The following is a 67,122-nucleotide window of genomic DNA, read 5'->3' on the forward strand; positions in this document are numbered from 1 at the left end:
GATTAATAAGTTCATTACTAAACATTAACAAGCACATTATCTCGTGTTTCTATTATTGACTAATGAGCTATTAAGCATTATATAATGTTTGTTAGTGTTTTATTAATAAAATTTCTAATATGCTCATTTAGTGCTCTTGGCAAACCTTATTATATTCAATGTTTTTCTGCGTAATATTTGTGTGATACATTTTAAACAGGATTTTTGATAAATAGAAAGTTCAAAAGAACATTTTTACTGTCAGTTTTGATTAATTCAATGTGTCCTCCTGCATTAAGAAAAAAACCTTGAACAGTAGTAGTAAATACTTTTTTGTGGCCATTATACATACAAACATATTTGACTGCAGATTGTCACAACCAACTAATCTGAATCAACTGTCCTAAAACGTCATGTACGAAATTTGAATTGTTAATAGATATTGTTGATATTTTGTTTATAAATGCACACACATATATATATATATATATATATATATATATATATATATATATATATATATATATATATATATATATATATAAATTTTTCTGTCTGGAACCCTTCCCTTCTTTAAAATGTATGTTTCTTGCTTCCAAAAGCTTCCATCTTCACAAACACAGCGAAAAGGCAACGAAAAGAAGACAGATGTTGCAGTTCTTCTGTTCTAGAGGTAACTGAGGGTTTGCTGTGAAATGTGAGGTTTAAATGCAATGCGATTTATTATTCATCTCTTTTACAGGTGTGAATCTTCAATTCTGTATGCAGCCTTGTAAAACAAGCTACTGTGGCAGTGTGTCTTCTTCACAGTTTCCCTTCAGGCTGCCTGTAGGAATAGTTCACTTGGGAGCTCATGTAGGCTCATCCTGAGTTCACGGTCAGAGTTTCACTTTAATAACCTCATACAACATCTCTAAAAAAGTTACTAATCATTTTATGAAATATTAATTGTTGGTATCAAGAACGTCAGCTCTTGCGTCTTGTGAACGCACGTCGAAGAAACTTGGATAAAGTTGTTATTTTTGTTTACTTTGCGCACAAAAAGTATTCTCAAAGCTTTGTAACATTACAGTTGAAACACTGATGTCACATGTACTATTTTAACAATATCCGGCCCACAGTGAGCACAATGACGCTCTTTTTTTTGTTGTTGTCATTTTTCTCTATTACCTATTTAAACCTAACCCTAACGCTAATCATCATAAATTATATCATTTAAAAGCTTAAAACCTCAGATTTCAAAATGTGAAAACCACGTGGTTTACCATCAAATTGGTACTTTAAAATCTTTTAGCAGTCTCCTCCCCTTAGTGGGTGGAGTTAAGTGTCATATTACAAAATGTATTACATTTTTTAGAATCAAAACTTTTTATAATCTTGACAAAACACATCTGAGTCTTAAAATTCCATATTTGTTGGTTATTTTTTGACAGAAGTAATATTGACAGAGAAATTTACCTCAGTTTTTTTCTATCAACTTCAAATTTGGAACATAACTTATTTAGACATAAGGCTTTAATTTTATAGCAGTTTTGGATTCAAAAATACATATTGCTGGAAAGGTCTGAGTCTCAACATTCCATATTTGGTGGTTATTTTTTGACAGAAGTAATATTGCCAGAGAAATGTAGACATTTGTGACAGAAAAATGCATTAAAAAATAGAGTTTTGATGGCTGTTTGTAGTATAATGCCCTAAATAAAACCTCACAGGAACCTTACATTTTTTTATCAACTTCAAATTTGGAACATAACATATTTAGACACAAGGCTTTAATTTTATAGCAGTTTTGGATTCAATTTTTTTATTATTTCATAAAAATTGGTACAATTGGTACAGTGCATTTTCTTTACAATAAATTTCTAATAAAGTTCTATAACTTTCTGATACTGTAATATTTTAAAAAAGATTTGACTTCTGTCGTAATCTGCCAATTGTCTTCTTAAAGGAAGTAGTTCACTTTCAGAACAAAAACTTACAGATAATGTACTCACCCCCTTGTCATCCAAGATGTTCATGTCTTTCTTTCTTCAGTCGTAAAGAAATGGTGTTTTTTGAGGAAAACATTTCAGGATTTCTCTCCATATAATGGAATTCTATGGTGCCCCAGAGTTTGAACTTCCAAAATGCAGTTTTAATGCAACTTCTAAGGGCTCTAAATGATCCCAGCCGAGGAAGAAGGGTCTTATCTAACTAAACAATCGGTTATTTTCTAAAAACATTTACAACTTATATACTTTTTAATCTCAAACGCTCGTCTTGCCGAGCTAGACAAGAGGAGCATTTGAGGTTTAAAAATGTATGAATTTACTTTTTTTTTTTTTTAAGAAAATAACCCATCGTTTTGCTAAATAATACCCTTCTTTCCTCGGCTGTGATCGTTTAGAGCCCTTTGAAGCTGGATTTTGAAGTTCAAACGCGGGGGCGCCATAGAAGTCCATTATGTAGAGAGAAATTCTGAAATGTTTTACTCAAAAAACATAATTTCCTTACGACTAACGAAAAAAGACATTAACATCTTGGATGACATTATCTGTAAAATTTAGTTCTGAAAGTGAACTACTCCTTTAAAAAAGAGTCAAACCTTAGGTCTGTATTCCAAAGCATTCATGAATTATAACAATTCAAGTTTGAATAGTGCACTTTCACATCTATGTTCAAAAATTGGGGGTGACACTTAAAGGGTTAAAAGTGTGATGCTGTCTATGCAGGGTCAGAAAGCTCTTGGATTTTATCAAAAATATCTTACTTTTTGTTCCGACGATGAACAAAGGTCTTATGGGTTTGGAACGACATGAGGGTGAGTAATTAATGACAGAATTTACATTTTTGAGTGAACTATGCCTTTAACTATAATAACCCTGCAATGTAGACTAGACCTCATTGCATTTATTTAATGGCCTGCTACTCCAGACTAGTTACTGAGCTGTCTTGCATTGTAACTCAAGGGTGAGAAAGTCCCCAAAGAATTGCCTTGAAACATGGTAGTGAGAATGTTTTTAAGCTTAAAATGAGATCGCAATTAGACAAATGAGACAGGACACCCGCTGAGTGACAGCCTGCCTCAGGTATGTGGAAGAGAAGGTCTTATTAAGATCATGACACATGCTGACACTCTCCTAATTGCCTCTTTGTCCCTCGCCACACTCACTTTCACTGTAACTGTGGCACATTTCCAAAATTCACTTAATGATCAGAAGAGCTATTAATATTTTCTAAGGCCGTTCAGCAGCCTTCATTAACACTCCCCTGCCGTACCCCACCCCTGGGGGTGGAGCATGATGGGCAGAACATGAATATTCATTAGATCCACGCGGGGACATTTGGCTCTTTGGTGTTTAATGTGCATCCTACATCTGAGAGGTTAATGCATCAGGTTGTGTGATGGGTGTTAGACATTCTCAGTAAATAACACATGAAAGTATATTTGAAAGGATTGTTCTAGCCTTTCCTCACACGGTGTGTCCTTGCACACTACTAATCAAGCAGGGTAGCTAAAGACCTCCGTAAATCAGCCAAGGTACGTCAGCGTTTTTCCAGTACAGTCATCCATCAAAGCCTGTGAAAAGATCTTATTGTATGACTGAGCAACAGACCTTGATGTACAACATTATCCATGTGTATCTGAAAGATCAGGGCTCTTAGACTTATGTAGGCAGATCTTTGATTAAATAGCAAGGTTTAGTCAACATTGCAGATTATTCATATCAAGAACTGCCCATTCAGACAGGGAGAGACAGTATCTGAAGGACAAGTAAAGCAATCAGTTATAATCTGGGTTGTTTAGAAAAACTATTTAAATATACCACAAGCTCATTATTTTAAGCTTGTTTGGCTGTTGAGTGATATTCAAATAAGCCTTAAAGGGATAGTTCACCCAAAAATGAAAATTATCCCATGATTTACTTACGCTCAAGCCAGCGTATATGGTCTTCTTCTTTCAGACGAATACAATCTGAGTTATGTTTAAAAATATCCTGGCTCTTCTAGCTTTATAATGGCAGTGAATGGGGGGTTGAGATTTCGAAGCAAAATGAAGTGCATAAATCCATCATAAAAAGTACTCCACATAAATCCAAGGGGTTAATAAAGGCCTTCTGAGGCGAATCAATGCACTTGTGTCTATACGCATGAAACATGAACCTAATACACACACGATTATGACAAGTTAGCGAAAGCTAGATATCACGGTTCATAAAGTTTTAAATATGAATATTTCTTACACAAACGCATAGATTTGCTTCAGAAGGCCTTTATTAACCCTCCAGACCTGTGTGGAGTAATTTTTATGATGGATGGATGCCCTTTATTTTGTTTCAAAACTTCAACACCCATTCATTGCCAATTATGAACCTTAAAAGAGCCATGGCATTTTTTAATGTAACTTTGATTGTTGTCTATCCCTTTAATTTAGAGGACGATTTCAGACAGCCCCTGAAATCAGAATATACACTGCCGCTCAGAAGTTTGGGATTTTTAATGGTTTTCAAAGACGTTTCTTATGCCCATCAAGGCTGCATTTATTTGATCAAAAATACTGAAAAAACTGTAATACTGTGAAATATTATTTCAATTTAAAATAGCTGTTTTCTATGTAAATGTATTTAAAAATGTAATTTATTACTGTGATACAAAGTTAAATTTTCAACATCATTACTCCAGTCTTCAGTGATCCTTCAGAAATCATTCTAATATGCTGATTTATTATCAATATTCAAAACAGTTGTGCTGCTTAATATTTGGTTGGAACCTGTGATTTTTTTTATTTTTCAGGATTATTTAACAAATAAAAAGTGTAAAAAGAACAGCGTTCATTTTAAATAAAAATCTTTTGTAACTAAAACTTGTAAAAGTTTGGGGTCAAATTTTTGAAAGAAATTAATACTTTTATTTACCAAGGATGTGTTAAATTGATAAAAAAAAAAAAAGTGATAGCAACGAAATGTTAGAAAAGCAAGAGTTATATTTTGAATAAATGCTGTTTTTTTAACCTTTCATTCATCAAGAATTCATCAGGTTTCAAAAAAAAAAAATATTAAGCAGCATAACTGTTTCCAACATTGATAATAACAGTAATTTATCAGCATATTAGAAGGATTTTTGAAGAATCATGTGACACTGAAAACTGAAGTAATGGCTAATAAAAATTCAGCTTTGCATCACAAGAATAAGTTATATTTTCAAATATATTAATATAGAACTCCATTATTTTAAAAAGTAATAATATTTCACAATCTTACTTTTTTTGTATTTTTGTTTTAAAAAACATTAAAAATCTTACTGATCCAAAACTTTTGAGCGGCAGTGTACAGCAGAGTCTGATTTGATTTGGGATCTTTGTGTTCTGCTGGTTAAGAAACTAATTTACATTACTCAGGGGCTATACTGTTTATAATGCAAATTAATTCTCTGAATCAATCAGTCTTCCATTTTTTTAAAACATGGCGGGAAAACACCTGCTTTTTAAATTCAAGGATGTTCAAATTTGGCATACGTTTTCTTATCCAATAAATCAACAAAAATGGCTGCCAACTCTTAATCAAATTTCAAAGTCAGTAAATTAAATTATGGATCATCATGATGGTTTGTGTGCAGGCTGTCCTTCACAAGTTATATGCCAAATTTAGTCAGAATTGGCCATATGGGGGCGCTATAATAGTTTGTGTATAGGAACTAAAATATTTCCACCATTGGACTGCCACACCTGGCAAAACTGTAATTTTCTGTACTTTTCTACTTGCACCCTGCTGCTTGTATGCGGTTTTAATCAAACATTTATTATTTTGTACAACTGTGCTTAACACACATTTCACATTCATCACAAACTGCATTGCTCATGCTGTTTGAATCAGTGTTTTCAAGGACAGACCATGTACTAACAGCATATACTTGCGAGTCCCATGAGTTGTTTTACTAAAGCCTACATTTGTTTACGTACTTTACATCAGAGAGCTCAGAAAATAACCAAACAAGTTGTAACACAATCTTTTTGAGAGATTCGGTTCCATTTTTGTCATTTTTCTTAATTTCATTTCATTATTTCATTTCATTTTCTAAATCTACCAAAGTCAAAGTCATGTTTCAAGGCTACGTGATATAGTTACTCTCTATATAAGAATATATATAAATGTAGTTATACCTACAAATGATTTTTGTTTGTTAAAAGAAAAAACTACCAAGTCAGTTTTAAAGGAGCACAATAGCTTGAAAGCAGACACTGAGTAAAGGAATGTAGGCATTATAATGCATCAGTGAGATTACAGAGACTCCCAGTGTTCAGCTGAGTAATAGCAGAAACAGCAGCGTTCTGCAGTTTGATGAAATATGCAAAGGCATCTCTTCACTCTTCAAGCACGCTGCATTCAACTGTGCTCCGTATATCTATTCATTTTGTTCACTATAAATTCAGCTGCGGTCATAGATCACAGTAGCGGCCAGCAATAATTCATCTGTATGTGATTTAATATACCATGCTGCTTGTCTGCTTCTTTTTTGATGAAGATATCTGTCTTTGTGCATGTGTATGAGCTGCGGCTCGCATCAGGGTTCAGCAGTCCCCACTTCTGTAATATATAACTCAAATCTTATGATTTCTGTCTTTGATTTAGAGTCTACAGCCTTTCAGCCACAAATACAAATGACGGCTGCCTAAACCAAACGGCGGAGTGAATGTACGAGTTCATTTCCAATTCAATACAATTACAGAAATAATGACACTCTCAAGGCCACATGGAAACTGTGTATATCAGCTTGATGAAACCATACATTATTTAAAAAACAAAATCTATTTCAGAACCAGATTGAAGCAGGTATGTTCTCCTCAGTGTGCTTACATGAGGTGATAAACAAAATTCAGACTGTAATACGTTGGATGAATATGAATTATCGATGGTGCTGGTACAGTCTGGATTCACAGATTTATTTTTGCGCAAGTATGTAGCTCAGTATCAGTAGGTTTGTTTTTGAAAGTGAGTTTTTGTGTTTACACATGCATAATTTATCTAAAAATATATATCATAGATGTTGGTAAAATGGCAATGTATCCACCTTATTTTTCCCATAAGAGCGGGAAATTTGTAAATTTAATGTGTCTGGCTGGTCTCATCCGCTTCCAGTTGTTTTAAGCTGTAGAAAACAGCTCATTGATTTTGCTGCTTGATTTTGCAAACTGTGTGTCTTACCTATTATTTCAATGTATTATCTTAATTATGAACACAATGGTTTGTAGAGCAAATAGTTTTACCATTTACTGCACCTTGTTATTCTTCTGGTTATTTTCCTATGGCAGTATATGAACCGGAAGTCTAGCACATTAACAGAAAACAGCTTACTTCCGCATCAGAAAATGGTGGGATAAAACCATGTAAATAAGTTTGCTAAAGATTAGCCTTGAATAATAGCATTTAATAAATTAACCATTTTTTCCAAAATCACAACTGTGAATTGGGCCAATGTCCTTCTTAGTTATTTTAAGAAATGTCCTGGCTGCTCCAAGCTTTATAATGGCAGTGAATGGGTGTTGAGATTTTGAAACCCAAAAAAAGCACATCCGTCCATCCGTTTGTGTAAATAATATCCATATTTAAAACTTTATAAACCATAGTCTGTATACTTCCCACTGTTGTCACAAACAACCTGATCTCATGATGAAAACGTACCTGTAAGAACGTTTTTGCAAGATGCAAAATAAGTACTGCCATGTACGTTTTGTGACATATGTGACCCTGGATCACAAAACCAGTCTTAAGTAGCATGGGATATATTTGTAGCAATAGCAAAAAATACATTGTATGGGTCAAAATTAGATTTTTCTTTTATGCCAAAAAATCATTAGGATGTTAATTAAAGATCGTGTTCCATGAAAATATTTTTTGATTAGTAATATGCATTGCTAAGAACTTAATTTAGATTACTTTAAAGGTGATTTTCTCAATATTTAGATTTTTTTGCACCCTCAGATTCTAGATTTTCAAATATCTTAGCCAAATATGTGACCCTGGACCACAAAACCAGTCATAAGGGTCAATTTTTTGAAATTGAGATTCATACATCTGAAAGCTGAATAAATAGGCCTTTCTATTGATTTACATTTTGTTAGGATAGGCCAATATTAGGCCGAGATACAACTATTTGAAAATCCGCAATCTGAGTGTGCAAAAAAAAATGTAATACTAAGAAAATCACCTTTAAATTGTTCAATGAAAGTTCTTTGCAATGCATATTACCAATCTAAAATTAAGTTTTGATGTAGGCCTATTTACGGTAGGAAATTTACAAAATATCTAATGGAACATGATCTTTACCTAATATCCTAATGAGTTTTGCATAAAAGAAAAATCGATAATTTTGACCCATACAATGTATTTTTGGCTATTGCCACAAATATACCCTTGCTACTTAAGACTGGTTTTGTGGTCCAGGGTCACATATTTGATGTAAAATGTCAATTGAGGGGCACTAAAAGAGTGTTTTTCCCTCCCGGAACAGATGAACGTACTTATCATATTTTATGTGACGTTGGTTTTGTGCATGTCACCACAGTTCTGTTTTGAAATGTCCGTTGAGTGGCGCTATTTCTCACATAACTGCATGGATTCACTTCTGAAGGCCGCTATTAACCCCCTGGAGCCATGTGGCGCACTTTCATGATGGTTTTTTGGCCTTCAAAATCTCAACCCCCATTCACTGCCATTATAAAGCTGGGAAGAGCCAGGACATTTTTATAATAACTCCAATTGTATTAATCTGCAAGAAGAAAGTCATATACACCTAGGATGGCTTAAGAGTGAGTAAATCATTTTTGGGTGAACTAAAAAGTGTCACTACTTACCCCACTTCTCCCTTATATGAACACAGACAAGAGACATAAAGAATCAACACCTCATGTGGTTCTTTTTCTTCTCACTCAGTTGATTACAACGACAGTATCATTCTGCCTTTGAAAAAGGTCTTGTGCTGATCTTAGCAAAGTTGTTTGCCTATTAGGCCTTTGAGAGAGTGACTTTGATGGCTTCCGTCCAAGATTAAAATGAATTGTTAAGACAGAGAGGCTTGGGGCTGGCTGATTGATGAGCGCGTCTTCGTCAGTGCCATTTAACCAGATTCTAAAGCTGATGAGAAACAAAGCACTGAGCGATGGGCTATCATGTGCACACTGAACACTACATGTTAAAGAGCTTCTTGCTGCTTTTGCTTCAACAACGTCAAAAATAGCCATGAATTAAGTTAGGACTCTGGTGATTAGAAGTCTTCAATCTCTCCTGACATTCGTAGTGCATTTATTGACACAAAGAGAAGGAAGGAGACTTGAGTTAAGTGCGGTTTTGAGGTTTCAGCAGAGGAAGAGAGGACAGATGTTGCGTAAAGTGTTAAAGTGTTCATGCATAATTTGCCATGTTCAGGTATCAAATGTCAATTAAACCATGCTGAGAACTCTATAAAGCACCTTTTAGTATCTCACCAAATGAATTATGATGATGTTTGCAAGTATATCTGTTATGAGACTGGATAAAATGTCTCTTTGCTGCAATCACTCAAGCAAATGCCTTCTGCCGGTCATTTTAGAAGAAGCAGTTACAGCCAAAGCAGGAATACTTACTTAATGTTTTCCTCTGGAAGACAAAATCTGTTTAAATACAGCTAAAGCACTGGGTGATTTAAAGCAGTAAACCTGAAAAAATGTCTTTTCACTCAGAAATTGCTCATAAATTACAAGAAACAGCAAAACACTGAACTAAATGTGACATTTTGAAGTAGGAAGACCGAAATATTATTTTCTTATAAAACATACTCCAATAATCTGCTTTATTTACAACTTCGAGTCAAGTAGTTAATCAGTTTGTCCCCTGTTTTTTAGCATTGTGACAGGGGCAGTAAATTAAATTTGGGTTGTCACACTGTAAAAAAAATACAGAAATATTCTCCAGCACCCTTTCTGTCCACTCTTTATCATTTCAAAATGATTTCCGAGTCTAGCGATAGCAGTTCGCATTTCTCCTAATGCTGCAGTTTATCACCCTGTTAAACAGGCCTGCTGAAAAGGTCACAGGGAGCGAGGCGCTGAGGGGACAGCTATATGACAAATATAACTGGACCTTCTTGCTCTTCCAAAGGTCAACGGAAACATATTCCTTATGCATTTTAAACATGGCGAGAGAGAAAGATTGAGTCCTAAGGGTACTTTCTATAGCAGATAGTCAGAGGGAGTGGGATGTTTCTCAGTCAAAATTATTGAATGCATTCTCAATATCAATATATGATTGGTTTGATTTTATATTTGTATTTTAGTCCATGCATATTTTTTTTCTTTACAATATCACACAATATTATTATTAATAGTCATCTTAATACAGCTATTAATAATTCATATAAAACTATTTATATATAATATTAAATATAATTTATGATATACTCTTGTATATTCTATTTTATTATATTAATAATAACTATTATTATTATTATTATTATTATTTAAAATGAAAATTGTTCACATATTCCCCAGTGATTAAACTTAATCATTAATTTACCTAATATAATATAATTTTAATAAATAAAATATATTAGTAATAAAAAAATAATAAAGTATTTTTAAGGGGTAGAGCAGAGGTATCTAGAATTTGTGTATGTTTGCATGTTCTAAATATTAATCATTTATATGTGAATTGTTCAAATCTTTCCCAATGATTCAGTTTACTTCTTATAATATACAGTAGTACCAAATATTATATTTGGTATTATGTTTTTTTTCATCTGAAAATGTATTTAAAAAAAATTTCCAAATTTTTTCCCATGCATACATATCTTTTTTTTTTCTGTGTATCTGGTTTTGCAGATTTCTAAAATACAGTAATATATAATATAATATCATATTTTGTTAATAATAACATCTGAAAATGTATTTACATTTTTTTCTATTCATATCTCTTTTTTTCTGTGTATCTGGGTTTGCCGTTTTCTTAAATAAAGTAATATCATATAATATAATATTTTGTTAATAATAATACCTATTATCATTACTATTATTATTAAATAAATAAAATATATTAGTAATTTAAACAATTTAATTGGGGGGGGGGGGCTGGAATTATCTATTAATATAATTTATAGATTAGTATTTACAATTTGTGTATGTTTGCATGTTCTGAATATTAATAATTTTTTGTACATTTTATGTAAATTGTTTACATATTCCTTCAACTATTCCTTTATATAATATAATATAATATAATATAATATAATATGTTTTTTTCATCCAAAAATATTTTTTGTTTGTTTTCCAAAAAAGTTTTCCCGTATATATCTTAATAATTAAGACATAATAATTTTGTTTAATTAATTAATAATATAAGTTTGTTAATAATAATAGCTATTTTTATTAATACAATATATTAAAAATACAAAAATTGTGAATTGTTCACATATTCCAATGATTTAACTTACACCTTATAATATAATATAATATAATATAATATAATATAATATAATATCATCTTTTTTTTCTGTGTATCTGGTTTTGTAGATTACTCAAATAAAGTAATATAATAAAATATAATATATTATTACAGGGGGGAAAAATCCCAAATTTTCCCCCATATATTTTTTTCTCTTTGTATCTGGTTTTGCAGATTACTTAAATACAGTAATATGTAACAAATGCATGTATATCCCTGCTCTGTTTCCCAACCGAAGACATATTTTGACATATTGATGGTTAAATTACCTGAATTGCTACCACAGTGTTTTCTCATTCTCATTTGTTCAACCATCACACTTGCAGCAAATCCGGTTTGTTCTCAGTCTTTTTATGTGCGTGGCTCAAGGGTACAGCTTGGAAGATTGATGCTATTTGCACACATAGCGAGGTAAAGGAGAGAACCCCTCAGACATTGAGAATTCACTTACTGTTTGTTTACTGGTTTGTGGGAGCTATAATGTCTCTTTCTCCTTGAAATCAAATCATTCAAGGTATGTAGCCATTCCTACCATGATGTCCTTTAAGATTATATACCTTTTTTTTCTCCACAGCAACAGAATTTTTCCTCAGGATTCCATTTTGTTATGAATTACTTCAGAAATCTAATTCAACAACGCATAGCAGAGTCATGAATTTTTTAGACCTCTGGTATTTGAAAAGGCTGCAGGAATGAAAATTAAATGAATGGATAAAGGACAGAGCTACATTTATTTAACTTTTTTTCAGTGTGAAGATAAACCATTCTGTTAAGATTGTTTTTCAAAAAGTGAAAAGTTTTAAATATACAGCATGTATAATTAGGAACTCATGAGTCTGGATTGTGATCCTACATTTCCAAACCCACAAATCAGTGCATTCAATAGCTCACTTTATGCCCTAAATCAAGCAGTCTAGAAAGGCAACACAACCTTAACACAGACCTTGACTGCTGTGCTGTGCTGTGTGAGTGTATGTGTTCAACAGTCCCTGTGGACGTCTGTGTGCTTACTCTCGGCTCAACCGGACCCTTAGAAAGCATGTGAAATGGATTGTTTGTGTGTCAAATAATGACTGTCTCTTTCACTGGTAGCTTGTTTATGTTCTGCAGTCAGTGTCCCAAGGCCTTGGCACTTTTTAGTCTCACAAAAGGGCCTGAAGTGTTCTGGGCCTCCATCTTTCTCCCATGGGTTTTCAACTGAGATGGCCAACATGGCTGTGGGCTTGTGGTGAAAAAACAGCCTTCCCAGTTCAACCTAGCCAAGTTCTCTCAAAGCCATCAAAATTATAACTTTAGAAATATATGGGCCATTCTACAGAATTGGTTCAAAGAAACGTCTTGCAAAAAATGCATTTTCCACAATTTTGTATGTACGCAAATTGTATAATATCCAAGTTACACATTTCTAGTAATTGTGCAGGTAATTCTCATATTGTTTTTTTTTTTGTTTTTGTTTTTCAAAGAAAGTTTTGGAATATTTGTCCTCTTCCTAACTTTGTCACTACCGAAACATAAGAACTCCCCTTGAAGGAGTAGTTCACTTTCAGAACAAAAATTTACAGATAATGTACTCACCCACTTGTCATCCAAGATGTTCATGTCTTTCTTTTTTCAGTCGTAAGGAAATTATGTTTTTTGAGTAAAACATTTCAGGATTTCTCTCCATATAATGGACTTCTATGGTGCCCCCGAGTTTGAACTTCCAAAATGCAGCTTCAAAGGGCTCTGAACGATCACAGCCGAGTAAAGAAGGGTCTTATATAGCAAAATGATGGGTTATTTGCTAACAAAAAATAAAATGTATATACTTTTTAACCTCAAATGCTCATCTTATCTAGCTCGGCAAGACGAGAGTTTGAGATTAAAAAGTATATAAGTTGTAAATGTTTTTAGAAAATAACCGATCGTCTCGCTAGATAAGACCCTTCTTCCACGGCTGGGATCATTTAGAGCCCTTTGAACATATAATTTGATAAGAAGGGTTGTATCGACCTATTAAGATTTTGCATTTTTTCAATTTCATTAAAAAGCTTTCAGAGGTAAATCAATAACAATTATATTTTAAACAATATTTCAAGTGTAATTTATGAGATTTTTTGTCATTTGAATCCAATTTTTCTGTCTCTTTTAACTTTTTGCCTTTCTAAAGGCAAAAGTTGATCATACTGATTTTTAAAGTTAAGGATTCATTAGTTTGAATATGCATTGAACCAAACACCATCATAACATCTTAGTTAATAATTCAGTATACTTTTTTTGATGTGACAGCGCATTTTCGGTAGTGACAGTAATGTTTTTGTACCGACCACATTACAGAATTTTAACCCACATACTAAACACTACAAAAAAATTGCATAAATGTACTAAAATTTTATTTATTTGCACCAAATAGAGGATTATGTGTTCCCTTTTGTCACTCCCAAAACAATGATGACATGTTTCGGTCATGACTGTTAATTTTATAACCCCAAAAAAACAAAGATGTCATTATTGAAACTTCACCAAAAGTTTTGGTTGTGACTGTTTCGCTAGTGGCACTTTTTGGATAGTTTTGAACCTAGCTCAAAGATGCTAATCAGTACATGGTTAGCTAGAACAGTTACACGTATAAAACCTAAATGTTATGGAATAAAAATGTGTTTAATTATAGAAAAATGGTGTTCGGTAGTGACGTAAAAAGATTTTTTTTTTATACTTTTAAACACATTTACCTCAAAATGATGAGGCCTATCTACTCACCATGTAGCTATGAGAGAAACTCATAAATATGAGTCTATTATAAATATTTCCTGATTATTAAAGGGTTTACAATTGACACTAACTTTATATTAGAATAGAAAACAGTTTTTTTTTTGGAATAATAATATTTCACAATATAAGTTTTTTACTGTATGTTTGATCAGATCAATTCGATTAGGTGAAACTAAGAAACTTCTTTCAGAAAAATCTCAAAGGTTCCAAAGTTTTCATGGTAGTTTTATTTGCTATTTAGTTTGTTTTGTTCCTTGCATGTTCATAGATTAAGCTAAACTAATTTTAATTTTAAAAAGAACATTATTTTGTGTATTTAGTGCAATTATTTTCCACATACTGTACATTATTGTTGCTCCTCTTTGCCCCGCCTTTCTGAAATGCATCAATTTTTACAAAGCTCATTGCTCTGAAAAGCAAGGTGTGCTCTGATTAGCCAGCTATCCGGTGCATTGTGATTGCCCGAATACCTCAAGTGTGTAACAGAAATGTTACGCCCATTACCATGTTGTGATGCCGTGTCCCGATGCGACGAGACAAAAACAACAAAACTTATATAAATAAGGCATTTGTTGCATGCAGTGAGGACATAATTAATGATTATAATGACTCATACTGTCTTTTTTACGCGTCAGGACACGGCATCACAACACGTAATGGGTGTGACATAGATTTGTAGGGGCACGTTTGAATGAGCCGCTTTAGGAAGGTGTGGCTGAGTCTTAACATTTATAAAGAATATCTTATTGCGTTTGAGACTTTAATCGCTGCAACTTTACAGATCTTATATATGCACAAAAGGCTTGTAACACTCCAAAGACAAAGGAGAATATGAAATCGTATCATATGACCTCTTTAAAAATCAAAATAGTTGGACAAAATTGAGGACAAAATATTTTAGTAACACTTTATTTTAGGGGATGAGACACTGGAGGTCAATGGGTATAAAAAAAACGAATAGTTATCACCTTACTTAGTTATCACCTAAGTTGATTGATTACTTTGATAATTGCAAACATTTTTTATATTACAAGTTTTCTAAAATGTTAGGTTTAAATATGCAAATGAGGCATTATTTAATGAAATATTTGCATACATTTCTAGTACAGTACAAAAATCATAACACTGGATGAAGTCAGTTTCAAAATTTCTGTTTAATTTTTTTGACATATAAGAGTCAAACATTTTTACAGAGAGAATTTTAGGTATCTCATTTCATCACAACATACTTCAGGAAAAAGACAGGAAACACCATATGTGACCCTGGACCACAAAACCAGTCATAAGGTTAAATTTGACAAAACTGAGATGTATACATCATATGAAAGCTCAATAAATAAGCTTTCTTTTGATGTATGGTTTGTTAGGACAGGACAATATTTGGCTGAGATACATCTATTTGAAAATCTGAAATATGAGGGTGCAAAAAAATCTAAATACTGAGAAAATCACCTTTAAAGTTGTCCAAATTAGGTTCTTAACAATGCATTTTACTAATCAAAAATTACATTTTGATATATTTACAGTAGGAATTTTACAAAAAATCTTCATGCAACATGATCTTTACTTAATTTCCTAATGATTTTTGGCATAAAAGAAAAATCTAAAATTTTGAACCATGCAATGTATTTTTGGCTATTGCTACAAATATACCCCAGCGACTTAAGACTGGTTTTGTGGTCCAAGGTCACATATTTTCTTTTTTTTATGAATAAAATGTATAAAATCAAGCAAATTATACATAAACAGATCCCTCTGTAAAAAAAATTCAGGATATAGACAGCTAAAAATGTACAGATAATGTACTCACCCCCTTGTCTTCCAAGATGTTCAGTCGTAAGGAAATTATGTTTTTTGAGAAAAACATTTCAGGATTTCTCTTCATATACTGGACTTTTATGGTGCCCCCGAGTTTGAACTTCCAAAATGCAGCTTCAAAGGGCTCTAAACAATCACAGCCGAGGAAAGAAGGGTCTTATATAGCAAAACGATGGGTTATTTGCTAAAAAAAAAAATACTATTTATATACTTTTTTAACCTCAAATGCTCATCTTGTCTAGCTCGGCAAGACAAGCGTTTGAGATCAAAAAGTATGTAAGTTGTAAATGTTTTTATAAAATAACCGATTGTTTTGCTAGATAAGACCCTTCTTCTTTGGCTGGGATCATTTAGAGCACTTTGAAGCTGCATTTAAACTGCATTTTGGAAGTTCAAACTCAGGGGCACCATAGAAGTCCATTATATAAAGAGAAATGCTGAAATGTTTTTCTCAAAAAACACCATTTCTTTACGACTGAAGAAAGAAAGACATGAACATCTTGGATGACAAGGGGGTGAGTACATTATCTGTAAATTTTTGTTCTGAAAGTGAACTACTCCTTTAAGGACCAATTATCACTACTAAGTTACTTGTTAGCATGCATATTACTATCATACTGGCTGTTTATTAGTACTTATAAAGCACATATTAAATAATATTATCCCCCTTTTTCTCTGGTGTCCCCAAAACGTGTCTGTGAAGTTTCAGCTCAAAATACCCCACAGATATTTTATTATAGCATGTCAAATTTGCCCTTTTATTGGGTGCAAGCATAAACACGCCGTTTTCGTGTGTGTACCTTTAAATGCAAATGAGCTGCTGCTTCCAACCCTTTTCCAGAAGAGGGCGGAGCCTTTATCTCATGCTTTAGATAGTCTGTCAACAAATCTAAAAAATCTCATGCAGCCAAAATGTCAGAAATTATTTATGAAATATGCAGACAGTAGCTGCGTTTACATGAACCATAATAGGACTAGAAACACAATTAGAATAAAAGTGTCAGTCGGATTGAATTGGCCCGATCCAATTGTAAGGGGTGGTTTATTCCTTTTGTAATTCATGTAAACACTACGTTCGGATTTGTCAATAAGAATGAATTTATTCCGATCCAAGCAAAAAGTGTCCATGTAAACATATCTAGTGATCGTTGTGGGGATAAAACTAATGACATAGCTCTGCTCTCTTTTGTGTTTTTAGGATTATTAAAAAAGAGTGGGTGGATTTTTACCATTATAGGCTGGTTGTTTACACACACTGTGGGCACACACATCAGTGTTCAAACACCTTATAAAAGTGAAATTTGCGTAATAGGCCCCCTTTAATGTGTTATTCTGCATCACCATATTTTAGATCCCTTAATCCACCCCATACCTAAACTTAACAACTACCTTACTAATTATTAATAAGCAGCAAATTAGTTTATCGAGGGAATTTTGAATATGTGTTCCCTATGTTCTAAAGTATTACCACTATTTCTAAGTATTCAGTGCAGACATCTCATGGACATGCTAGTTTCATGAATATTTTGTGAGTTTGTGTACTAAAAATATAAATAGTTTTCTCCTCTTGTTTTCAATAGAAGTGCTGCACGACAGCTGCACACTTTAGATTAGTTCAGTCTTTCCATCTCATAATGCTGCGGCAGATTTGTATGAGTGGGGTGGGATCTCAAACCGTGTTGACTCCGGGCTAAACAGCTGTCTATATTCATGAGATCCTCATTCTCCACAGCTGCATCATCATAAACAGTCACCTTTTCCATTATTCAAGCCCACAAGAGCTTCCTCTGAATTTACAGGATGTCTCCTGTCTCTTTCAGAAGAAAATTGTGCTTTTCTTGCAGGTCTGCGAGATAAGCAAAACACACAGCAGGATGCATGTGTAATCTAACGGGTGATGTTCATGCATTTTACTCTGATGAATAGCTTGGGATACGAGTCAGATGTTCAAACATCTAACATTTTTCCCCATGTTGGATTGTAGCAGTGCTGACTCTAAAATATTTCCAGTCACTGCAGTCGTACCATTATGTTATTGTGATACACAAATCATATGCTAAGAAATTGAGATTTTCTTGCACATCTGAGCAAAATGATAAATCAGTGTTACACTGTTAGATAAAGAACAAAAGCTCAGATCAATAAATGGTAATCATGCCCTTTACAGCTGCTGCTGCTTCTTCTTGCAGCTGTAAAAGGCTAGTGAGATGTGAATAGGGTCTGGTGACGTGATAGGCTGTCAATACAGGAACTGACTTCAGTGTCTCAGAAACCAGTAAATAGGTAGCTATTCAGTTTGCATTCCATTATTCTAGCTGGGTTATTCACAGCTATTTTATTACAGTGCTTGCAAGGCAGCACTGTATTGATATTCTTCAAACATTCTGGTTAGGGTTTTTTCTAAACCCGTAGACATAAGTATTACACTTCTGCAATAAATTTAGCCCAACCATTAAATGTGGAGTCTTCATTCAAACTTCGTAATTTTAGGCTTGTTCATGAGACCCTTGTTTGTCCTGAACAGTTAAACTGCCCACTGGTCTTCAGAAAAAACATTTAGGTCCCCCAAATTCAATGACTATATGATATTTTGATCCATCTTTTCACACTGAGGACAACTGAGGCACTCGTATGCAACTATTACAGAAGGTTCAAACTCTCACGGATGCTTAAGAAAGAAAACCCAATGCATTAAGAGCACTAAAAACATTTTTGATTTGAAGATCAGGGTAAACTTATTTTGTCTTCTGGAAAACATGTAAGTAGCTTCTGAAGGGCAGTACTATGAAAAAATATATATAGTGTATAATCTATATAATTCAAAATAAGAAAAATGTACACATCTTCGTTCTGTTCAAAAGTTTACACCCCGGGCTCCTAATGCATTGTCTTTCCTTCTGGAGCATCAGTGAGTGTTTGAACCTTCTGTAATAGTTGCCTATGAGTCCCTCAGTTGTCCTCAGTGTGAAAAGATGGATCTCAAAATCATACAGTCATTGTTGGAAAGGGTTTTAAAAAAGAATTTGTGGGACCTGAAGGATTTTTCTAAAGAACAGCGGGCAGTTTAACTGTTCAGGACAGACAAAGGGACTCATAAACAACTATCACTAAAAAAAACACACACAGCAGTGGATCACTCAGGTTACAACACAGTATTAAGAATCAAGTGTATGTAAACTTTTGAACAGGGTCATTTTAATAAATTAAAACTATTATTTTCGCAGACTATATGTAAACATCTTTTATGTGAAATATCTTTTTCAGGTCAGTACTAAATAAAACAACGAAAACATTCATTAAGTACAAATAACAACAGAAGGAAATAACCTGTTTGCACTACAATCCATTGTGTTCAAGATGTTACTTTAAAATAATATGGTAAGACATACCAGTTTGCAATATCAAGTGCTGTGTAAATTTACAAACAGCCATGCCTGCTCTTACAGAACAAATATGGTAGAAAAAAATTAGAATGGTTGACACAACTTTGTACTTATAGATATAGATATCATCATTGGTGTGAGAGTCGCCCCTACTGGCGTAACAGTGTGACTTATCCCAATGAACATAATCAATAAATGAATATTATTGGTGAACTAATAAACATTCGAATCACTGAGAGGAATCAAAATCCCAGTACTAGCAAGACAAGCACTTGTATGTTTTTCAGCAAATGTAAATCTAGTTTAAGTTTTTCTTTTTAGATCCTGCCATCTGCTGATGAACATCAATATTACAATGGTTTCGTTTTTGATATGTATTAAAAAGACAAAAATGTCGTGCGTTGTTTATCTGTGCTCATAAATTCAATTTTCAAGGTTTCATCACTTCTCCACACATCTCACTCAGATCTTGACTGACTGCCAGAACGCCGTGCCGTGGTTTTTATACTGATGGTCGTCCTCGCGCCGCAGTGCATTGTGGGATCGCTCTCCGTGTTTGCCTCAGTTGATCAAGATGGCCGCGAATATTTTGTGGAGGGGTTGGAGTTGAATACACGCCGCACTCGGAGCGTTTGTGATGTTGAGAGACCAGATTAATTCGTCCGCATCAGAACATCTTCAGAAGTAAGCTGTCAAAACATTAATCACGATTCTCCCACCCCGATCGCGCATGATCGAAGCCGTAATAGGCGCTCTTAGGCCAGTTAGCCGCGCTGCTAACAGCTCCGGGGAGGGACGGAGGGGGTTTCTCGTAAACAAGCGAAATCTGTGTAGCCCCGATATCATAAATACTCCCTCGCTTTTTTATGCAACAACAACCGTTGAGAAAAATCCGTCCGTGTCTTTGAAATGTCAAACTGTGGTTAGCTGCAGCTAACGTTAGGCTAACTAGTTACTCAGCTCTTTCTTGCTATACGTTACTCCCCATGACAGTTACTGCAAGGTTATACGATTTGCAGCTCTCACTCTGCATTAAGCGCACCGATCATCAGCACACTATATTCAAGACCATTAGGTCTGTGTTTGTTTGTTTTAAAATGAACTATAGGAGATTGGCTATGTGTGTGTGCAAGGCTTAAGTTGTTTGTGCACTGTCATACCCCCTGCCTGCCCCTCTGCGGCCTCACCTCCTTCTGCTCGGGGTAAACGTCTGTTTACCGGTACACAGGATGTTTTCGTTGCGAAAGCACAGTGTGTTTTTAGTTCGGGCCTCTGTTTAGGTTTATGTTGCTGCTCTTCTTGCGGTCACATGGGCTGCGTGTCAAAAACGAGTGCGCTGACTACCTAGAAATCGTTTTTGAACATTGTACAGTTTCAGAATACTGTCTAGGTAGGCATCTCGCTTGGTTTGAAGACACTGTCTGTGGTGACATTCTGCCCCGTGATGCACGTTAGGTTCGTGTTTACCCACAGTTACCCACTGTTTCTCAATCATCCTGACCCGTTATGATCAGTAGATCGTTTTTATTTTAGAAGAACTCTCTTTTATCAGTCATTATTAAGTTAAGTGTCCCCAGTCATCTGTGGATATTATCTGTACAGCAGTAAAAGTGTTGATGTGTGTGAGTGACCGTTCTGTGTTTATCTGCAGGATTGCTACCTGACCAGCTTTTGGTCTCTTGAGTATAGAGCCGCAGAAGAGTGTGATATTGGAAACTTTAAGCAAGTCTAATGTAAGTGTCTTTGTTTTTTACCAGTGTTAAATGGCCTTTTTAATGGGTATCCTTACTTAACTTGACTGAGTTACAAAGCATGCTGATTGGTAAGATTTTACTGACTCTATTCTGCAGTTTGCATTGAAGGGATAGTTCACCAAAAATGAAAATTCTGTCATTTACTCATCCTCCACTTGTTCCTGTAAGACTTCTTCATCTTCTGATATTTTGAAGAATGCGGGTATCCAAACAGTTGATAAAAGCTATTGACTTCCATAGTATTTCTTTCCATAGAAGTCTATGGCTGTCGTCAACTGTTTGGTTGTCAGCGTTGTTCAAAATATCTTCTTTTGTGTTCAACAGAAGAACGAAATTCATACAGAGTTGGAACAACTTGAAGATGAGTAAACGATATCTTAATATAAAGTCAACGTTATGATATTTATTGTGATATTTATTTAAAAAATGATGACTTGGAAAAAAATGAACATTTTGTATATTTTAAAGTTAAATTCTTCTATATAATGCACTTTGAGAGTTCAAAATTAAGAACTCCAACCCATGTTCTTAACTAAGAAAACTTATGTCAGAAACAAGTCAGTGAATTGACTTGTACCTGAACTTTAAATGGGACTCATCCCTCTTTTTATTTGTCATATACTACAACCCATTTAAACCGCTGTCAGTAATTCATAATGTGCGTGCTTTGCTTTTAAAAGGGAAAAGGGATCGCCTTGATGAAGGGATTAAGCCATATTGTGCTTTCGGCTTTACAGATACTGTACCAAAGCATAATGGCCCAACACACAACTTTAAAGGAGAAGTCCAGAACAAAAATTTACAGATAATTTACTCACCACCTTGTCATCCAAGATGTTCATGTCTTTCTTTCTTCAGTCGTAAAGAAATTGTTTCTTGAGGAAAACATTTTAGGAATGTTCTCAATATAGTGGACTTCTATGGTGCCCGTGAGTTTGAACTTCCAAAAATGCAGTTTAAATGCAGCTTCAAAAGGCTCTAAATGATCCCAGCTGAGGAAGAAGGGTCTTATCTAGCAAAACGATCGATTGTTTTCTAAAAGAAATTACAATTTATATACTTTCTAACCTCAAATGCTCATCTTGTCTAGCTCTGCGATGCGAACTGTGTATTCCGGTTCAAGACAGTTAGGGTATGTCAAAAACTCTAAAAAAAAAAAAAAAACACTGCAGAAGTACAGACCCAGTGTTTACAAAGATGATCAAATGCCCTTTGCAAAAAAAGGTAAAAAAGCAATGACAGCGATTTTGAAGTTGGAGGAGAAAATGAGATGGGAGTTTTTCGACTTACCCTAACTGTCATGAACCAGAGTACACATGCACATCACAGAGCTAGACAAGTTGAGCGTTTGAGGTTAAAAAGTATATAAATCGTAATTTTGTTTTTGAAAAAAAAAATTGTTTCACTAGGTAAGACCCTCCTTCCCTGGCTGGGATCATTTAAAGCCCTTTGAAGCTGCATTTTGAAAGTTCAAACTCGCGGGCACCATAGAAGTCCACTATATAGAGGGTAATCCTGAAATGTTTTCCTCAAAAAACATAATGTCTTTACAACTCAAGAAGGAAAGACATGGTCATCTTGGATGACAAGGGGTGGAGTAAATTATCTGTAAATTTTTGTTTTGGAAGTGAACTTCTCCTTTAAAGGGATTGTTTACCCCAAAATGAACATGAACATTTACTCTTGTTCCCTCTTGTTTCTTTCTTCTGCTGATATTTTGAAGAATGGTGGGTAACCAAACAGTTGATAGTAGCCATTGACTTCCATAGTATTTCTTTTCATGAAAGTCTATGGCTGTCGTCAGCTGTTGGTTTCATTTTTCAAAATATCTTCTTTTATGTTCAACAGAAGAGAGACATTTTTGCAGGTTTGGGGATGAGTAAATGACAGAATCTTTATTTTTGGTTGCACTGTCTCTTTACGAATAAGCAAATTCTTAATTATCCTGAAGGTGTGGTCACATTTACTGTTGCTGGGTGGAATTTTGCAAGCAAAATCCATTAATTTCAACTGGAATCTGCGCAATCAGGAGTGTCACGTGAGGGTGAAAAAGTTCCTCACTTTTGGTCATGTGAATTCACCACGTTAACCAAAGGAAGCTGCTTGGTTTTAAAAAGTGACTTCTGTGTGAATAGTGATTTATGCATTTTTACACCATTGAAAATGATTTTTTTTTTCCTGTGCATATTTTTGCAGTTATTTTGCTAATGTGACTGCACCTTAAGAGTTCTTTAGAAAGGAATAATTGCTGGTTGAAAAGTAATTCAGCCAGTAATAATTACCGGTTGAAAAAGTTCTTTAAAAAGGAATATTTACTGGTTGAGAAAGCTCCTTTTTTACACTGTTTTTAAAGACCTCAATGTTTTTAATGTGTTGACATGAATTAACATTGGTGACTGAAAAAAATCCCAAAATCTCATTCCAAAAAGCATAATTTACAGTTAAGGTCAAAAGTTTACATATACCTTGCAGAATCTGCTGAATGTTTATTTTACCAAAATAAGAGGGATCATGCAAAATGCATGTTATATCTCACATAAAAGACATTTACATAAAGTCTACAAGAGAAAATAATAGTTGAATTTATACAAATGACCACGTTCAAAAGTTTACATACACTTGAATCTTAATACTTTTACCTGAATAATCCACTCTGTATAATCACCAATAATTGTTTTTTTTTTTTTTTTAGTAATAGTTGTACTGTTAATACTGTGTTGTTACCTGAGTGATCCACTGCTGTGTGTGTTTTTTTTAGTGATAGTTGTTCATGAGTCTCTTGTTTGTCCTGAATAGTTAAACTGCCCGCTGTTCTTCAGAAAAAATACGTCTGGTTCCACAAATTCTGTGGTTTTTCAGCATTTTTTGTGTATTTGAACCCTTTCTAATAGGGCTGTGCAATATGGACAAAATAATCATATTGCGATTTTTTTGAACGAATATTGCGATTGCGATTTTATTTGCTATTTTGACAACTGTTTTTGCTTTTTCAAACAAGCTACATACATACAGTCTAAATGTATTCAGTGCACAAGAAGTGCATAACAAAACATTTCACAATGAAATAACATAGTATTAAGTTTAATAAACAAAACTGTTGTAAAATTGTCTTTAAAACAGACAACATAAAAAAAATTAGCCATGTTACTTTTTTCCCCAGTACTTTAGCCTACTTTGTGTAATAACGAAAACATTCATTTCAGTGGAAAAATATGTCCAAAACTCTCTATTTAAACATTTTGAGGGCTCTACAATCTTTTGCCTTTTTTTTTTTTTTAGAAATTCTTATGTGTTTTAATTTTTCTGATAATCAAAAAGCATAAACATTTATTTATTTTTAATCAAATGAAAAATAAACCCTTTTAATTTTTGGCAAACAAACAGAAGTTTACTGTTAAAATCAATACATGGAAGAAAAATTATATTCAGTTTAAAACGTTTAAATAATAATTGTAGTGTTTTTTCTACAATTAAGTGGTTAATCTTGTTGTAATAATTATTTTTTTATCATATATATTGTTTTATGTATGTTTTGTACATTATACTGTACAAAAGTAATACAAGACTAATATTGTTCTGTTACATGTTAAACCATACTTTTATTTTGACAGGTTGCCGTGAAGTTTGAGTTTATCTGTTCATGTTAGATGCAAATGCCAAAAATTATAGGGAGCTTCACGAGTGCTTCAGTATGCATGTAGTGTCTCTGCCATTCATACATACAGAGGCAAACGGAACATGCAGGATTCATATTAAAACGGTCTTTTTGCATTTCAGTTTTCACAGACACTAGTCCATATCGCGATTTGAATTAAGTGACAGACCAACTTTTGATTTATTAATTCAAAAATCAACGAATTCCGTGGCATTCCGCGCTATAGTAAATTCCTTTTTTATGAATGGAGTCCGCGATCCAGTCCGTGTTTTCGCGGAGGAGACATTGTAAACGCGCGACCATGTAGACACATAAATTACATGCCTAAGTGTAAATAAGATAAATAACATAAGGCAATTTAGTTTGTTTAATAAAAAAACAATCTATAGACCTGTTCTATAGGAAAGATCACCTTAAATGACTTCTATTGTGATCTGGCGCTATAGAAAATAAAATGAACTTGACGTTCGAGGGAGGAGGGGGGTAGATAAAATGCGGTTTAGAAATCGCATGTGCTTAAATCGCGATTTTTTTTTTGTGATTGCGATTAATTGCACAGCCCTACTTTCCAACAATAGCTCTGATTTTGAGATCCATTTTTTCACACTGAGCGACTTGTATGCAACTATTACAGAAGGTTCAAATGCTCACTGATGCTTCTGAAGTAAAAACGATGCATTAAGAGCCATAAGTATAAACTTTTGAACGAAATGAGGATGTGTACATTTTTCTTATTTTGCCTATTTTTTTCATTTAGTACTGCCCCTCAGAAGCTACACAGACTTTTCCGATTAGACAAAATAAGTTAAATTTACCTTGATCTTCCGATTCTCCCCGGCTCTTAATGCATTGTGTGTTTCCTTTTGGAGCATCAGTAAGCATTTGAACCTTCTGTAATATTTGCATATGAGTCCCTCAGTTGTCCTCAGTGTGAAAAGATGGATCTCAAAATCAAACAGTCATTGTTAGAAATGATTAAAATACACAAAAATGCTGAAAAACCAAAGAATTTGTGGAACCTGAAGGATTTTTCTAAAGAACAGGGGCAGTTTAACTGTTCAGGGCAAACAAGGTAACAACACAGTTTTAAGAATCAAGTGTATGTAAACTTTTGAACAGGGTTATTTTTATAAATTCAACTATTATCTTCTCTTGTGGACTATATGTAAAAGTCTTTTATGTGAAATATCTTTTTCAGGTCAATACTACACAAAAAAATAAAATATAAATTTTGTATGATCCCTCTTATTTTGGTAAAATAATTCCAATTTTGCAGATTCTGCAATGTGTATGTAAACTTTTGACCTCAACTGTAAGTGCAGGTCAAATAATGAGTAGTTTTTGATGAATAATCATGTTAAAGCTGTAATGAATATGTAAGCTTTAAATATTATTTTAAACCCCCAGGAAAAGCTGACACCAATTTATGTTCTGTAACTGTTACTGTTCCTGATTTGTATTTTTTTATTTTTGTAAACTGAGAGATGAGTCGCTTGTTTTCTGCTTTGTTCAGTTTCAAATATAAAGACATACGTGAGCATTGAATGTGTTCTTTTGTGACAGATCAGTGCATGGTATTTTGTTTTCCGTGCAAAAAGAATTTTGCAGGCATGGTCTAACAATGAGTAGCCACATTATATATTCCAATGATAGTTTCAGATTAATAATTCTCGTAAAAAATGTGAAGTATAATGCTTGCTTTTCCATCATTTTGAAAGTATTTTTACTTGCACATGTGAAAGTCAACATGTTTTGATGGCTGTTGAGAAATTCAAGTGGATGGTTTGATTAGTAGAGAAAAATTTGCACTGTTGTGAACTTATTTCGGGGTTGAACCGTACTAATCCCCCTGCTGTCCTGTTTGAATGTCTGATGCAGGAAGCGAGCGGCTGCAAAGCATTTAATTGAGCGCTACTACCACCAGTTAACAGAGGGCTGTGGAAATGAGGCCTGCACGAATGAGGCATGTGGCTCTTCTCCGGGTTTCCAGCGCATGGATAACAATGCAGCGGCCATCAAGGCCCTGGAGTTATATAAGAATAATGCCAAACTGTGTGATCCTCATCCCTCTAAGAAAGGAGCCAGTTCAGCCTTCCCGGAGAACAGTGCCAAAGGAGCTCACAACTTCTCTGCTTGCAGCAACGGAAAGATGAACCATAAGGACCTACAACCCTCAAGGGAGGACTTCAGAGGTGAATGGCATTGTCACGATTGGAGAATTAGTATTGATATTTCATGATTTGTTGGTGAAGTTTTACTGAAGTTTGTAAAGTAATACTCAGGGAAGGAACAAACAATAATTCTTATATGACCATTTATATATATTCACAAATCAAATTAATAATCATTATTTAAGTATTTCTCAAATAGGAGCTGTAATTCATTTTTTTCCACCAATTCCAATTTCAAACTCCTTTCTATGGAAGCCACTGATTAAAAAAATAAAAGAAAGGTAATTGCACATTTTTATGTCATAATTCTAGCTTTGTTTAATTGTGAGTTTACAACTCGCAATTCTGAGAAATGTAGTGCCTTTTTATCTCAGAATTTGCTAATACGTACTCGCAATACTGACTTTTTTTTAGAATTGAGATATAAAGTCAGAATTGTGAGATATAAACTTATAATTCTGACTTTTTTTCTCACAAATGTCAGTTTGTATCTCACAACTTTGACTTTTTTTTCTTATATAATCTCACAATTATGACTTTTTTCTTAATGTTTTTTTTCCCTCAGAACTGTAAGATATAAACTTGCAATTGTGAGTTACAAAGTCCACTTCTGAGGGGAAAAAATAACTGCTCTCAGAATTGTTTTCAGAATTGCATGTTTATATCTGATAATTCGACTTAATAACAATGCAATTGTATGTTATAAAGTCAGAATTACAAGATATAAACTCACAATTTAGAGAGAAAAAAGTTTATATCTTGCTATTCTGACTTTATTTCTCAGAATTGCACATTTATGTCTCACAATTCTGACTTTATAACTCGCAATTGTGAGTTTATATTGTGCAATTCCCAAGATAAAAACTGAGAATTGTGAGATACAGTCACAATTACCTTTTTAAAAAATTTTATTCAGTGGTGGAAATGGGCTTTCATACCCTTTTGACTTATTCTGAAAAGAAAAAAAAGGCCTGCACACTGTGAAGGTGGGGGAAAAAAGCAAGTTCAACATAAAAAAAAAACAGCTTTACTGAGGAACAGCTAATGTTTCTGTCAAAACATGATAATTCGGCCTACTTTCTAAATCATACATTTGACTTTGACCACACAAATGTATAATATTCTTTACCATGTTCTTCGGCAGATCTGAATTACTTGACAGAGGAGAAGGTGTACGAAATCCTGAGCATCTGCAGTGAGACCGAGGACTATTCTCCTCTAATCCGTGTCATCGGTAGGGTTTTCTCAAGCGCAGAGAGTCTAGTCCAGAGTTTCCGCAAAGCGAAACAACACACCAAGGAAGAGCTCAAGTCCCTTCAGGCAAAGGATGAGGACAAGGATGAAGATGAAAAAGAAACGGCCTCTGGTTCATCCACAGCCATGGAGGTGGAACCCGAAGCCTCTGCGTCAAGTGGAGACGGATCGTCTCACGGAGAAAACAACGTCCAAAAGTTGGGTCCCGTAGAAGTTTCTGTAGACATTGATGCGGTAAGAAGAGTGTACGACAGACTATTATCGAACGAGAAGATTGAAGCAGCATTCCTCAACGCGTTAGTCTACCTGTCGCCCAACGTAGAGTGTGACCTCACCTATCACAACGTGTACGCCGCCGACCCTAATTACCTGAACGTCTTCATCATCATCATGGAGAACAGTAACCTCCACAGTCCAGAATACTTAGAAATCGCCCTGCCGCAATTCTGCAAGGCAATGAGCAAGCTACCTCTTCCGGCTCTAGCTAAGCTTGCACGGTTGTGGTCGCAGTACGGCGCCGACCAGATCCGACGTCTGGTCGAGACTTTTCAGCAGCTTATTACCTACACGGTCATCAGCAACGAGTTCAGCAGCGACAACCTGGTTAATGAGGATGATGGTGTGGTGGCAGCCACCAAGTGCTTGAAAATGGTCTACTATGCAAATGTGCTGGGCGGCGACCTAGACATGGATCACAACGAGGAGGACGACGACGAACCGATCCCGGAGTCCAGTGAGCTGACCCTGCAGGAGCTGCTCGGCGAGGAACGACGCAATAAGAAAGGCCCTCGGGTGGATCCGCTGGAGACCGAACTGGGCATTCGTGCCTCAGATTGTCGGAAACCCCTCATCCCCTTCGAGGAGTTCATCAACGAACCGCTCAATGAGGTGCTGGAAATGGACAAAGACTACACCTTCTTCAAGGTGGAGACAGAAAGCAAGTTCTCCTTTATGACCTGCCCGTTCATCCTTAACGCTGTGACTAAGAATCTAGGCCTGTACTATGACAACCGGATCCGGATGTACAGCGAGCGCAGGATTACCGCCCTCTACAGTTTGGTCCAGGGACAACAGCTGAACCCTTACCTGCGACTCAAAGTGCGCAGAGACCACATCATAGATGACGCTCTTGTCAGGGTAGGTCCCGAAGAGATATATTGCATAGTAGAGGTCGACCGATATGTGTTTTTCTATAACCGATGCCGATGTTTAGAAGTCAGGGTCAGTCGATTTTTTTTTTTGGACGATTTTTAGGGCCGATATCTTCTAACAAACCATGCATCAATGAAAAGCTTATTTATTCAGATGATGTATAAATCAATATTTTTATGACTGGTTTTGTGGTCCAGGGTCACATATATCTGAGTGATTTCTTGAGTGTTATTTGTTGTTTATGAAGATCATTTGTAATGAATATGTGATTGATTTTAGTTGGAGATGATTGCCATGGAAAACCCAGCAGACCTGAAGAAACAGCTGTATGTGGAGTTTGAGGGGGAGCAAGGAGTAGATGAAGGAGGAGTATCCAAAGAGTTCTTTCAACTGGTTGTAGAGGAGATCTTTAACCCAGATATAGGTAATGATCATTAGTTATTCCTACTTGACTCATTTAAAGGGATAGTTCACCCGAAAATGAAAATTCTGTCGTTAATTACTCACCCTCACGACGTTCCAAACCCGTAAGACCTTTGTTCATATTCGGAACACAGATCAAGATATTTTTGATGAAATCCGAGACCTTTCTGACCCTGCCTAAACACATCAAAATTGTTGAATATAGTCGTTATTTTTGTTTTCAGAAAGTATTCTTTGTAGCTTCATAACATTATGGTTGAACCACTGATGTCACATGGACTATTTTTGTTTTTTTAGATTTATTTTTTGGCCTTTTTGCCTTTATTATGATAGGACAGATCAGATAGGACAGGAAGCGAAGTGGGAGAGAGATAGGGGGCGGGATCGGGAAAGGTCCTCGAGTCGGGATTCGAACACGGGACGCCCGGAGCGCAAAGGCGCTATATGTTGGCGCGCTAACCACACGGCTAACCACATGAATGTGGTAGTTGTGTTGCTGTCTATGCAGGGTCAGAAAGCTTTTGGATTTCATCAAAATTATCTTAATTTGTGTTCCCAAGATGAACTTATGGGTTTGGAACAAAGTGAGGGTGAGTAATTAATGTAATTAATATAATTTTCATTTTTGTGTGAACTATCCCTTTAACATACCTTTTGGCTTTTATTCACTTGTCCTAATGTGACACTCAATCAGTTTAATTTTTATTCATTGATATTGGAATGGATAATGCACTATTTGTATACACTAGCAGGCTTAATGTTCCTCTCAGCACTTATTGATATTGATGATCTTATTGATTCAGTGAGTATGAGATGAGGATCTCTTGTGCACTGTTGTCTTACACTTTCTTTTTCTGTTTCATCCACAGGCATGTTTACCTATGATGAAAGCACAAAACTTTTCTGGTACAACCCTTCATCGTTTGAAAATGAAGGCCAGTTCACCTTGATAGGCATCGTCCTGGGCTTAGCCATCTACAATAACTGCATTCTCGATGTGCACTTCCCTATGGTGGTTTACAGAAAACTAATGGGAAAGAAAGGAACGTTTAGAGACCTCGCAGACTCTCATCCGGTAATACTCGCCTGGTTACTTTTATTTATGTTATTTAGCATTCCTAGTCTAACATTTTTTGAGAAGTGAAATACAAACGTAAGATTGCATTATCATTCAAAAGCTTGGGGTAGGTAAGAGTTTAACTACTCATGCTCACCACATCTTTGTTTATTTGATTAAAAATTAAAGTGAAATTACAATTCAAAATAGTATTTTTTGTTTTTAATGTATTTTATTCCTGTGAAGGCAAAGCTGATTTTCAGCAGCCATTAATGCAGTGCCACATTATTCTTCATAAATCATTCTAATATGCTGATTTGGTGCTCAAGAAACATTTATTATTGTTATCAATGTTGAAAACAGCTCTGCTGCTTAATGGTTTTATGGAAACCATGGTACATTTTTTGAAGATTCCTTGATTTTTTTTTAACAATGTTAAAAGTCTTACAGATTCCCAAGCTTTTGAACAGTAGTGTACAATTTGGTAGTTTCCGCTTGTGTAAACATTTAAACTATGCTTTAGGAATAGTGACTTTCACATGCAGACAGGGATATTTCACCCAAAAATGAAAATTCCATCAATTACTCGCGCAAACCCATGAGACCTTTGTTATTCTTCAGAACACAAATTAAGGTGTTTTTGATTAAATCTGAGAGCTTTCTGATCCTGCATATACAGTAACGCAACTGACATGTTCAAGGCCCAGAAAGGTAGTAAGAACATGGTTAAAATAGTTCACGTGACAACAGTGGTTCAACCATAATTTTATGAAGCTACAAGAATACTTTTTGTGCACAAAGAAAACAAAAATCCCGACTTTATTCAACAATTTCTTCTCTTTCGTGTCAGTCTTTGATGCACAGTCCATGAGAGGTCAAAAAGCTCTTGGATTTCCTCAAAAAATATCTTAATTTGTGTTCTGAAGATTAAAGGAAGTCTTATGGGTTTGGAACGACATGAAGGTGAGTAAATAATGACCGAATTTTAATTTGTGGATGAACTATTCCGTTAATTGTGGATATCCTGCAAAATCCAACAAGAGAGTATGTAATGCCTTTTCAGACAAGAGCACATTTTATGTTAACATGATCTTAAATTAATGATAAATGCTTTTTGGCTTGTTTGAAACATAAGCTAATTTTTTCCCACAGCATTTTAACTTAATGTTGTACATTGTACATGAGATCATGTGTTTACAAAGACCAACGTTTCAGCTTTATTGCAAGTGGGATTGCATGTCCTGTTCTCATAATGGAGGCAAGCTGTGAAGCAGTGTCTGTTTGCACTTGTACAGGATACAGGCGGATTTAGGGCATAGATTGTCTGGGAGGAGATTTAAGCAGGTACATCAGCACTTTAGTAGCAGACTCTGTCATTATGACTTTAGCACATGGTGACTGCACATCAAAATATTTGGAGCGAGTTGATTCTTGCTCTGTCACATAGCAATTATTAGATGGGCAGGATTAGCAGAAAACCTTGTAGTGTCAGTGCATCTCAACAGAAAACAATTATATATTTATATATTCTCTCTAATATGTTTCTTCAGGTTCTTTATCAGAGTCTGAAGGACCTGATGGAGTATGAAGGTAATGTGGAAGAAGACATGATGATTACCTTCCAGATCTCCCAAACAGACTTGTTTGGAAACCCACTAATGTATGATTTAAAAGAAGGAGGTGATAAAATCCCAGTTACCAATGAAAACAGAAAGGTTAGTCTGCTTTTAGAAAGGGCTGGCGTTCAACATTTAAAAGCACAAGCATGTTCATATCTGCCAGTATACACATAACACTAAGTGTCTCTGCAGGATTTTGTGGCACTCTATGCAGAGTACATGCTGAACAAAAGTGTGGAAAAACAGTTCAAGGCTTTCAGAAGAGGATTCCACATGGTCACTAATGAATCTCCGCTGAAGTATCTGTTTCGACCAGAGGAAATTGAGCTGCTTATATGTGGTAGCAGGGTGAGTTGGCTACAGATTGCTACCTGCCTTCAGGCTGTTTTTACACACATGTGACCCTGGACCACAAAACCAGTCATAAGGTTAAATTTTACAAAACTGAGATGTATACATCATATGAAAGCTCAATAAATAAGCTTTTTATTGATGTATAGTTTGTTAGGATAGGGCAATATTTGGCCGAGATACATCTATTTGAAAATCTGGAATCTGAGGGTGCAAATAAATCAAAATACTGAGAAAATCACCTTTAAAGTTGTCCAAATTAAGTTCTAAACAATGCATATTACTAATCAAAAATTACATTTTGATATGTTTACAGTAGGAATTTTACAAAAAATCTTCATGGAACATGATCTTTACTTAATTTACTAATGATTTTTGACAAATATACCCCAGCGACTCAAGACTGGTTTTGTGGTCCAGGGTCACATATAGCACAGCCATACATGTCAAACCATAACTTTGTGTTTTTCTCATGCAGAATCTTGACTTCCTAGCACTTGAAGAGAGTACAGAATATGATGGCGGATACAACAAAGACTCTTGCATTATTAAGTATGTATATTAAAATAATTACATTAAGTACATTTGATTTTTTTTTTCCTCTATAATGTATGTTATAAGCAACACTGACATCCATGTTAATAGATAATGAATATTTTGTTTTCAGGTAGTAATTGTGTTTCAGTTTCACTAAATTTCGTGCAAGATAAGCATTGATGATTCAATTCATGATTCGTTTTTATGTGTCATTTATTATGGGTGTTATATTACGCATCTGCCATCTTGCTTTCCAGATTTTCACATCAACATTCACAAGCACAATATCAGTCGACCATTGGTTGTAAATACTGCTTCCTATGTGAAATTAAAAGTGTATTAAAAATTTTTGTTTTTGACACTAATCAGGGACTTCTGGGAGACTGTGCATTCATTTGGGCAGGAGCAGAAGAGGCTGTTTCTTCAGTTCACCACAGGCACAGATAGGGCTCCAGTTGGAGGTTTAGGCAAACTCAAGATGATTATTGCCAAAAATGGCCCGGACTCAGACAGGTAAACTCAAATACTGCTTTTCTACGCTGTCACTTAATATTGAGTTCTTTGACAGTTTTTTGAGTTGCAAGATCATGTATCAGATCGATTAAATCTTAAACACAGAACATGGTTTTACTTCTAAAAATGTGGCACTTACGCCTGAGATGCTGCAAATGATGCGAGGTCAGCAAGTTTACATAGAAAAACAAACATCAATCTGTTATGTTTACATAGAAAAACAGTGGAAAAGAAGCACAGTGGAATGAAAAAAAATGCATTCTGTGTGAACCTGGCTTATGGCCATTGTGTCATCATGCAGCTAAATCAGTTGTTTTTTTGCTCACACCTCTACCATTCCGGGCATGCTTAATTGTCATGAAAATAATGTCATAATGCAATACTCTTAATAGTTCTTAAATGCTTTTTTCCCCCATTATTCACTCAGTGAGAAAGTTTGAAATCACATAAACCTATGGAAGCCTGTTTCCGCCACTAAAAATAAAAAGGTTGTTGCAAGTTTTTATCTCACAGTTCTGACTTTTTTGCTTATAACTGTTTCCATCTTGCATAACTGTTTTTCTCAGAATTGTGATGAACTTGCAATTGCAATTGTTTTTTTTTTTTATTTCTCAGAATTGCATTATACAAACTCACCATCTGACTGTTTTTTTTTTTTTCTTAGAATTGCATTATACAAACTCACAATTCTTTTTTTCACAGAATTGCTTGATATAAACTCACAATTCAGACTTTTCTCCCAAAATTGCAAGATGTAAACTGCAAGATGTTATGAAGTCAGAATATTGGGATGTAAACTCACAATTCAGACTTTTTTTTTTCAGAATTTTGATAAACTTGCAATTGCAGGTTATAAAGTCAGAATTGAGAGATATAAACTCACAATTCTGACTTTTTTTCTCAGAATTGCAAGATGTAATCTCAATTGCGATTTATGAAGTCAGAATATTGGGATGTAAACAAATTCACTTTTTTTTAATTCTGTGACGGAAATGGAATTTCATATAATCCTGCTGCTTAGTGTTTAAAAAAAAAAACAGGCAGCATAGTTCGGAATGTATTACATTCTCTTTACTAACCAGCATTCAAGCAGTTTTACCACATCTACATACATCTCTACAGAAATAAAGTCTGCTTAAAGTAATACGCTCTTCTTCTCCTCATGTGGTTAGGTTACCCACCTCTCATACTTGCTTCAACGTGCTGCTCCTCCCTGAATACTCCACCAAGGAGAAACTTAGAGAGAGACTCCTTAAAGCCATCACTTACGCCAAAGGCTTCGGCATGCTCTGAGGCACCAGGATCCGCAAAAGAACTCACTCGCCCTCGGAGGTCTCATTTGTGCGTCAAAGGAGAGTTCAGCTACATCGACAACTAAAAGTAAATATCAAGTTTAAATGTAAGGCAACGTGAAATGGGGTAAAATGGGAAAGTTCTGGTGACCGTGTGCCTGTGCCTAAATAGTAGATAAAACCACACTGGACTCTTGGCTCTCTCTCTCCCTCTTATGTAAGTGTTAAGGTTCCCTTTTTGTATGCACTGAGATAATAGCGTTATTTATTTTAAGGGATGAAATCTCTTGTCATGTCTGCCAGGAAAATCCACTCACTTTTTGTTTTCGTAGTCATAAAAAAGGAGAGACGGTTAGACGTTTTCAACACCCGCAGGACTGATCACCATCTAAACTTAAGATCAAAGGGAGGAAGTGGAACTTTATTGATGTATTATGGTTGAACTGTGAAAGTGCACTTAACTCAATATTCAGAATGTCTCCTAGATTTTTTTTTTTTTTTTCTTTTTGGGTCTGCCCTTTTGACATTTTTTGGCTTGTGTTTCATAGGTCTTCCCTAGTCCGTACGCATTTGCAGCAATGCTTTCAAAGGTACAGAGCAGCTCCAGTCACAATTTCATGTCCAGGAATCTGTATTTATTGAGGAATTTGTTGTAATGCCGCTTGGCGAGTCATGCTGCTCTTTTATGGCCAGTGTTCTGCATTTCGCTTTAGAGCCGGCTCTTTTTCTCTCGCACACAATTGATCTGTTTGCTAAAATCAATCCACGCTCATGGTGCACTCCTGACAAAAACGAGTAGTGTTACAAAAAGAGAGATCTAACCCTTCCCATAAACCTCTCTTAAAGGCTTCCTACAAGTGTTTTGTTTTGTTATCTGTCTTGTTTTAATTCCGGATGGCAGACTTTTAGTCGGTGAATGCTAATTGACAGTGCCCCATGAAGAAACTGTATGTTTTAGTTGCTTTTTTTTGCTCTGCACAGTGTCTGGCCCTATAACCGTTGGATGAAAATGAGGGGAAATTGGCACAAATTGTACCACTATCTTGTCGTGCCAAACATTAATGCTGAGAATCGCCGCTACGGTTTGTCCAGGCGTAGCTGGAAACCCAATTTTAGCGATGCCCTCTACACTTTTGTTTTTCCTTTTTCCCTCTTGCATATTAAATGTGACTGTGGTTTGTTCCACTGCTGATGGCGCTAACATAAAAGGGGGAAACAGAACTTGATATTGAGAATGACAACATTTGATTGTTTCAAGTTATTCTTAAATAAATTCAAAACTGAAAAACAAACCAAGTGTGGAAATGTGATGAAAAGACTATGATTTCAATCTTTTGGATCTTTTGTGGTGTCACACAATTCAGAAGTTTACACAAAAACATTTATATAATGAATGAAAAATGCACACAAAATTAACAAATATGTCTGTTTTAACATTTAACACCATATCAAAGGCAAAAGACTTTGCTAAACTTAGTTAAGCTTTCATTAAACTAAGATTTTACTCACTTTAGGATTCAATCGTCTGGTGTTTAACATCAAACTGGTACGTTACTTAAGTTATTTTTTCCTCCATTTGCTCTAAAGAGGCAAGGGAGGCGGTGTCTCCTCAAATAATTGGATGAGGAAAAACTCGTAGTACAAAAATTAAACAACGCCAATATTACACAGCATAACATTTAAAAAAAAAAAAAAAAGTATAAATCAGCGACACCAGCAGGTAAAGTTACAGCGCGCGTCCGGATCTAGCTCACCAAGTTTCAAATTCAACAGACCGTTGAAGTCAATCGCGATATGATTGGATGTAACTGGTTATGGTCGTCTGTGATTGGTTCATGCGATAAGTCCCGCCTCTTCTGTTCGTGCGCGTTCCGCGTTGGAGAATCAGTCTGAAATCTGAATGAACAGTAAAATGGCGAATTCAAAACAGTAAGTAAACAACTCACACACCTAAATAAAACCACTTTGTTACGTCAAAACAAGACATAAAGTGTTATAAAAACATGATTTGTGGGAGTTTTTAGTGAGTACTGAGCTTGGTGAAATTTAAAGTAAATCTCCGTGTCTGTGAACAAAATTTACAGAGCTTTGATGACTGATGATCCGAAAAATTCAAAAATAGTTAAATCAGGGTTTCCGCGGGGTCTTAAAAAGTCTAAAATTAAAAAATCAAAATTTTAGGCCTTAAAAAGTCTTAAATTCGCTGTTCTAGGTCTTAAATAATTTTACACAGGTCTTATTTTTCCGATGTCCATGTAACGCTACCTCTAAAGCTCATTTAAATTCTCTTTTTGTTGTTTCCGTGGTGTTGTAGTTCTTTATTTCACTATTCCAAATATAATTTGCTGTATTTAAACTACAAATGAGACCAACATGCAATAGCCAATCAGCTTTCTGTTATTGGCGCGAGTCTCTCTCGGATTGTACCGCAGAAGTAAAATGGATTTAACTTTTTAGCTATGGGGAAGTGCAAGTTTAGCGATACTTAGCTTGAAAAAACTGAATATAGGGCTTGGCTAAGGCCACTTGCTAACAACTAGATTTTTTTTCTCCCTCTGTGGAAGTTACTGCGTCTTCAGAATCGCAGTAGCAGAATACTTTTAAAATGTTTTTTTTTTTTTTTTTACTTGCCCGACCGAACAAACCGCCTGATAAAAACTGAAGTGACAAAAACAACTAGCGAAGCATTGAAAGGCAAGAAAGATTCATATTTTAATACATTCAACGTAAACAGAAATTGATAATGGATAGTGTATTTCTGGTCTATTTGTGACATACTTTAAAACAAATGAATGTAACAGCACTCTAAAGAAACACACTGAGGTAAAAATTTCAAATGTATAGTTTATTTATAACATGATATAGTTCAGTAATATACCAAGTGAGCTTTTTGCTGAAAATTCTCACAATTACAAATGTTACATTAATTTTAGCTCAATAAAAAAGTAGTTAGTCAAGTAGTTACTTACATATTAGACAATATGCAACATTAGCAGAAGCATTCTCCTAGCAACGTTTTGCTATGATTCAGCGTTTTGCTCCAAACAGTTGAAATAACTCGCTCATGAAGTGACTTATCGCCACCTGCTGGTAGTTTAGTGTGTTTAAAAGTATGCCTCCACACCCAACATTTCTAATGTATATATTTGTAAATCAATAAATGTATTTAAAACATTAATCTCACTTTTAATTTTGCAGTGTAAATTATGTAATCTCACTGCTAACAGCCATTTAGAATTTATTGATAGATTCATAAAATAAATTTCAAAGGTAATGCATACATTTCAAAAGTAAAAAAAAAAAAGGCCTTTATAAAGGTAAATCAAATATGCAGATTTAAGATGTAAAAGCTAATAGAGCACTGATGAAAATATTGCTTCAGAATTACTTTTTTTTACATCAGCTATTTCTAGTGGTACTTTTATGGGGATATTTTGTGTGGAATAGTATCTGCTGATATGAAAAGTTCACTGTATATCGTAGTAATAAATTTAATTTATGGAAGCCATGAAATTGTGTTTACTTTTTACATTAAACACATTAAATATTACATGTATGCATGTAATATAATATCTATTTCCATTACAGGTTCGGTCTTAAATTTCATATAAGGTGGTATTAAAAAGGTCTTAAAAAGTCTTAAATTTCACTTATCTGCAGAAACCCTGTTAAATGTTAACTTAAAAGGAATAGCTGAACCCAGTTAACAAATAAAATGTATCGGGTCATTTTCAATTGTGGTGGCAACAGACTATACAACATAAAATGCTTGCATGTTTGTATTCTGTAGGGTAAACAATTTGTGCACTGTTAATAGTTACATTTTAGTTTTAAAAACATTTGAGTTTGAGAGATTGCATTTGTAACAAAATATGCATGTTTCAGCCATACCTCAGAGAGGTGTCATAGAACAATATAACATTCAACAATATAACATTTTTAACACAAAGTGGTTATATTGTGAATATAGAATTTATTTACAGTTTTATTAAATTGTTATTAAAAAAATATGTATTTTGGGGAAATCTATTTGGACTATTTCCTATGTGAAAAGATCATTGCAGGTGTTGGTTGATCTGAGGTGAGTACATTCTGTCTTATTAATTTTCTTAAAGTTAGCAAAATGTCTGCCAATTTCATGTGTCATAATTTATTAGTGTCTGTGGTGTTATGTTGATATCTTGCAGATTTAACTTTTTTTATTGTAATAAATACATACTTATTAATGTTTCCAAAATATCCCCTGATCTTGAAATCATCATGATGGCAGCCTCCATTTTAGAAAAGTCTGGATTTAGGCTTTGTCTGTCTTGTAGTGTTACTGTCTTTCTTGGTGTTTGAGTAAATAAAAAAAATCAAAATGAAGCTTACATTTTAATAGATATAGCATATTAAACTATAATTTTAAATGCATAGCAATAAATGTTATTTAAAAAAGTTAAAAAAAAAAATACAAAAATTCTGCGTCTCATTTACCACCCCAACTGAAGAGTGACTCTATTGTTTAAATTGTTACTTAAAACACGTAAAAAAAACAATGTATTGATTACATTGTTAATGTAAAATTTATTTAATAATTGTTTTTTTCTCTCTCTTTCTTTATGTAAGTAATCTTTATGTAACCATGAAAATGTGACTGGTGTATATTTGATTTAAAAAAAACTTTTTGTGATTATTTTAGAGCACCACTGTATATTTTTTCAATATGTATATATAATTTAGACAAACACGAAATTTTGCATTTCTATACCAGATTTTCTCTCTGTGTACAGTACATACCATACACACCTCACAATAGATAGTCTAGTCCTGGTCCAACTAAAAATTACTTCTAAATTAAACACTTTAACAAGCAAAAAAAAGTTAACATTTTTATTAAAGAACACATTTGGGTACTCTTGGATAGTATAGTAAAATGATTTAGCTTCTGTCTACATTTTAACATGGTCCATGCATTGTCAAGTGTTTTGCGAGCAACACTATTAGCCATATTTTTGAAAAATGTAATTGTTTAATGAGAAGAATCAGAACATTATCAAAAAATTAATTTTAATTTATTAATTTACAATAAATGTTTTCATACTTATGCCAAATGAACAATTAAGAGTAATATTCCACCTCTTCTGAACTACAAACGTAGATCTCATACAGTATGAAATGCCGTTTTTGGCCATGTTTTTGACATACACCACAAAGAAACACTACTGTTCAAAAGTTTTGTTTTTTTTTGGGGGGGGGGGGGGGTACTTTTAGTACTTTTACTCAGCAATGATGCATTCAATTTATCTATAAATGTAAGACATTTATATTTGTACCAAAAAATAAAATTAATTGGTTGATCAATGTTTCTTGCACACCAAATCAGCATGATTTTCAATGATTTTTGAAGGATCATGTGACACTGAAGACTGGGGTAATGATGCTGAAAATGTAGCTTTCCCATCACAGGATTAAATTACATTTTAAAGTCAATTAAAATAAAAAGTGGTTATTTTAAATTCGAATAATATTTCAGGATATTACTGTTTTACTGTATTTTATATTAAAATATACAGTCTGGGTGGGCATAAGAAACATTTTAAACGGTAGTATCTCTCCTGCATTCTGGCATCGGAGCTGTTACTGCACACATTGAATAAATACGACATCAGCATTACATTTTAACATATACATGGCAATTAGTACAATGTTGTCATATGTAAAACTTATAAATAAGTATAAACAGTTTAATGTACTATGTAAAGAAATATGTACATGGATAGGAAACCCCATTAACCCCAAAGTCTATGCTGTTGACTATTTTTTCTTCTCTTCTTCTTTTTTGTCCTCAACAACCTCAGACAGATCTTCCACCCGTAGTGTTTTCACTTTGTTCTCCATGTTGGAGATCCTCTGTTTCAGTTTACTCTGGTAGGATGTGTATTCTGCCATGAGCTTGGCAAATTTGCCAGTCATGACTTCAAGGTTGCTCTCCAGGTGATGGATCTTCTCCTCCATATCTTTGGGATCAGCACCAGCGCCTGCAACCGCCTCATCAAGAAGGTTGTCCTTCCTTAAGATGGCCTTTCCTTTCTCCTCCAAGGCTTTTTTAGCATCTGGGTATTCAGTAAGCGCTTCCACAAGGTCATCTTTAGAGAGCGCGAAGAGGTCAGAATAGCCGACGCTACGAATGTTCGCCGTTCGTCTGTTTCCAGCTTTGCTCCCTTTGATTCCAAGAATACTAATTTCTCCGAAGTAAGCGCCGTCACTTAGTACTACAAACTGTGTGACGCCATCATCAGCCACTACGGCGAGCTTTCCTTCTTTGATGATGTACATTTCTCGGCCGATGTCACCCTTTTTACATATGTAATCTCCAGGACTGAACACTTGAGGTTGGAGCTTCAGCACCAACTCAATAAGAAGCCCAGCTTCACAATCCTGGAAGATTCGCACCTTCTTCAGCGTGTCTAAATGGACGTTGATGGCTATCTCAGCTTTGAGCTTGTCTGGGAGATTCTTCAAGACTTCTTTCTCATCGCAAGTTTTCTTTTCTGTCCAAAGATAGTCAAACCATTTGATGACCCTGGCCTCCAGATCTTTGCTGACCTTACGGAACTGCATGTACTGCTTGATGGAGTCAATCCTGGCTTGAAATTCAGCACGGGAAGCGTTCATGTTGGAGATCATGGCACCGACGTTACCGACGATGGAAGCGAAAATCAACACTCCGATGAGGAAGTCCATAACGACAAATAAGTATTCGACGTCTCTAACGGGAGGTGGTGTTTCTCCGATGGTGGTGAGAGTAAGAGTGGACCAGTACAGACAGTAGATGTATTTTCTGGCCAAGCGGCCGTATTCAGGGTGGCTGATGTTTGGGTATACCCATGTGTCGGTCCCAAAGCCAATCGTTTTGGAAATAGCAAAGAAAATGCAAGCGTTCCAGTGGATAATAATCAGGATGTAAAGTACAAGGTTGCTAATGCGGAAAATGTTGGGATAGTTTGTTCGGGTTTCCGTGCGGTCGAAGAACTCGAAGAGACGTGCCATTTTGAAAAGACGGTTAAAGCGAAGTTCAGGATTGTTGAATCCCACTTTTAGCATTATTATATCCGTTGGGATCATTGAAATCATGTCATATTTAAATTGGGGGATTTTCTTGTAATGATCCATCAACTTCTTAGAGTCTTTGACAAGGAGGCCCTGCTCCAAGAAGCCTGAAAAAGAACAAATAAAAATTAAAAAGAATTAAAATTCAACAAGGTTGTTAATATTTTATACAGAAGTCTCTTATGCTCACCAAGGCTGCATTTATTTAATACAAATACACCATTACAGTAATTACTGTGATTTTTTTTTTTTTTTTTTTGTAACAGTATATTTTAAAATGTAATTTATTCATGTGATGCAAACCTTAATTTTTAGCAGCCATTACTCCAGTGTTCAGTGTCACATGATCCTTTAAAAAATAATTCTAATAGGCTGATTTGGTGCTCAAGAAACAGTATTATTATAATTATCAGCATTGAAAACAGTTGTGCTTCCACATTTTTAAATTTGGATTCTTTGATCAATTTTGAAAAAGCATTTCTTTGGGGGGGGAAAAATCAAATGGTGGTGTAATAATATTGAATATTAAAATAAAAAATGGATATACATTAGGGGTGGGCGATATGGCCTAAAATTAATATCACGGTATTTTTCATCTTTTGAACGGTGACGGTATAATATCACGGTATTACTTTTTTTTTGGTACATTTTGGGAGGAGTAGCCTGTCCTGTCCCTTTAGTATGTGAATAAAGTTAATATTTTTATAATATAATAAGTAAATGGTAGGTATCCTTATCAAAAAGAGACATGGGAGAGTATGCATTCTTATATTTATTTTGCAAAAAACCTAAAGATCTTACTTAACAGTGTACAACAAAACAAAAATTATTTTTTATTGAAATTTAATTTCTGCAATATTCAAAACCTTTAAATAACTGGGGGAAATCAACCCATGGCAACAGTTTAAAAGTAGACCAATTCTGTGGGGAAAAACGCAGACTTGGCAACTCTGCATCCAACACGAGCTGCTGGAGTTAATGTCATTGCACACATGAGTACTACGAAATTTTCTTCCCAGATTTTTGCACTAAAAAAAAAATACAGGTTATGTTAATCGAGTTTACACACTGCCTCTGAAACTTTCGTCCGTCATAAAAAAAATCTGATCGTGTTTGACTTTCTGCATTTTCACATCCATAATAAGTATTTTGATAAGGATGGCAAATATGAGAAAACTAAAAAAAAAAATGCATACGAAAATCGGACTCAGTGTACAATGACCTTTAGATTTGAATGATCACGGGTCGAAAGTAAAGAGAGATTACAAACATAGACTGGAGGATTTGCTGCAATCTTGTACTCACTGACAAATATCTATTAACGTTATAATATGTGCTGCTCCCTTTACACAGAGTGTGCGTTATCGCAAAATCGAAAGTAAAAGTAAACAGGCCGGTCGCGTTCGCCTCGCGCCCGTTCAATGTGTGATCCGCTGTGTAAATCCTTCGGCCGGCCGCCGGGAAAAGTCCCGGTCGTCCCGATTGCCACTCCGCCCCTGGTATAGGCTACAGACCTTTCTTCACACTGTTTCACCAGTCGTTTAATGGAAACTCCCCTTTTGCCTACCACCTGCAAAGCTGATACGAATATGTTTTACTTTTTTATTTACAACAAGATATATAGTATAAGGACATGTATTCAGACCACAACTGAACATTTGAAGAAAAATTTATGCCTTATTATTTAGAATTAGCTATTATTGATGTAAATGCAGCCGTTCGAGGCACATAATTGATTTATTACGGTATTGACGGTATTAGAAAATCCATGTCGTGGCGCAATGTCACACCGGTGCTGACTATGACACCGGTGTACCGCCCACCCCTAATATACATATTGGATATTGAGGTCAAAAATTTACATACACCTTGCAGAGTCTGCAAAATGTTAATTATTTTGCCAAAATAAGAGGGATTATACTAAATGCATGTTATTTTTTATTAAGTACTGGCCTGAATAAGATATTTCACATAAAAGACATTTACATGTAGTCTACAAGAGAAAATAATAGTTGAATTTATAAAAATTACCCCGTTCAAAAGTTTACATACACTTGATTCTTAATACTGTGTTGTTACTTTAATGATTCACAGCGGGGTTTTTTTTTTTTTTTTGGTTTGGCTTGTTTTTTTTAGTGCTAGTTGTTCATGAGTTCCTTGTTTGTCCTGAACGATTAAACTGCCTGCTGTTCTGAAGTATTTTTCTGTAGAACAGCAGGCAGATTACCTGTTCAAGACAAACAAATGATCAACTATCACTAAATTACACCAAAAAAAAAAAAAAAAAAACGCTCTGGAACATTCAGGTAACAACAGACAGTATTAAGAATCAAGTGTATGTAAACTTTTGACCTCAACTACACTAAATATAATTTACATTAATGGGAAATATTAAATATAATATAAAATATTTTAATTATTTCTGAACATACCTGTTCTTGATCTGACAAATGTGTCTAAATAATAGATTACATCTGAGGTGTAGTCCAAGATGATCCAAAGCGTTGTGTAAGAGTTCTGCAGCTCATTGAAACAGGCCCTGAAGAAATATGAACAATAAAGCACATGGCACATCTCTCCCATCTAAAGTTATTGATTTCATGAGTGATTCGGCATGAACAGACCTAGTCACCAGCATCATCAGGTTGTAAAACACCGGGCCGGCGATGACTGAAAGCCATCTGTAATACCTGTCTGAGGCTGGGTCCATGATCCACACTTCTTTCCTAAAATACAAATTAGATTACCGCCTGGCCACTTTCAAAAATGAACATACTAAATCACAGTACTAAAACTATAATATCATAAAAGATTTCCTTTGTGGCATACTCACGGCGGAGGAGGAGCATCTTTCTTTTTATCATCTTTCTTATCATCCTTGTTTTCATCCTTTTTCTCATCTTTTTTCTCTTCTTTCTCATCTTTTTTCTCCTCCTTCTTGTCTTCATCTTTTTTCTCATCTTTTTTTATTTCTTCTTTTTTGTCCTCCTTTTTGCTAAAGGTAACATTTTGGTTTGTTTTTATTTGAATTACTTTGTAAACTAGTCTAGTATCTATGGGTCACTAGTGTGAACTACCACTAGTAAACTCTTATGTCAACCTGCAGAGGGCAGCATTAACACTACTAATATTTACTAAACACGTTAGATTATCATCTGCTGTTTCATATTTCATACTATTAGTATTAACTTATTATTTAGGATTCTACAGTCTATTTTCTATCATATCCAAGTGTCAATTATTTATGTAATATATAATGCACTATATATGGGTTTATATCTGAAGGAGCTGTTTCTACATGGTACTTACTCATCTGTGTTGTTGCAGTTGTTCATATTGTAAGCTGCCAAAGGCCAGTCATTGGCTTTTCTTTAGGAGCAAAAGGCATTCGTTTTTTGTTATTTTTGTGAAGTACATTTTGAGAGAGTTCTAGGACAACAACTATAGGTCATCACTACTGCTGATTTATTATCTATATCTATAGTGAACATCTGTTTCTATTTGTTTCTATCCACCTTTTTTTTTCAACGAAGAAGTAAGCCTATGGGTGAGATTTTCGGTTCATTTTCCGTTATAGGGAAATAGCGAGAAAAATAACAACGTGCGGTAAACGGTAAAACTGTTTGCAGTACAAACCAGTGTATTCATAATTAAGATAATACATTAAAATAACATGGTAAGACACCAATTTGCAATACAAGCTGTTTTTACAGCTAAAAATAGCTGAACGTGGATTAGACCGAAAGCCAGACCCATAAAATGTACACTTTTACAATCTTACATGAAGAAAAAGGTGAATTCTACAAGTGATTGTAATGCTGTTTTACCTAAAGGAGGTTTCTACTTGGAAATCTACATACTGTTTTAGGATTTTAACCTCTGGTCCAACCTGATCTTTTTTTATTATTATTAAATGAATCCTCAGTTCTGTGATCTGTTTTATGAATCATCTGCACACAATACAGATATACTGTACTTTTGCACAGATGCGGCATGATTCTTTCATTTTCAAGGACTTCACATTATACCTCTGTCTGAACAAAGGAACTGTACAGAAAGTCTTTTTCTTAACTTACTTCCTCTTATGAGGCCTGTCAGGAAGGCCCATAGAGGATCGGGCATTACTTCCTCGGCTAGATAAGTCTTTGAGCTCAGGTCCACGGAATCGCTCCAAGAAGGAGTCGGGACGCTCAACCTCTCTGCGAAGCCTGTGTGATGCCCAATTTCTCAGCATTACCAGAAACTGGGTGAGCCTGGGATACCGAAAGATGTTAAACAGCAACGCTTCCAAGATATTTATACAGTATGTAGCTTTCTGTTAAAGCCATGTCAAATGCACACTTAACAGTGTTGTTTTTGAGCGCTGATCAATTCTCTTTATAAAGCTTGTATGGTAATATTAGATGTGTTAATGAATGATGCTGAGTGTGCATTTGATTTAGCTTAGTGGTAATCATGGTGCACATGGTAAACTACATTCAGGCTTTGGTTTGGATGGATTTGATAATACCTTGCCATTGCCCCAGCACCTGTGAAAGAGCTTCTCCTGGATTCCTGAAACTGGCTGGCTGCAGAAGAAATGATCCCCTGCATGTCAGAGGAGGTGTCCTCACATAGAGAATGTGCCCTGAGAAAAGTTGGGGGTAAATCATGTTTCAAAAATGTTCCAAAAGACTACTAAGCCGCAGAAACTGAAAAACACCAGAACTTGGCAAAGAAATGTGAGAACGCTCTCCAAACGAAACAAAAAATGTAGCACTTGCAGCTCTACATATCTTCCTGAACAATCCGAACATTAATTTTTAGTTTATTCTTTAAAAGATACCAGAACATTTCAATCTATTATTAACTGTTCTAGCAGTTATTAAAGAAGTTATTACAGAATTTGGGGATTCAAGAATATATTTGACTTGACAGCAAACTTGCATCCTGTGCCTTGACAGCTTCCTGTTTCATTTGCAAAGTCATTGCTTCAGAAAATTACACTACCAGTCAAAAGTTTTTGAACAGTAAGTTTAAAAAAAAAAAAGAAGTGTCTTCTGCTCACCAAGCCTGTATTTATTTGATGCAAAGAACAGCAGTGATATAAAATATTTTTACTATTTGAAATAACTGTTTTCTATTTGAATATATTTTAAAATGTAATTTATACCTGTTATTCCTTAATCAAAAGTGATGATAAAAAACATTAATAATGTTAGAAATTCTATATTTTTTCTATATTTTAGATAAGTGCTGTTCTGGTATATTAGAATGATTTCTGAAGGATCATGTGACTGGAATAATGATGCTAAAAATGTAGCTTTAAAATCACAGGAATAAATTACATTTTAAAATATATTCAAATAGAAAACAGTTATTTTAAATAGTAAAGATATTTCAAAATTGTATTGTTTTTGTGTACTTTGGATCAAATAAATTCAGGCTTGGTGAGCAGAAGAGATTTATTTAAGAAACAATAAAAGTCTTACTGTTCAAAAACTTTTGACTGGTAGTGTACAGTTTGCAATATGTCTGAAAACATATTTACCATTTCATTGTTGACTTTTTTGGTGCAAAATCACAAACATTGTAAGTGATGCGCAAAAGCAAAGTACAATATATGACCCCTATAAGGTCTGCTTGTTATTCTAACCTGCTTGCACCATTTTCCGTCTGGTCCAGTTCTTCTTCAGAGCCTCGGACCGAGAGCCTTTGTCTGGATGGGTATGATCGCTCTGTGCAAATCTTCGCCATTCTCTTTCTTCCCTTTGCCTATTCTAGGCATCCAGCGCTTGATATAAGACATGTCAAACAAAGGACAACAACGTAACAAAAGACCATGAATTATTAAAACATTTAAAGCATCTATTTGATCCTAGAAATTATGCTCAAAAGCATAATGCAGTGAGGCTTTCAATGGCCTGCCATTATTGCAGAAAATAACCTTGTATCAGCTGAACCCAAGGTTCATCAGAATTAAAATCTGAAGAGATTACAAGAAGCCGTTATTGACTTGATCTCTGCAAACCCGTTTTCACACCGGCAGAATTGCCATCCGAACACATCGCCTAAAAATACTTGCTGCTTAAACATTAAACAAGATCAGCGGCCCATCTCTCTGGTAGATCACGACCCAGATGTACTTTAAAGCCACCATGTATACAGAACTCTTAGAAAGTGTGACTGCATATAGCAAGAGTTCATTTTAAACTGATTTGTTTAAAAAATCAGAGAGTGCTTATCTGAGTGTTTATTTGTTCATATGGCAAGAAATTGCAACAAATTTCCTAACCTGGTTATACACCACACAACTGTTTTGTAGTTTCATGGTCTTTGACCAATATGGTGATGCTGCGCTTTCTCTATCTAATGATGTTTAGTTTTATCGTATTGTTGAGGGAAGATTAGTGTAATTAGACTAACACCACCAACGCTATTTGTGTAATCTATTCCAAATCCAGAACGATGCTAATGCTGAGGACACGCAGCAACTTCTGTCTGCAGTCCTGATTTCCACCCACTAGGGTTCTGTCGTCTGAAGATCTAAAGTCCCCACTGCCCACCCTAAATAAAAAAACAACACTGTCCAATATGGACTTTCTTTCAATAATTTGTACTGCATCATGCATTTATCAGAGACAAACAAACTTGGTTTGTCATTTAGTTTTAAATGCTTAGTGTTTAAGATTCATATTGAAAGATTCACAGATTAGGGAACACGTATGTGGCCACAAAACCAGTCATAAATAGCACAGGTATATTTGTAGCAATAGCCAAAAATACACTGTATGGGTCAAAATGATTGATTTTTCTTTTATGCCAAAAATTATTAGAATATCCAGTAAAGATCATGTTCCATGAAGATATTTCATACATTTCCTACTGTAAACATATCAAAACTTAATTTTTGATTAGTATTATGCATTGCTAAGACCTTCATTTCGACAAATTTAAAGGCGTTTTTCTCAGTATTTTGATTTTATTGCACCCTCAGATTCCAGATTTCCAAATAGTTGTATCTCGGCCAAATAGTTGTCCTATCCTAACAAACCATTCATCGATGGAAAGCTTATTCATTCACTTTTCAGATGACATCTCAGTTTAAAAAAATTGACCCTTATGACTGGTTTTGTGGTCCAGGGTCACATATTCACTATTAACTAAGTGTTTTCAATAAACTCACAGTTTGCTGTTAATTAATAGTTGGTAAGGTAGTTAAATTTTGGTATGGGGTAGGATTTAAGGGATCTAGAATATGGTCATGCAGAATAAGGTATTAATATATGCCTTATAACTACTAATAAACAGTCAGTATGCTAGTAATAAACAACTAGTTAATAATGAGAATTGGTCCTTGAAATAAAATGTGAAGTGTCGCTATTGCATCGACAAGTGAAAATCTGGACTGGTTTATTTTCACTAAACGGTTTAGTTGGAAAGCTGAGCACTGCTCCACGTGTGCCAGAAACGCTCTGACTAGATGAAATCCTGTTAACTCGTTTACATTTGTTACCAGCCTTAGTCATTATTAATACATTATGCAATATTTCAGTGACTTCACGACATATTTATCGTAGCCTCGACAAATTCTTTCGTAAACACCAACGGACAACAAATAATTACACGTATGGGAAATTAGCAACACTTTTATGGCATATTTATGTCATTTACACAATCTAAACTAGTAACCATGTAGTCTATTAAACTTACCTGAGAGTGCGAAGCAACAATATTTAGTAGTCCAAAAGATTTAGGGCAGCAGGTTCAGACAGAATTCCTGTTCAAGTTGCTCTTTGGTTGAAGCAGTTGGTGATCCTGCTCAATGTTATGTAAAATCCCATCTTTAATTAAGTCGAGTTTGCATTTTTTGGCCATCAGTTTTCACCCATCACCAGTCTTCTTTAGACTGAGGTCATGTGTGATTCTGAGATGTCCAAATTTTTAATAGACTGCTAAAGGATGCGTTCAGAAGTCTTCAGCTCCTCAGATGACTGACAGCTCCGAGCTTTCGGTGTGGACGTGGGCGGAGCGTAGTGCTCGTCTTCTCATTAATATTCATTAGCAATGATAAAAGGCTAATGGTTCTGCCATGTTTACAACGGACTGAAACGTTACGGTAATGTTTGTAATTCCTCTGTTATTTATTAGTTATTTATTAATTTTGAATCTTTAGGACACAATTTATTTCATTTTACGACTTATATAAATAAAGACAATTATTGTTACAAATGATTTATTTTTATTAAAGCTGTACTTCTGACCTTGCTATTAATCAAAGAAACCTGGAAAAATTGTACATAATACTAAAAATGTTCTTTGAGCAGCAAATCAGAATATTAGAATGATTTCTGAAGGATCATGTAACTGGAGTAATGATGCTAAAAATTCAGCTTTGAAATCCACATCGAAAGTTCTGAGCTCTGAGGAGCTGAAGACTTCTGAACGCATTCTTTAGCAGTCTGTTAAAAAATTTGGACGTCTCAGAATCACACGATTAAAGAAGAATATGATGGGTGAAAACTGATGGCCAAAAAATGCCAACTCAAATTAATTAAAGATGGGATTTTACATTACATTGAGCAGGAATGACTTATTATAACTGACACTTTTACATTTTTTATTTAATCTTTTTCTGAAAATAGTTTTAAAATGTGTTATCTTTATTTATGTTTGTTGCAATTGCATCATGAGGACACATTTTCTATGCTGCCAGGCAGTTTTTTTTTTGTCCAGATGAACCAGCACTTTGAGAGATTAGTGATCCACTGAAAAAAGTGGCAAGCATTGGTGGCACTATACTGATATCACCAGCTCTGGCATCAACATGGTTGCCTTAGCCATGCTAATGAGACCTGAGAAATCCTTAAGGCAATCTGCGGAGCTGCATCTTTAATCCCAGATTAGGCCTGAGCGCCTATCTGAGCCACCTAATACTCTTTCTTGGCCTCAACCCTTGAAATACTATGTGTGCACTAGTTAAACTGGGCTGACCTCATGTAGCACATGTTTCATACATGGTTTTGCTTCTTTTTTTTTTACTGGACTGGGACCAAAGTGAACAGTAGCTAAATGTGACTCTGGGGTAACGAAACCAGTCATAAGGGTTAATTTTTTGAAATTGAGATTTATACATAAGCTTTCCATTGATGTATGGTTTTTTAGGATAGGACAATATTTGGCCGAGATATTAGAACTATTTGAAAATCTGGAATCTAAGGGTGCAACAAAAATCTAAATATTTTTAAAATTGCCTTTAAAATTGAAGTCCAAATTAAGTTCTTAGTAATGCATATTACTAATCAAAAATTAAGTTTTGATATATTTACAGTAGGAAATTTACAAAATATCTTCATGGAACTTGATCTTTACTTAATATCCTAATGATTTTTGGCATAAAATAAAAATTGATCGTTTTGACCCATATAATGTATTTTTGGCTATTGCTACAAATATACCCATGCTACTTAAGACTTGTTTTGTGTCGGCGGCGATAGCCGTGTGGTTAGCGCGCCAACATATAGTGCTGTTGCGCTCCGGACGTCCCGTGTTCGAATCCCGACTCGAGGACCCTTTCCAATCCCGCCCCCCATCTCTCTCCCACTTCGCTTCCTGTCCTATCATAATAAAGGCCAAAAAATAAAATCTTTAAAAAAAAAAAGACTGGTTTTGTGGTCTAGGATCACAAATGTAAACTAAGACATGATCTTGACGGATTTCTGTGCTCGAGTGAGTATGAGATGAGATAAAGAGATAAAACAATATATAAAAAATACAAAGAAATAATATAAATGATAGAAGCATTTGCAAACACATAACTTTCAATGCCATGTCACCTGCCAAAAGCATATTACTAAGGTTGCCTAATAAGGACTAAGCCGCCCTTTAACATCTGCCATCTGTCACAGACCTCCATAAGATCTGTACTTAAGTAAATACAAAAACTGACTTCCAGCTTTTTATGAAAAATAACCTGTTGTAGTTTGTTTTTAATAGCTAATAAAGTGTACGTGCCTCACATTATTATCTTATTATTATTATACTAGTTTGCTTTTGCACTTTTTGTGCTGGCTAGATTATGATTATACACAGTCCTTTTTTCTTTCATCTCAGGGGAAGCTAAGTGTCTTCGGCTCAGCTGCTGAAAAGCTTTTCGTATCATGAGGACACTGAGTGGCAGAGGCGAAACGTCGCTGCTGCAGCCTTTAGGGAAACACCATGATGTAACACGCGGTAACACAAACCTACAAAAATAAATAATTTATGTTATTAAAATCTCTCTATAGTCACAACTATGACTGACGATGTCAGTATGGGCTAATGCTGCTTTGCTTTTTACACAGATTCCATAATTAGCTGGCTAATTGTCTGGGTTTGCATAATACCTCTAAATAGACCCTACTGGAGTCATTTCTGGTGCTGCTTAATGCAGCCTCATCTCACTAGAGTACTGGTTGGGCACAAGTGTTATGCTACTGCAGGCGCTATTTACACTCGGATTAAGGCAACACCTATTCCAACCATTGTTGGGAGTAATTTAATCACTATTAGTGTGTAACTGATCTAAAATGCACCTTTTGTCTGTTGTTTTCCAGACAACTGCTGAACTGTGGCCTGAATAAACTGATACTCAGTGATCATTAAAGGGATAGTTTACTCAAAAATGAAAATTCTGTCATTAATCACTCACCCTCATGTCCTTCCAAACCTGTAAGACCTTTGTTCACCTTCTGAGCACAAATTAAGATATTTTTGAGATTTTTGAGTTTTCTGACCCTGCATAGACCGCAATGTAACTAAAATATTCCAAGGTCCTGAAACATAGTAAGGACATTGGTAAAATAGTCCATGTGACATCAGTGGTTCAACTTTAATTTTACGAAGCAACGAGAAACCTTTTTGTGCACAAAGAAAACAAAAATTGCCACTTTATTCGACAGTTCTGCTCCCCTGCGTCACCGTCCGCCTTCATTAAAATAACACAAAATAATACATTAGAAAAAATTGAAACCAAACCTGAAACAACATGAGGTGAAGTAAATGACAGAATGTTAATTTTTGGGTGGACTATCCCTTTAAGGTAATAATTGTGAATTTATTTAATGATGATGATAAAAGTATCACAGTTTTTGTTTGGAATCACGTACAGAAACGTTCGGCTCAATTAAAAGCCTCTTAGCACACAGAGCCAGAAGGTAAAGGTAATCACCATCTCTAAACACAGATTCCTCCTTGGTCTGCCTATCTGTGTCTCTCTCTCTCTCACTCATAAAGTGGATTTCACCCTATGCACTGTAACTTTTTTGCCAGTGGATTTCATGCATACATGCAATCAGAAAACTGAATCAGAAAGTGTAGTGTAACCAACTTCACTCAAAATCATTACAAATGATTTGTGATGTGATACACCCACATACCTGCTGCAATCAACAAATTTAAAACACTGTGTAAACTGAATGTGTAAAAAATTTGAAAAGGCATTTTTGGAAACTGTAATTATGCAAAAAAATTTCAGTTGAATATTTCATGATTGGAATGTGTTCTGATTGCAAAGGGTTTTTAGAAACCTTCACATGAAGAGAAACCTGCTTCCTTTATCCACCTTTTTCCTCAACACGGAAATAAGCCTATGGGTGAGACTTCTGCTTCTTTATACGCTACAGGGAAATAAGAAGAAGAATAGCAATGTGCAGTAAATGGTAAAACTATTTGCACTACAAACCAATGTGCTCATAATTAAGATAATAAATTAAAATATGGTAAGACTCACCCATTTGCAATATCAAGCAGCAAAACCAGCTGTTTTACAGCTAAAAATTGCTAAACGCGGATGAGACCGGAAGCCAGACCCACTTTTGCAGAAAGAAAAAGGTGGATAATCACTGCAGCTGTCACTCACTTAAGGTCATCTGGAGATCACTGACATGATATATTCATTTGATTTGCGCTCTTTTGTTTCTTTTTTCTCTTTCCGGAAGAATAACTGATAAAACATAGAACAATTAAACAGCTGCACTGCGGAGCTGTTTACAATGCCATTGTATATTTCGGTATACTGCAAAACACTGCATTAATGAGCAACACAGTGTGACACAAACAAAGCGTTAATTAGAAAGAGTGCTGTAAACACTGTTAATTAGAGTCACTAGTAATCAGATACTGTAATATGGTTTGCAGAGAAGAAAGACAAGCAGAGATGTGGATTTAAATGCGGGAAATTTAATGAATGACACAAACACAGGGAGCACAAGAGACAGGAGCATGACATGAACCATAACATCAAACAACTGACTAAGAGCAAGAGAAACGCTAGGGCTATATACTATACTGAGCTGAACCAATGTACTAATGAGTATCCAAGGGAACTAATGAGAAGTTGGGTGTGGTCCAATGAGTGGCAACAACAGCGGTGTGTTCCAAACAGAATATATCGCCCTCTGAAGGGCACTTCAGAAAACAATCATTGCCGCCATATTGAAGTGTCGCTCCAAACCGAAGCACTCAAAAGTAGACACTTCAAAGGGCCCTCTGAATGAAGGATTGGGAAGGGTACAACTGATGGACACTTCGGGCACCCATGATCCTTTGCGCAGATTCTTTGCATGGTGACGGCGTCTCTGTATGGGCACAAGATGAGGACACCGAAGGGCACTTCAAGAAACATTTGTTTGGTCCCCTGCTCACTTCAACCCTTCAAAGCTCTCACTTTAGGGCATAGGGATGAGCCCTTCCAAATGGAACGCAGGGCGGAACAGCAGGAAAACATGAAGTGAACCAAGCAACAAAGACAGAACTACACTACAAGAGTCCATAACCAAAGACACAGGAAATACTATGTAACTTAAACTTAAAATGACATGGACTGGACATAATTGTACCTGCTTGTTGGAGTTTGTAAGTTTAATAGAAGCAGTATTTAATGTTAGCAATGCCTTCCAAATGCATCTTTCTTATGGAGGGTTTTCACGACGCGTCATCAATTGGCCATTGTGGCAGCACTGAACGTAAATAATGCCACTGAACCGATTGAAACGCATATTTTTCTGATTATTGCCGCTGAAAATGATCAATTATTGTCATGTTTTGGGCTGTACTAATCTGAAAAACATTTGGAGTACTTTAGACTGCCAACAAATCAAGGAGAAGAGTGTAAAAGACTGTCTGAAGAACAAAAGGTGTTTATGGTTGGCCAAACCATTCATGTTTGCTCTTATCACTTCCGGTCAGGTGGTTGAAATATTAGCCTAGTATTGTAATTAAAGGAGAACTCCGGTGTGATATTGACCTAAAGTGTATTGAATCATGATACCGAGTGTGAACGTACCTTGCATATCTCATCTCGGTTTGTGTCCAGCTGTCCGAAATCTGGGGTCAGTTAGCCGATGCTCACAACAGGCTGTCAATGAAAGTCAACAGGGCATCGGAATAGCCATGTAAATAAATCACTGTTTTACGCCATTTACGAGGCACAAAGTAGCTCCACACTTCATTGGTAGACTTCCAAGGGCCCTGACATTTAAAACGAGACATTGAGAACTCAGAAAAAGCACCGGTAGTTTATTTACAAGTAGATTTATACAGACATGTTCCACCAGGAACAGACCGGTCACCGCCATCTTAAATGTAGTCACGATAAGTCGAGTGTCGAGCACGAAGGAAACTACAACCTGATACGTTGATAACCTGATAAATTCCTTGGTGCTCGACACTCGACTTATCGTGACTAAGTTCAGGATGGCGGCTACCGGATTTTCTTTCCCAGGTACTGTCTGTATAAATCTTCTTGTAAATAAACTACCGGTGCTTTTTCTGAGTTCTCAATGTCTCGTTTTAAATGTCAGGGCCCTTGGAAGTCTACCAATGAAGTGTGGAGCTACTTTGTGTCTCGTAAATGGCGTAAAACAGTGATTTATTTACATGGCTATTCCAATGCCCTGTTGACTTTCATTGACAGCCTGTTGTGAGCATCGGCTAACTGACCCCAGATTTCGGACAGCTGGACACAAACCGAGATGAGATATGCAAGGTACGTTCACACTCGGTATCATGATTCAATACACTTTAGGTCAATATCACACCGGAGTTCTCCTTTAACACTGCTCGTACGTATCTTTACCAACTATTAACTTTAGTTTGTCAAAATATTGCGCTCTTTTCTGCTTACTAAGTTCTTCTCTATATGATTTAACAGCTTCCGCAAATTTTGTTTGTGGTTTAGATAGCATAAATGAGCAGAACAGTGTATACATCCGAGTATCTCCAATATGACCGCTCATTCAGGTAACTGACCAAACTGTGATAAGTGAACCTAAAATAGTCATAAAGTTTATTCTGATCCGGTGTGCAATTACATGACGCTCTTTAGAGATCTTATTTGTGAGCATTTGAGTGTGCGGTTAAAAACTAAGCACAGAATCAATTCCTGAGAGAATCGCTCTGTGTTCGGAAAAACTCAGAATCGATCCAACAAATCATGATGCATTGATTTATCGTCGCAATCCTAATACCCTGATCACCTGTTCTGATCGTCTCTGTTAATGACTCAGTGTTGCTAGTCCTTTGAAGAAAACAGCTTTGACCCGGAGCATTAAACGCTGTTATCCTGTTCTGCTCTACATCTCCTACAGAATCAGATCATCCATCAGCCTGTTCTTTTCAAGTGATTCTGTGAACACACAGCTTACAACTTTAACGTGCACACCATTTTATAGTTCACATCTATGTACTGCTTGAACATAAAAAAATTGATGTACATCAGACTGCCAGACTTAATTAATACTGTTTGTACATATCTTTACCAACTATTAACTTTGGTTTGTCAAAATATTGCGCCCTTTCCTGCTTACTAAGCCCTTCTCCATATAATTTAGTGGGTAACTGACCAAATCATGACATAAGTGCAAACCCTCTATTACTGATAATTAACAATAATCCTAAAGTAATCCACATGAATCCAGTCTATCGTTTAACATTTTGTGAAATGAAAACCTGCATGTTTGTAAAAAACAAATTTGACAAAATCCATAGTCCATAATCCATAATAACTCTTCCTCCAGCAAAAAGCTCCATCTCCTGTTGTCCTCTCACCTTGACGTATTTGTTTAGAACTGTTTTGGACTGTTTTTGCTCATAAACGGTACTTTATCTGTGTATATTTATCTGACAAAACCACTTTTTCATTGAAAAAAAAAACAATATTTTGGTTGCCAGAAGCAATGGTTTAAAGTTAAAAATGTCTTAACCATGGCTTTGTGTATTACAAACATAAGGCTTTTCACTTAACAAGACATTCATTGATCAACTGAAGTTGTTTTGAATACTTGTGGATTATTGCAACATTTTTATCGGCTGCTTGGACTCTCATTTTGACAGCACCCATTCACTGCTTTGGATCTATCGGTGAGCAAGTGATGTAATGCTAAATTTCTCCAAATCTGTTCCCATGAAGAGGAAAACTCATCTACTAATGGCCTGAGGGTAAGTAAATAGATCCAATATGATTTTTGTTGCAAAGGGACAACAGTGTGTTTGGGTGTTTCCGTGCAAACCTCAGTGTGACAGCTTTCCCTTATTTGATGGACAACAGCATTCTTAGAGTGACGAGAGGTTGCCATAGCAACCATAAGGCTTGTACACTCACCTGCCTCAACCTTCCCACAGCAGCTTAAAGGAACCCATCACAGGAATTCATTTCAGCTGGGCTGATTAAAAAGCTTTGAAAATATATTGGATTTCACAACACAGAGAATGAATATCTAAATTAGAATGAGATTTAGGAGACCTTAACCTGAATGGATTGTAACTTCTAAAATAAAATAAATCTCATGCTGAGGGTGCATGTCTGAGAAATCGACTGAAATATTGCATTATACAGACATCATATCAAGTCTGTTTTAGACATTCTGTACTTTTGTATTCACACTCAAACTACATATAATTGTATCTTCAAATGCTGAAGGAGTTGTGTCATTCAGAAAGACGTCTGTATAAATCAAATGTTTTTGACTCTTTTTGAGGCCAACAAGAACCCCAGACCCCCCTCCAGTAATGATATAGGTAAAATGATGAAGGAATTAATGCAATCATGCCAATCACTCTGCATTTCAAATTCAAGTGGACAGTAATTGCAGTGAAGTGTTGTGTGTGTGGAGGTGGGTGTGTGTGTAACCCTAATCCTAGCCATCAGCATCAAGCCTCTCTCTTCTTCTTGTGTCCTGATTACTCCTGCGCTGATTGTGCTCTGAACAATCTCTCAGAGAAGAGCTGAAGTGGTGGACAGAGGCAAGAGCAATGTCAGATCCCTTAACATCTGCACAGCACAATGTCTTTCCATTATCACAGCAATCTTAAAAATAATAACCCTTATTTACAACACAAAATGGGGGAAATTAGGCACTTCAGAGATAAAGGTGACTCTTTTCTTGACTTCACAGTTTAATAGGTTAAAGGAACAGTTCACACAAAAATACAAATTTCCTAACCCTCAGGCCATCCAAGATGTAGATGAGTTTGTTTTCTTTTCAGAACAGACTTGGTGAAATATAGCATTACATAACCAATGTGTCCTCTGCAGTGAATGGGTGCCAACAGAATGAGAGTCCAAACAACTAATTTAAAAAATCACAATAATCCACAAGTTATCTATAAGACACCTATCCATCTTTTGAAGTGAAAAGCCAGCTTGATATCAAGCAGGTAGTTCTACAGCACAAGCTTATGTTGATCTTACACCTTATTTGTGGTCAAAATAAGGTTAAAATAATCTATTTTTCTTTTATGCCAAAAATCATTAGGATATTAAGTAAAGATCATGTTCCATGAAGATAGTTTGTACATTTCCTACTGTAAATATATATCAAAACTTAATTTTTGATTAGTAATAGATTTAGGCAATTTTCTCAATATTTAGATTTTTTTGCACCCTCAGATTTTCAGATAGTGTCATATAGTTGAATCTTGGCCAAATATCCCTGCTGAAAAAAACAGCTAAAACCAGCCTAAGCTGGTTGGCTGGTTTTAACTGGTCATCCAGGCTTGTCTTAATTGGTCAGCAACTGGTTTTAGAGGGGTTTTAGCCACTTTCTTAGCTGGTCAGACTGAGAGACCAGCTCAAACAACCAGCCTGACCAGCCTAGCTAGGCTGGGAGACCAGCTAAAACCAGCTACTTCCAGCTTAAACCAGCTAAGACCAGCCTAGGCTGGTTTTAGCTGTTTTTTTTTCAGCAGGGAATGCCCTTTCCTAACAAACCATACATCAATGGAAAGCTTGTTTATTCAGATTTCAGATAATGTAAAAATCTCAGTTTCTAAAAATTGACCCTTATGACTGGTTTTGTGGCCCACCCTGGTGAAAAAAAAAAACAGCTAAAACCAGCCTAGGCTGATTGGCTGGTTTTAGCTAGTCAACCTGGTTTTAGCTGGTCAGCAAGCTGGTTTTAGAGGGGTTTGGGCACTTTTCCAGCCTGGCCAGGCTGGTCTTAGTTGGTTAGGCTGGAAAACCAGCAGCTAAAACCAGCCAGGCCAGGCTGGGAGACCAGCTAAAACCAGCTACTTCCAGCTTAAACCAGCTAAGACCAGCCAACCCGCCTAGGCTGGTTTTAGCTTTTTTTTCAGCAGGGCAGAGTCACATTTTTCATGTAAGAACATGCGCTGCCATTTGTAAATGTTATGGGTCTGGCTTCCAGTCTCATCTGCGTCCAGCTATTTTTAGCTGTACAAAATTCGTTTTGTTGCTTGATATCGAAAATTGGTGTGTCTTATATTATTTCAATGTATTATCTTAATTTTGAACACATTGGTTTGTAGTGCAAACTGTTTTACCGTTTACTGCACGTTTGATATTCTTCTCGTTCTCTTGCGGCTAATGAACCGGAAGTCTCGTCCATAGACTTATTTCCGCGTTGAAAAATAAGGTGGATAGCACTAATCCATTTTGGTTAAAAAAAAAATTTAAAATGTATTCTAATTTTATGAGGGCATCATAAAACAGAACTTGGACATTATTACGTTCTATTTAAAAAAAAAAAAATTCGTTAGTATTTACAAAAACATGCAGAAATGTAGCTGGCCATTATAATTGTTAAGTTGCCATGGCAACCACACAAAAGCATGGAGCTGCACCCTATTGCCCACTTCAGAGCAGCATACACACCATCCTATTGTAGCACACTCTCATTTTCTACGCCACTTGTTCTCGGTGGTCTCTGTCTTCAAGGCTACACTACACTCACCACAGCCAAATGTTTCCAATGTCTCTGCATTTTAATGAGTCACACATAATGTAATGCAATATGTTCTTTTCTATGGAGATACAAAGCAATGAGGTTGCACCAGTTTAGTGCTGTTTTTACGCATGCTTTGAATGGAACACATTAGTATAGTAGATATTAGTAGATATTAGATATAAAAAAGGGAAGATACAACATTGGTCCTTTGTTACTGGTGAAGGACAAGATCCTCAAACACTTCAAGGTTCACTAAATAGGAAAGTCCCGTTTTGTACGTTTAACTACATAATTTAAGTCTGCTCTGGCCTTTTAAGTGATTTGAAAATGTGTAATCGTACAAATATTTATGTAAAGGATTCAAGGTTTATTAAATGTTTATTCGTTCAATTACAGTAGCACTTTTTCAGAAACACCAGTTGTACAAAAATAACATCACTGCCATCTACAGGATGCTCTGCAAAATGAAATAATAAAAGAAAATGGGAGAAAAAAATCAATAATAAAATTCAATAAAAAATCCAACAATTAAACCATACAACGTCAAATGCTAAAAGGTGCCTTATTTTGTTGCCTTTGTACCTTATTTATCGCTAAATGGTTCATATTAGTATCTGAAATGTGAATAGTAGCGCTTTCAAAGTACACATGACTTTTTGAAAGGGTAGGCCTATCTCATAGTGTGTAGGCCCCTTATTTCTGAAAGCTAAGAAAACTATTCTTGTTTTTTATTTGTTTTTGTTTAAATTTAAAATGTAATTCAAATTCAAATTTATTATTATAAATCTATACTAGGCATATTATATATATATATTTAAACATAAATTGATGTATTATGAAGATGTGCAACTAAAGATTTAACCATGTAATTTAAAACTACAACAGTAGGTGGTGCAAGAGACCAAGTATTATAACTTAGTGTCTTGTCACTCTTTTACTCATTATCCCTTGTTCCCACTGACTGCATTATTTCTTTAATCATGTTTTCTTTCATTACTCTATTTATTAATTTGGACTTTTATAGTAAGTTCAATTGGCGATAAATAAGTGTACAACTGCAGAAGTACACAATCAGTTTCTGAATAGTACGATTTTTAATGTTTTTTAAAGACATCTCTTCTGCTCACCAAGCCTGAATTTATTTGATTCAAAATACAGCAAAAGCAGTAATATTGTGTTTTTTTTTTTTTTTTACTATTTAAAATTACTGCTTTCTATTTGATTTTTTAATGTAATTAATTCCTAAAATCAAAGCTAAATTTTCAGCATCATTACTCCAGTCTTCAGTGTCACATGATCCTTCAGAAATCATTCTAATATGCTGATCTGCTGTTCAAGAAACAAATATTTTATTATTATAATTATTATTATCAATATTTAAAGCAGTTGAGTTTTTTAGGATCCAAAGATCAGCATTATTCTGAAATAAAAAGCTTTTGTAACATTATACAATATACCATTCAAAAGCTTGGAGTAAGTCAGTGGGGGGAGAAATGATAGAAATTAATATTTATTTAGCAGGGATACTTTAAATTGATCAAAAGTGATGAGGACGTTTATACTGTTACAAACGATTTCTATTTCAGATAAATGCTGTTCTGCTGAACTTTCGATTTATCAGAGAAACCTGAAAAAATTCTACTCCGCTGTTTTCAACATAATAATAATAATAATAGCCTAATAATAAATGTTTTTGAGCAGCAAATCAGAATATTAAAATGATTTCTGAAGGATCATGTGACTGGAGTAATGATGCTAAAAATTCACCTTTGAAATCAAAGGAATAAATTACATTTTATAATATATCCAAACAGAAAAGAGTTTTTTAAATAGTACAAATAAATAGAATTCCTATGTGTGTGTGTGTGTGTGTGTGTGTGTGTGTGTGTGTGTGTGTGTGTGTGTGTGTGTGTGTGTGTGTGTGTACTGGTACACTCTTAAAAATAAAGGTCCTTTAAAAGGCTCTTCACAGCAATGGCATAGAAAAAACATTTTTGGTTCCACAAAGAACCATTCAGTCAAAGTTTCTTAACCTTTTTATCATCTGAAGAACCTTCTTTTGCCACAAAGAACCTTTTGTGAAACAGAAAGATTCTTCAGATATTAAGGGTTCTTTATGGAACCACTTAAACAAAAAGATTCTTCTATGGCATTCTTTTATTATAAGAGTGTCCAAATGTCCCCACAAGTATATAATACCAGTAAATTTCAACCATGCAGGGACATTTAGGTCCCCATGAAGAAACAAGCTTATGAATCATACAGTATTTGTGTTTTGAAAATCTAAAAATACAAAAATCAAAAAAATTGTGTGAGGGGTAGGGTTAAGGGTATATAAAATACAGTTTGTACAGCAGAAAAACCATTATGCCCAATGTTCCCATAATAGAACACAAGTGTGTGTAAACATTTTGCCTATGGAGAGTCCTCACAAGGATAGTAAACCAGAAACCAGTGTGTGTGTGTGTGTGTGTGTGTGTGTGTGTGTGTTTGTGTGTGTGTGTGTGTGTGTGTGTGTGTGTGTGTGTGTGTGTGTGTGTGTGTGTGTGTGTGTGTGTGTGTGTGTGTGTGTGTGTGTGTGTGTGTGTGTGTGTGTGTGTGTGTGTGTGTGTGTGTGTGTGTGTGTGTGTGTGTGTGTGTGTGTGCACTTGTATAGCTATTTTTGTGAGGGCCGGTTTGAGTTTTAGACCATCAGAGTGAGGACAGTTTTGAGAACAGTTTGGCTGGTCCTCACTTTCTGAGACCCCTTTAAAGGCTTATTTGAGGGTCAAGACTTTTTAGGGATCAGGGCCCATATACACAAAACATTTTATCTTACCATTAAGAGTTCTCCTAAATAGCAGTAGTTTTTAGCTAAGAGTTTTCTCTTAAAACCTATTCACAAATGTGCTGAGACAAACCGTTACTAAGGAATAGAGACTTAAGCTAAGAGTAATTTTTTTTTTTTTTTTTGCTAAGAGTAAGAGTGGTGTTGACCTCGTTGCTATGGATGATGTCAGCATACTTACGCACATAATGAGTGGCTGATAGAGGAGGGGTCTCTGGCTGAGATTTAGGCCTATAATATATTGTAGAGTGTGATGTTATGTTGCCACATTCGAATAAAGATTTTATAATGCAGGCTAAATGTCACTAATTTAACCAGTATATATTCTGCTAAATAATAAATAAATAATTAGTGGATATGCATTTAAACAGCCTTTTAATTAACAGAGAATAATCATGGTTGATAGTAAGACATGCAAACACGCAAGAACAGCTGTTACTTCTTGCCCAGCTTGAAAACAAGGATATAATCAAAAGAGAATTTGGGATAACCTCTAAAACCAAAAAAATATGCATGGGAAAACATATGTGTGCAAATAAATGCAGTGTGTTTCTAAGATGTTTATGTTCTGAGGCAGATTGCCAGCAACAGCCATTTTAGCCCTGCTGAAAAAAACAATAGAAACCATCACAGACTTTGTAATGGTTTTACTGGTTATTATGGTAACTAATGGTCTATTGTTGGCTTGTTAAAACCACAAAATCCTAATGGAATATGTCCCAAAACACACTACAGGGAAACTTTTTAAAATAGTTTTAATGGTTCAAAGCTGATGGTTTGTAATGTATTATGTATTATAATATATTGTTGTTGTTTTTTCAGCAGGAAGGATAGTTTGTTGGACTTAGTAGTCCTCTTCACTACTTCTAACATTTTACAGATTTAGGAGCTAGTTTTAGCACTAAAAAGCTTTGTGAAATACTCTTAGAGCAAAAATTTAGGATTGACACACCCACTATTTTTACGATTTTCTCCTAAACCAGCAAGTTATAAGCTTTTAGCCTTAAGATGTTTTGTGAATACAGGCTCAGGTTATAATTGGGTAAAGGTTAGTTTTAGGGTAAGGGTTTGGGTGAGGCACTCAGTTATGATGGGTAGGTTTAGGTCAAGGCGCTGGAGATTGCATTGTGTCAGTATATGTCCTCACAAAGATAGCTATACATAGTCTGTGTGTGTGTGTGTGTGTGTGTGTGTGTGTGTGTGTGTGTGTGTGTGTGTGTGTGTGTGTGTGTGTGTGTGTGCACCTGGTATTCATCACGTTGTGGGGACCAAATGTCCCCACAAGGATAGGAATACCAGTAGTGACCTTGTGGGGACATTTCTCAGGTCCCCATGAGGAAACAGGCTTATAAATCATGCACAATGAGTTTTGAAAGTGTGCGCAATCTCCTGTGAGGGCTAGGTTTAGGTGTAGGGTAGGTGTAGGGTGATAGAAAGTACGGTTTGTACAGTATAAAAACCTTTCCGCCTATGAAATGTCCCCATAAAACATGTAAACCCAACATGAGTGTGTGTGTGTGTGTGTGTGTGTGTGTGTGTGTGTGTGTGTGTGTGTGTGTGTGTGTGTGTGTGTGTGTGTGTGTGTGTGTGTGTGTGTGTGTGTGTGTGTGTGTGTGTGTGTTTCAAGCAGAACTGCCAAAAGAAAGAAACAGCTTTGTTTCAGATGTTCCTCACTGTATGGAGACAAACAAACTATTGACCCATGTAAGCAGTGAGCCATTGATGTTGGCAGCATTCACAGACATGCCATCATGTCTGTATGTGAATGTGGATGAATGATGACACTTGAGGTCATTTTTTGAGGTTTGTTTCAGGATAATGTTTTTAATCAAATCACTCTTATGTGCAGGTGCAGGGGCAGACAGTGTTGTTTGTTTCTTCTAAATGGAGATAGTGAGCAGCAACAGCTGCTCATCTTATGTAATCCATGTAAATCCTGTCCATTAATGTCTGAACATTGATGTCTTCTATCTGCAAAGCTTGTAATAACCAGCAAAGACATTTTAATTATTTTTTTTATATTTGTGAAAATTAAAAATAATTTTATTGTGTGTTTGAATCATACGTATAAAAATGTAAAACAATAATAATATTAAATTGACAATATTTCTTACGTATGCTTTACTGATGGGTAACCTTAGAAACCCCAGATGCTCTCCATCGTGTCAGACCACGTGTGTACGCTGAGCTTCTAGAAAGCACATGCACACTCATGCTGGAGGGACTAAACCATTCTAGTCACAACACGGGTCACAACGGTCTACATATGTACATCAATGTATAGGTTTCCACAGTGACATGGCTGATCATAGCTGAGTTGATTGATGTTTTTTTTTTATGATTTCAAAATTAATTTTAATTAATGTTATATTTATAGTAAAAAAAAATGTCTGTTGGTGTTTAGGTCAACTTCTTAACATTCATGACTTAAAAATAATAATGATGGTTGTAATAAATAAATACATTTACCAGTAAAAATGTTCAAAATATCTATTTTATCTAGCCAATATTTACACATGGAAATGGCATAAAAGTTAATATATTTTCGAATGTAACACAAACACAAAGAAAGAATACAAAGTTATTTTTATTTAAAAACTTGATTACGCACAAGGTTTCATGTCTGATATTTGGTTTACCTCACCATGTTAGCGCTGATTTAACGTAACTTAAAGCCACAAGAGGCGTGTGTGTGTACGTGTGTCCTCATAGGTCAAGAACCCCCCCTGTACATGAAAGTGGGACGATCCAGTCAAGTTCTCCCTTCCTTCATTCAAGGTTCATTCAGTTCAGAGACTAGAAGCTCGACGTTGATTGAATCACGATAGCCCACTGAATAAAAACAAAAGCAGATGTCAACGAATATTTAGTCGCTGTTGAACTTCCTCTAGAAATATGAACGCGGAAGGTGTTTCCAAACGCACGCACAAAACGTGAGGAGGCGCGATGGATGCAAAGGACAGAGAGCGGCAACGGACACGGAACGCTTGCAAAAGAACTGAAAGCGCCAGTGTCCTGCGCTCGCTTAGCGATAATGAGACAATGGCAGACGAGTCGGACCTGGTTAAAAATGGCAGTCTTGAACGCCGACTCATTGCGCCGAGGTACAGCCTGCTCCGTGAAGTTGGCAGGGGCAGTTATGGCGTTGTGTACGAGGCCGTTGCCCGTAAATCAGGTGCGAGAGTGGCGGTGAAGAAGCTGCGCTGTGACGCGCCTGAGAATGTGGAGTTGGCGCTGGCTGAGTTTTGGGCTCTGACCAGTCTGGAGAAACGCCATGAGAATGTGGTGCAGCTGGAAGAGTGTGTGCTCCAAAGAAACGGGATGGCCCAGAAAATGAGCCATGGCAATAAGCGTTCAAAGCAGTATTTGAGGTTGGTCGAGACCTCGTTGAAAGGTGAGATGTTTTTATTCAAGCACTGGTATTTTTCTGGAAGGTCAGCGAAATGCTTTTGTCACGGAAACAGTGTTTTATGTTTGTGACAGTTCACTCTTATGGTAGCAATGACATAATGCTAACTCAGAATCTAAGCAATGTCAAATTTTATTGATTTTTCATTGAAATCTCAAACAAAACTGTGAGAATCCATTGTTTGGCAGCGACTCATGTGGCGTTTCACCGATGACACCGGACGTTGTTATTGCGCATGTCTGTGTTCTACATTAAGATTGTTTACATTGTATGTAAGAATGTGGTAAATGTCGGTCAGATTTGCCCTCCCCCACCCCCATCCTCCTCGGTTATGAAACTCTGAGGTTGGAGGTGGGGGAGGTGCTGGTGTTGGGGTCAAACCCTCTCCACACCCACTATACCAAGTTACAACAATGAAGGAAGTGTGATTCC

At 35.5% G+C, this 67,122-nt stretch overlaps 3 protein-coding genes across 5 annotated transcripts in view; 2 read left to right on the forward strand and 1 right to left on the reverse strand.

Annotated features, from left to right (window-relative positions):
* Positions 1–19,930: 19,930 nt before the first annotated feature.
* ube3a (ubiquitin protein ligase E3A) lies at positions 19,931–36,454 on the forward strand. Of its 3 annotated transcripts, none has more exons than XM_073852113.1 (11): positions 19,931–20,065; positions 21,033–21,114; positions 26,669–26,982; positions 28,106–29,352; positions 29,647–29,791; positions 30,660–30,865; positions 32,398–32,562; positions 32,659–32,814; positions 33,296–33,369; positions 33,724–33,867; positions 35,040–36,454. In XM_073852113.1, coding segments are annotated over exons 2-11 (2,574 nt in total). In that variant the 5' UTR covers positions 19,931–20,065; positions 21,033–21,112; the 3' UTR covers positions 35,161–36,454. The 3 variants fall into 3 exon arrangements, with proteins under 3 accessions (XP_073708214.1, XP_073708215.1, XP_073708216.1); XM_073852114.1 differs by having other exon boundaries at positions 26,865–26,982; XM_073852115.1 differs by having other exon boundaries at positions 26,869–26,982.
* Positions 36,455–39,758: 3,304 nt separating this feature from the next.
* Positions 39,759–50,184, reverse strand: cnga3a (cyclic nucleotide gated channel subunit alpha 3a). The gene is made up of 9 exons (XM_073851640.1): positions 49,944–50,184; positions 47,887–48,024; positions 46,762–46,878; positions 46,328–46,504; positions 45,561–45,620; positions 45,085–45,297; positions 44,876–44,977; positions 44,684–44,790; positions 39,759–42,358 (listed from the first exon to the last, which is right to left on the reverse strand). Exons 2-9 carry the CDS (start codon positions 47,985–47,987, stop codon positions 40,956–40,958), a joined length of 2,280 nt encoding a protein of 759 aa, XP_073707741.1. The 5' UTR covers positions 47,988–48,024; positions 49,944–50,184; the 3' UTR covers positions 39,759–40,955.
* A 15,880-nt stretch (positions 50,185–66,064) lies between these two features.
* stk35l (serine/threonine kinase 35, like) overlaps positions 66,065–67,122 on the forward strand; it is a 14,588-nt gene continuing 13,530 nt past the window's right edge. The window contains exon 1 of the mRNA XM_073851629.1: positions 66,065–66,675. Within this exon, the coding sequence (XP_073707730.1) occupies positions 66,228–66,675 (448 nt within the window). The 5' untranslated portion in view covers positions 66,065–66,227. The remainder of the gene's footprint in view (positions 66,676–67,122) is intronic.

This window comes from Garra rufa, chromosome 12 (assembly GCF_049309525.1).
Source record: "Garra rufa chromosome 12, GarRuf1.0, whole genome shotgun sequence".
Lineage (NCBI taxonomy): Eukaryota > Metazoa > Chordata > Actinopteri > Cypriniformes > Cyprinidae > Garra > Garra rufa.

Coding starts and splice junctions, on each gene's coding strand:
- ube3a (XM_073852113.1), top strand. Junction 32,563..32,658: donor TTACCAATGAAAACAGAAAG/GTTAGTCTGCTT, acceptor GTGTCTCTGCAG/GATTTTGTGGCACTCTATGC. Junction 33,370..33,723: donor AAAGACTCTTGCATTATTAA/GTATGTATATTA, acceptor GACACTAATCAG/GGACTTCTGGGAGACTGTGC.
- cnga3a (XM_073851640.1), bottom strand. CDS start 47,987: ATGGCGAAGATTTGCACAGAGCGATCATACCCATCCAGACAAAGGCTC. Junction 46,505..46,761: donor GGTGCTGGGGCAATGGCAAG/GTATTATCAAAT, acceptor TCGGTATCCCAG/GCTCACCCAGTTTCTGGTAA. Junction 45,621..46,327: donor GACAGGCCTCATAAGAGGAA/GTAAGTTAAGAA, acceptor TTGCTCCTAAAG/AAAAGCCAATGACTGGCCTT.